General features: G+C 39.5%; 2 protein-coding genes, 1 long non-coding RNA gene and 1 pseudogene across 3 annotated transcripts in view; 1 reads left to right on the forward strand and 3 right to left on the reverse strand.

The window, feature by feature from the left end:
• Positions 1 to 30,160: 30,160 nt before the first annotated feature.
• LOC127170230 (structural maintenance of chromosomes protein 5-like) lies at positions 30,161 to 31,700 on the reverse strand. The gene is made up of 4 exons (XM_051118070.1): positions 31,656 to 31,700; positions 31,394 to 31,458; positions 30,706 to 30,847; positions 30,161 to 30,583 (listed from the first exon to the last, which is right to left on the reverse strand). Exons 1-4 carry the CDS (start codon positions 31,662 to 31,664, stop codon positions 30,299 to 30,301), a joined length of 501 nt encoding a protein of 166 aa, XP_050974027.1. The 5' UTR covers positions 31,665 to 31,700; the 3' UTR covers positions 30,161 to 30,298.
• A 2,407-nt stretch (positions 31,701 to 34,107) lies between these two features.
• LOC127170232 (uncharacterized) lies at positions 34,108 to 36,470 on the reverse strand. The gene is made up of 6 exons (XR_007828331.1): positions 36,081 to 36,470; positions 35,404 to 35,475; positions 35,244 to 35,288; positions 35,008 to 35,046; positions 34,291 to 34,387; positions 34,108 to 34,170 (listed from the first exon to the last, which is right to left on the reverse strand). It is a non-coding gene; the product is annotated as an uncharacterized LOC127170232 (long non-coding RNA).
• Positions 36,471 to 47,866: 11,396 nt separating this feature from the next.
• LOC127170229 (H-2 class II histocompatibility antigen, I-E alpha chain-like) lies at positions 47,867 to 57,702 on the forward strand (annotated as a pseudogene).
• Positions 57,703 to 67,826: 10,124 nt separating this feature from the next.
• Positions 67,827 to 72,089, reverse strand: part of LOC127170228 (DLA class II histocompatibility antigen, DR-1 beta chain-like) — a 7,984-nt gene continuing 3,721 nt past the window's right edge. Inside the window, exons 3-7 of the mRNA XM_051118069.1 lie at positions 70,198 to 70,250; positions 68,873 to 69,154; positions 68,682 to 68,795; positions 68,562 to 68,586; positions 67,827 to 68,288 (exon numbers count right to left, since the gene is read on the reverse strand). Coding sequence (XP_050974026.1) covers positions 68,567 to 68,586; positions 68,682 to 68,795; positions 68,873 to 69,154; positions 70,198 to 70,250 — 469 coding nt within the window. The 3' untranslated portion in view covers positions 67,827 to 68,288; positions 68,562 to 68,566. The remainder of the gene's footprint in view (positions 68,289 to 68,561; positions 68,587 to 68,681; positions 68,796 to 68,872; positions 69,155 to 70,197; positions 70,251 to 72,089) is intronic.

Raw genomic sequence — 72,089 nt, forward strand, 5'->3', positions numbered from 1 at the left:
TTGTAAATCTAACAAGATTTCAGCGAGATAAGAGTATTAACGTTTGTGCAGGTCACTTACCTTACATCAGGTTACCTCCGTTTACCTCAGGTTCGACGGACTGATCCCGCCAGAAAGCCAGCCTGTGGTAAGATGGCCGAGCTGTGCGGACGCTCTAGACCTCGACCTAACACATCTAGTCATTCTATATATATCTATGATTGGAACAAAATACTGGGGAGGACTTTTACTCATGGAACCTGGATTTGACACCTCTGCAGAAAATGTATATCATTTCATATAGTTAATCAATATCACACGAAGAGTGACATTTTTTTCGCAAAAATTACTAATGTGATATTGATACAACAGTTCAATAAACTAAGTTAATATTAACGTTTTAGACACCATGTTTTGCTGTATTTCGTCAACAAAAATAAAACACAACAACAGCACTGTTTTAGGTCTCTGAACAACATGATGGTTTTCCTTTCGTGAATGAATCAACCGTTTGAATGACTCGGTTCATTCGCAATGACTTACTTATTAATAGTGACTTACTGCCACCTACTGGCGGTTTTAATTTCAAATTTAAAGTCCCTTATCATTTTTTTTAAATAATTTCAGATATCAGCATTCAACGGTTTAGGATTAAAACATCAAAACATGATGCATTTAATGCATTCATGTCCTGCATTAAACAGTGGGTAATACATCTGTCTGGGCTTTCTCTGCACTGAAAAGTTTATTTTTGTTGATAATGATTTTGTTTGTTTGGCAACAGTCTGTCTTAATATTTGAATTTACTTTATTGATGTTATGACCTGGGGTAGCACCTGTTCCCTAATCGGCATCTGTTCGCCTGTAGGTGGCGTGCGTTCTGTTGTTGTGTTACATATTCGTTTAATCTTGCGCCTTCTTATTGTTTAATTCGTGTTTTTGTTGTATTGTTTTGTCGGTAGATGGCGCTTGTGTTGTCTTCTGTTCTTTTGTACGTTTTGCAGGGTGGAGACAAGCCGCAGGTGTAATGGGTTACCTGTGATGAATTAACTAACAAAAAGATCTGTGTCCTCCAGCATGTGTGCCCATCTGAGCTTGAATTCTCTCCAGCACCAGTTTTTGTTTCTTTTGATACTTTATCTTTTGTTTTTCTTTTGTTATGTTTAATTTGACTATTAATTATTTCAATAAATGTTTATTTTGATTTAACTTACTTTGTGCGTGGCCTCCCCATTTATGTTACACTGCCGTGAGCCAGGTAGTTTGTAACAATTGGTTAAATATAAGAATTTGACGCAAAAGATAATGCATACTTGTATGTAAAAAATGCCCATAAAAGGTAAAAATCACTTTAAACTTGTAGGAAAATATTAATTTCTGTCACAGCTGTGAACTGACCACACTGAATATGAAGGTTATCAAACGATATAAAGTTGGTTGATGTTTGACGTTTGACATTTGTCAGAGATTCAGCCTTGGAAATCTTCAATAGTTCTTTACCGATTGAGCACAATGACAAAAAACATACTGCATTCTAACTGTTTCCAAATGTAGAAGAGAACACACAATATGTTTTATTTGTTTTAATCTGCCTTAAGGTATTGTAACTGATAGAACTTATAATGTAATAGTGCAGGATAGGGACCGTCTGCAAAGTGCAAAACGAAGAGCAAAAAGTACAATTATTTCATCTAAATGCTTCACTTGTGAAATGTATAGAAAATAAATCTCAAATTTAAGGGGTGTGTCTTATTACTGGTTCATAAAAGAACATTTAGATATATGTTTTATTCACAGATCTATAGCACAACAAAAGTTATTGAAATAAAACCATTGAGAAAAAGCTTGTAAAGCATGACAAAGATTGTGCAGTTTACCGCCCCCTACAGGAAGATACTGAACTTGTTTTGACCAAATTTGACATTCAGAAGTTTAAATAAATTGATTTTAGAATGCACAGTTTGATATGTAAACTCCAGGTGGTGTGTCTTGTTACTTGTTCAAAGATCAATATTTACAGCCATCGTTCACTATCAAATGTAAATCAGGATGTACGCTATTGAATTAAATTTGAATCTGTTAACACATTCATTTTTGAAACATACAGTTTTCCATCTCAATTTCAAAGGCTGTGTCTTGTTACTGGTTCATAGACGAACATTTAAATGTTGGTTTTATTCACAAAAATATAACACAGCACATGATATTGAAATATCAACGAGTAGGTCAATCGATGTAAAGTACATACGCTCTTCTATCTTAACTTCAAAGAATGTGTCTTGTTTCTGATTCCTACAAGAATATTTTGATGATGTTTTAGTCATATAACTATAATACAACACATGCTATTGAAAATGAAACCAATACATAATTTAGTTTGAAATAAATACAATCTTCTATCTCAGCTTCAAAGGCTGTGTCTTGTTACAAATTTCATAAATATTTTGCAGTAGTTTTCATTGTCAAAAGTGATGCAGAAGTCACGCTATTGACATTTAAAAATCACTTTCGCAAAACCTTCCAAAGAGTGTCCTGTATTATTGCCCCCTAGAGGAACATACTGTTGATTTGACTGAGTTTGACATTCAAACTATTTTAATAAATTCATTTAAAATGCATAGTTTTCCGTCTCAACTGCAAAGGCTGTGTCTTGTTCCTTGGGCCTAAAAGAGCATTTCCATGCAAGTTTTACTGTCATGTGTAAATCAGGATACATGCTATTAAATTAAATTCAAATTTGTTAATAAATTAATTTAAAATGATTGCAGTTTTCTTTCTCAAATCTAAAGAATGTGTCTTATTACTGATTCCTGTAAGAACATTTTGATGGTGGTTTTAGCCATGTAACTATAATACAACACATACTATTGAAAATGAAAGCAATACATAATTTAGTTAAAAATAAATACAATCTTCTATCTCAGCTTCAAAGGCTGTGTCTTGTTACAGATTTCATAAAGAACATTTTGCAGTAGTTTTCATTGTCAAAAGTGATGCCGAAGGCACACTATTGACATTTAAAAATCGTTTGTGAAACCTTCCTAAGAGTGTCCTGTATCACTGCCCCCTAGAGGAACATACTGCTGTTTTGACTGAGTTTGACATTCAAACTTATAAATTTATTTAAAATCAGTACAGTTTTCTGTTTCAACTTCAAAAGGTGTGTCTTGTTTCTGATTCCCAAATGAACATTTCAGTTCAGGTTTTACTGTCATATGTCATTCAGAACACATGCTATTGAATTAAACATTAAAAAAATCCTGTAAATTCCTTTTTTTCCCTTTATATGTCTTGAGCAGTTAAACTGTCCACTATTCTTCAGAACTGTCCACTATTCTCCAAGTCTCTTTGGGTAAATTGTAGTAATTTTGTCTTCTGGGAAACATATAGGTTTCTTTCTGAATCTTCTGACGTATTTCATCTATTAGTTTGTCTTGTGGACTATATGTAAACATCTTTGATGCAAAATGTCTTACTTTAGGACTTTAGAACAGTTCTAAAAAAAAAAAAAACAAAAAAAAAAAAAAAACACTTGACCACAATTGTCTCTTCATAGAACTGTAAGTCAGATTAAGTCCCAGTAGTGGAGTCAAATTGACCCTTTGTACTCTATGACAGTGAGCAAATGTTTATAGACCATTTCGCTAGATGTAAACATACTGGTCCCGATACACTTTGTGTTTCTTTTTTTCTTTTTTTTTTTTTTTACTTTACACAAACATCACAAAAAATACAACCAACATAACATTTGACTGAATGAAAATGTTACATTAGCATCTTTAAGATGTATTTGTATATGTGAAATTAAAAAAAAAAAAAAAAAAAAAAAAAAAAAACAGGAAGCGGTACTGGACCAGTGTCTCTAGCGAAATGGTCTATATTTATTTATTGTTTACCAACTGTTACTTAGAATCAAAACATTTAAACGTTACCCTCCAAAATAAACGATTTAAATAAACAAATAAATACATTAATTAATTAATTATTTAATTAATTAAAACATTTTTTTTTCCAATAATTCTTCTTTTTTCACAGTTGTCAGTTGCAGTCATCTAATTATTGTAATTATTAAACATGATTTTTGCTGTTTTTTATTATTATTTTATTTATTTAATTATTTATTTTTTAATATCAGTGTTCATTGAGCAGTATCATTTCCTGTTTGAATAAATTTTCTATATTACTTATCACTGAAATAACATATGGGACCGTCCTCAATATTTTACTCAAATGTACAGTATCTTTTTTAAAAAAAAACAAACAAAAAAAAAAACAACCTAGAATAATATACTGCCTTTCTTAAGAGTGCTAGACTGTACTATTTAGGCGGTGGTAATGCATAATGAAATATTTATGTATGTATGTTTATTTATATCTAGAGCTACATTGTATTTTGCTACATCGTAATTTGTATTGTTCCATACTCATATGATAATTTATGTATTATATATCAATAAAATAATATACTATATATGGACTGTTTTTTTCTCAAAAAAAAAAAAAAAAAAAAAAAAATAGTGTTATTAAAGAAACAAAACAGACCCTTGAATTTTTTTTTTTTTTTTTTTTTCTAATTGATGTATTGAATTGGAAATTCAGTTTGAGTTGCATGTGTTCTCTTATAATTCTGTGACTGAAACCAACATTAAAATATTCTTCTAGAAACCATTAACAAGACACAGCTTTTGAAGTTGTGATGGAAAACTGCATGCAATTAAATTAATGTATTGACAGATTTAAATTTTAATTTAATAGCATTTGTCCCGAATGACATATGACAGTAAAACCTGAATTGAAATGTGCATTTGAGAATCAGAAACAAGACACATGTTTTAAAGTTGAAACAGAAGACTGTATTGATTTTAAATAAATTTATGTTTGAATGTCAAACTCAAAAGTCAAAACAGCAGTATGTTCCTCTAGGGGGCAGTAACACAGGACACTCCTTTGAAGGTTTCACAAGCAATTTTTTTAATGTCAATAGCGTGACTTCTGCATCACTTTTGACAATGAAAACTACTGCAAAATGTTTGTTTTTAAATCTGTGACAAGACACAGTCTTTGAAGCTGAGATAGAAGACTATTTATTTCAAACTAAATTATGTATTGCTTTCATTTTCAATAGTATGTGTTCTATTATAGTTATGTGACTATAACCACCACCAAAATGTTCTTTTAGAAACCAGTAACAAAACACATCCTTTGGAAGGTTTCACAAGTTATTTTTAAATGTCAATAGCGTGACTTCTGCATCACTTTTGACAATGAAAACTACTGCAAAATATTCTTTATTAAATCTGTAACAAGGCACAGTCTTTAAACCGGAGATAGAAGATTGTATTTATTTTTAACTAAATTATGTATTGCTTTTATTTTTAATAGTATGTCCCAGCTAGAAATATTTCATATTCTGGGAATGTTTTCAGCGGCAAGTTTTATTTTAGTTCCCATAATATTCTCTCCTAAAAGGTAGGATCACATTCCCTAAAAACATTCCACAAATGTTTATTGTTCACATTGTAAGAACATTATCCTCTAACATTCTAATAAAGATTCCCATCACACTAGATGTGGACTTTGTTTGAAGTCACACATTTGTCACATTTTGGTTGAAAGTGAAAACCCAACCTTTGTTTAAAGTCAAGCTCCAGCATCTTTAAATAACTCCAAAAACAGCATTACCAGCTTCACTTATTATGAACCAGATTGGTATTATTTCTGTCATAAATTTACACAAGTTTTTATTGAAATTAACAGAGGTTTAGATGTTGATTGAAAGTAATAGTTTGGTTTGATGTCACCATTATGGTGAGAAGTGTTTGCTTTAGTTGGACAACTTGACACTTCTCAGTCCTTTCTTTAGTAGTTGTAACTATATTTGTCATGGCAAGAACTGCAAGAAAAACTGTGATCAGATGATGTTGACTATATACTGATGTTAATGATGTCATCAGGTAGTGATCTGATCATGTCTACAGACTAACTTATGTTAGTAAGTTTGTATTGGTGACTATAATGTGCTTTAAAGCTGTAAAATCCAGTAATGTTCAGATGAAGTAATCTGTATTTCTATCTGTATTTACTTTTTTTTTTTAAATACACTGTTCAGTTCTTCGACAGACACAAGCATCATGAATCAGTGTATGAATCTCAACAATGGTGACATGCTTCATTCTGCAATGCATTCTGGGAGCCCTAGATGAGTTTTGTATGATGCAGCCATAATACATTGCAGCAAGTCACCACTGTTGAGATTCATACACTGATACTTGATTTTTGTGTCAAAAACATTTGGCTGCTTTTGAAACTTAAAAATTTTCAGAACTATTAAATAGCCACAATGAACAACTGAGTTTATCTACACAAAATCAGATCACTATATCATTATCATCATAGATGACCACTAGTGATGGGTCGTTCTTGAACGATTCGTTCATTTTGAACGAATCTTTAATGTGACTCGGGACGAACGAGTCGCCTCGGGGAGTGATTCGTTCAGTCGCGCATGCGCAACATCCTATTAGGTCCTGTACTGGAATTAGTTCACCTGTTTTAGAGTCGTTCGTTCACCTTATGGGGCTGTCACGTGATGAACGAACGACTCAAACCCGAAGACTCAAAAGATGAACTAATCAATTCTCCTTCCGGCTCAGACTGCATAGGTTAACATTACGGGGATGTCACGTGATGAACGAACCACTCAAACCCGAAGACTCAAAAGATGAACTAATCAATTCTCTTTCCGGCTCAGGCTGCATAGGTTAACATTACGGGGATGTCACGTGATGAACGAACGACTCAAACCCGAGGACTCGAGAGATGAACTAATCAATTCTCTTTCCGGCTCAGACTGCGTTGGTTAGCTAATTGGGCTGTCACGTGATGAACGAACAACTCAAACCCGAAAACTTGTCAGATAAGAGGCGAGGTGAGCGAATCATAGACTAAAGACCCAGGTAAACAATGAATGAATCTTTTCTGTTTCTTATAGCATTATAGTTTTGTTTTGTTTGTAGTGTGATCAACGTTTGTGTAAGCAGTAGATGTGTTAGGGAGGTAAAACGTAACATTTTAATTATATTTTGCTAAAATGAACGAAATGACTCGAAAAAAGATTCGTTCATTTTGTTGAACGAGACTCAATGGACCGAGTCGGTAAAATGATCCGAACTTCCCATCACTAACGACCACCAGCTGACCACATTTTTATTATCCTGCTTTTGCCATAACAAACACAACTACAGCAACTAGCAAAAACCATTAGAAAATCAGGAGTCAATTTGCCCAACTAAAGCAAACACTTCTCACTATAATGGTAACATCAAACCAAACTATTACTTTTAAATGGACATCCACATTTAAACCTCTGTTAAACTCAGTAAGACCTTGTGTAAATAAAGATTGGGTTTTTACTTTCGACTGAAATTTGACTTCTGAGCATCATTTGAGTCCACATCCAATATCCAATGTGAAGCTTCCCACTTAAATCTATTAAAATGTTAGAGGATAATGTTGTTATTAATAAACATTTGTAGAATGTTATTCTACCTTTTATATTCTGGGAACTAAATTAAAACTTGCCACTGAAAACATTACCAGAACATAATGTTCTCCGAGTATTCTCACAACAATAACATTCCTAGCTGGGGTGTTCTATTATAGTTCTGTGGCTAAAACCACCACCAAAATGTTTGATAATCTGTAACAAGACACAGCCTTTAAAGTTGTGATATAAAACAATGTCATACATATATATATATATACATATTTTTTTTTTTTAGACAGATTTTTAAATTCAAGTCAATGCAACGGCAAAATAACACTTTTGCCAGCTTTGACCAAATTGTTGAATTTCAAAAGCGTGTGTTCTAGCAAAATAATGTAAATATGATGGTAACTTTCACATTGTTAATACAGTTTTGTATTACCATGTGACTAATTTATAAGGAAATCTGCACTTATTCATAGATATCATTGATATGTTTGTGACCTACTGTCAGGTGTGTATAGCAGGCAGGAAGATGACGATCTGAGAATTCAGTTTTAAGTGATTTTAATAATAATGGAAAACCAGGCAGACAGGGTGAACACACAACTAATATAGACTGAGAACAGACACCCAATGACTGAACAGAATGGAGTTTAAATACTAGGACAAATGGGAGGAAATAAATAACAGGTGTGGGGTAATTAATCAAAAACCATAGCAACACATGAGGAACAGAAATAGAAGGCAGGAGAACAGGGAAAACAGAAACAACACGTGACACCATATTTTAAGTGACTACATACATACTTCATCTTTCATTAAGGCCCTTTGAAAGAAAGCAGTCTTTAAAAAAGGCAACTTTAATCAACCCATAAAGTTAAAAATTAGAAATGAATGAATGAATGAATGAATGAATTAATTAAAATTATGTTTGCTTGTTTGGTTGGTTAGTTGCTTGCATTAAGACAAATTAAACATTGGAAGATGTGTTTAAAGCAATTGTGGACTGTTAATTTTTTAAAAAAGGAATTCCTGCCTTCACCACCTTCAATTAACTTAGAAACTGGTGACATGTAAACCTTTCCCTCCTCTCATTGGTAGATCAGTGGCAGAGGAATTCCCCAAACTGGTTTTTGGCTGAAGTTTCATGTGACTAAAGATACCAATGAAACCAACTGAAAAATTCATATTAATTTTGTTAGTTTGCCCTCAAAGCCATTTTATTTTACAGAACCGTGGTGACTAATGCTACCAACTGGTGACGTGTAAATCTTTCCCTCTTTACCTTATTTTAAACATAAAATATTTTCTTTCCTATTTAAATTTGCAATTAGTAACTTGACTGTTTACAAAGAGAGAGTTTATTGTCAGCATTTATCAGTGTGTTTACTTTCTGATGAGTAAGCCAAACCAGAAATACAGGACCACAGATGGAGAATCAAATAACCTATATCTAATTTAGCTAAAAAAAAAAAAAAAAAAAAAAAAAAAAGTAAAAATGTACCATATGAAACATAGGCCTGTTTAAAAAGCTTTATTTATTTCTCAATGAGTAGCAGAGTAAAGTAAATATGCTGGTAACTTTCACATTATTAATACAGTTTCGTATTACCATGTGACTATTTTATAAGGAAATCTGCACTGTTCATATATATCATTGATATTTTTGTGTAACCTACACTACATACATACTTCATCTTTCATTAAGGCCCTTTGAAAGAAAGCGGTCTTTAATCAACCTAGAAACTGGTGACACGTAAATCTTTCCCTCCTCTCATTGGTAGATCAGTGGCTGAGGAAATTTCCCCAGACTAGTTTGTGGCTGAAGTTTCATGTGACCAGTGAAACATAAACTGAAAGATACATATTCATTTAGCTAGTTTGCCCTCAAAGCCATTTTATTTGACAAAATCATGGTTTATTTTTTTCTTTTAATAATTCCACATAAATAGTAATATCCCTAAATAAGTCAAATTGTTCTTAGGAAAAATGTAAAACCTGACATATATATGGTAGTTTCTCACAAACATTTGCAGACCTTTAAGGGTGAAGTTTATAGGGTTGATCCATGTATCATCTCAATTGATCTGAGTAAAGTTATCTTATTTATAAAATGCTTAAATATTTTCTTTACTATTTAAAATTTACATTTGCAATGAGTAACTTGACTGTTTACAGTCAGGGAAAAAGTGCTTCTGATTTTAAAATGACAATATTTAGAACTGAATAATGTTTAGATTTCAATTTCCTCAGAGACTGCATATATAACAAAATATCTCTCCTGCAATTGGATGGTTTTAGAAAGTGGTTAAGGAAAGACATGTCATAACTAGTCAATGGCTGTGGTTTTGTTTGTGAAATGCCAAGCCTCTGAAACTGAACCATATGGTGAATTTATTGTCAGCATTTTGGGGGATAATGTCAGTGTTTATTTTCTGATGTGTGAGCCAAATCAGATACACAAGACTCAAGATGGCTTATATATAGCTTATATATAAGTTGACATTAAATAAATAAATAAATAAATAAATAAAATTGTATTTGCTTGCTTGTTTGGTTGGTTGTTTGCATTTATACAATCGAACATTGGAAGATGTGTTCAAGACAATTATTTAATGTTAAATGATAAAATACTTCCATGTAACCGTTATGAGCAGCAGAATGAGATATATTTTTTATAAAAAATGACGGTAACTTTCACATGATTAATACACTATCTTATAATGATGTGACTATTGTATGAGGAAGTATCACAAACCCAAATACCTGGAGCAGGTTTGGCTGTGTTTTTGGCAGTCATGGGTCTCTGGGGACTTTCTGAAACTGGTTTGACATTAGTGAAGAGATAACATACGCAAACTAGCTGTGTTGCAGGAACCCTGAAGCATCAGTCTGACAATAGGCCTAATGATTTGCCAGTCTGATCAAAAATCCCCTATAAATTCATATTGTAATCTCAACGATAATTAATTTTGTTGATGAACAGTTGTGCCATAGAACAGAATGTTTTATTCTGAGATTCTACAATGTTACAATGCAACTATTTCACAGAGAAATCCCTTAAAACTAACTACTAGACTGGCATCTTGCATTGATTCATTTAATTTCATTCACTTGTCCTTTAATGCTCGACCATATTCCAAACCTTCAGGCCAAAGGCAGGAAAGTTTCCTGGATGGATGGCCTTCACAGGGCTTAGACTGCCATCCTGTGGTTATGAATATTTCACAAACTTCCTGGTCATTTTAAATTTCTGTGATATTTACTGTTGATGTAATACTGTCATCTAGAGGTTGTAAAAACAAATTACATGATTCTGTCGCAAACATATTATTCAATTTTAATAAATGCTGTACAAATATTGTAGTGGTAAATAATAAAACAAATAAATAAATAAAAATACTTGACAAATGAGTAAAATTCCAACAAGTATTTAAAAAGGGTGATTTTGACTTTTCAACAAGGTGTTTTTGGTTTGAAAATCACAAGCTCACTCCTATAAATGAATTAATTAAATCAATTAAATAACGAATAGAAATAAATACAAATGTGAATGTATATTTGTAGAAATCTGTAGAAATGTTTTGGGTCTACATTGAGAACTGTTGCACAGCTGTCCTCTAGCCACATTTCATTTAGAAACATAAAATCCAGGTTGTTTGTGGTTATAAAGTAATTGACCAGAAGTGATTTATTTTTAGATGTGCAGATGTTAAAAGTGCTAATTTGACAGCATTACTTGTCTTCACAGCAATCTTAGTTTGACGCATAATAGGCCTTAGACTTTCTGTCATGTAATAAAACAGAAATAGAGAAAGCAACAGGCACACTGGGTTCCTGCTTGCTCTGTAAACATTTGTGAAACTTGCTGCTATCATAAAGGGGACCAAAGATGTCACTGAGAGCTGATATCAGTTAATTTTTGTGCACCTACAGCAGTTGGACTTGGCGTTGTGTCAGCGTCCAGAGAGCTGTCACAGGAAGAGAGGCCCAAAGTGTGTGGTAGTGTAATTTCATTCTGGTCTGTGCCACAGTAACAGCAGCTCCTTTGACTAGTAAAGATGACGTTAAAGTGCATTCAGGGTGAATAACGTGTAGATCCTCTGGCTATTCCATGCATTGAAAAAAAAACCTATATGTACACTACGGTAAACTCAAATACATGTTGTGTATAGTAGCCTGCATACTGGAGAAATAGTAAGAGTAATATTGTGTTTATCTAAGCCAAATAGACATCTTTTTTGCAGAATGTTTCTTTATTTCTTTATTCTTTATGCTATCCAGGGTCAAATAAAAATAACATTTTGTTACACTGCATCATTATTTGTTAAAAAGTAACTTATTTGTGAAAAAGATTTACAACTATTTTAAAAATGACTGTCAGTCTCTATTTCCTCTGCTCCTCTTTGCAGTAAAAAAAGCAGTTTGTTACTGCACTTTTGTATTTACACCTGCAGACTGAAGGAATCAAAACATTAGATAAGATTAGTGATCTGCTAGACAGGTGAATGACAAACTGTGTGGGTGGGTCAAACTCTGAGTGGATGATACAAAAGCTAACTTGCCTTATTCCATATCATTTTCATGCCGATGTTTGTTCGACTCTTATCAATTAAGATGGAGCTGTACATAACAATTCTTACTTTAACCATTGTTCTCTCAACTGATGCTGAAAGTAAGTTAAAGATTTTAAGCACATAGGTACTATTTTCATAATTGGTATTAGTTGTTCATTCAAAACCTGTTTTTATTAGGGTTTAAAATGTTTGCTTTCATATAACCTCTGCTTGAAAAAAGATGATTGTATCACATAATCAGAATTTGATTTGTAATTTATAATCACTTTGGTACTATTTTCCACAAGTAAGTAACGTACTCGGTTACTGTCGTAACCTCGGTTCAATGAGGAAGGTTGAGCTGAGCCCACTCCAGAAGACCCTCCACTAAAGTGAAGAGGCGCTTGGAGGAAAGTCCCCCCCTGGCGATTTATATAAGACACCACCAACATGCTGTCCGAGTGGACCAGCACATGATGTCCTTTCAGATCTGGCAAAAAGAACTGAAGGGCTTGACCCACTGCCAACATCTCTAGGCAGTTGATGTAAATCCCTTCTTGTGCTTTCGTCCAAAGGCCAAAAACTGGTTTGCCATCGCACAGGGCTCCCCAACCCGTGTTAGAAGCATCTGTTGTGACCACCTTCCTCCTGCAGACCATACCCAGGGGCATGCCTCTCTCCATCCATTGAGAGTTCTTCCAGAGGATCAGGGCTTCTACACAGGCCCTGTATTGCCAGACCTCGACCTGGCACGACTATTGCCCTCATCTGGGTTGAGTCGAAAACTGCTCCCAGAAAGAAGATTCGTTGGCTGGGATGCAGTGCGCTCTTGGCCAAATTGACCTCGAGTCCCAGGCTTTCCAAGTGGCTGAGAAGAAGTGATCTGTGGGATAACAGCTCTGCCTCTGACTGGGCTAGAACGAGCCAGTCGTCGAGGTAATTGAGGATGTGCTGGCTGGCCGTTGTGACGAGGCGAGACACCCTTTACAGGTGAAAGAGGAATTTTGCATCAGGGGTAGCATCTGGCCGAGCGGGAGCGCTGTCTAGGCTCAGGCCTGGCTTGGTGACTGGAGAAGTTTTCACAGGCTGCTGAGGCGGCGCAGACTTGGGCCGGCCGGAAGCAGCTGCAGAGCTGGAGCATTTCGGCAGGGAGTGTCGCATGGCTTGTTGTGGTTTCCCCTCTTTCCCCGTCTAAGAATCACTCTTGAGTCTTGGGTTTTGATGTCAAAAGATAGACTTTATTGCCGAGGACAATCAAGCCGAGTTGTCTATAGAGAACTAATCTTTACTCGGTTGAGGACCGTTTTATAGTGGTCTTCGCATGAAAGCATGTCACCCTAACTCACTGGGGCGGGGGTCTTAAGGTAAATACTATCATGGGAAACAGATGGTTTTCCTTAAGGCCTCTTAGTGGCCCCTAAAATAACATAGCTCTGCTGGTGGGGCCCCTAAAATAATAACCATATGGGCTTGTCTATTTTTCCATACTTATGGGCCTCTTACATCAACATAGAATGTGCTAGGCCCAGCAACACATAAGTAGGACTATAATTATAATAGTAAATTAATTTGGACACAATTCCTCTATATTTTAGTTAATAAAATCTTCCTCATATTCCCCCTTTGAGACGTTTACGTCTCACCTTCTCCGGAGTGCTGTGTCAAGATCCAGCTTCTTAGTAATTACTACTCAGTGACAAAAATAAAGTCATTATGTTTCATTATCAATTAACTAAATCATGCCACGGCATTCCGGAAGATGTTAGAGCCAAACATCTCCCCTTTATCTTTTGGCTAGAAGGGAGTAAAAGACCCTGACACCTTAACATACTTTTCCTAACTGAATACAAAGAGGGTTATAAAAATGTTTAAAGTCTGTTCGTGCACTTGGTTTAGCCTTGCCTGTGGTTGTCACAGTTACGTAAAATACATATAGAACAATGAAAATAAGAGTACATAAGAATAATACTAAACCAAAAAGAGAAACCAAACAAAATATATACAATATGAAACAAAATAAAACATACATAACATTTGATATTGAAATAAAACACATATAATAAATGTAGATTACAGATAGATTTGGCTTATTCATCGTCAGAAGAAGTTGAAATCTCATCTGCCAGATGTAATTGCAATGCAGTTTTGTAAAGCAAGTCTTGAGAACATTCATGTTGAGTCAGATTCTTTTTTCCATCATCTTGATACCTTAATATGTCCATTTGTTTAAGTGTGGCCTTGATAACTAGGGATTTTAATAATGGTAGTATACAGCAAAATAGCAATCCTCCTATTCCGATTGTCACTCCCAAGAGTATTCCTAATTTTACTAGCCATGCTCCCCATGATCCTAATTTTAAATTAAACCAATCCAATGTTTTTTCATCTCTTCTAGCATTAGTTGCCATTTCTACTTGTAATTCCTTAAGTTTGGTCATGGCTTTTGTAAATGCTCCTTCTGGTGCTGTATTGTTAGGGATATATTTATAACATAGGTCTCCGAATAAGACGCACATCCCTCCTTTGTCTGCTAACATCAAATTAGGGCTAATCTATTTTGCCATGTCATTTTACTGGTTGCATCTAATTGTTCTCCTAAAGAAATTAATGCTTCGTTGATATAATTAATGAACCTTTGTTGATTGTAGTATATGTAATATATTCATTCTGTATTTTTATTTTGTGAAATCCAAATGAATATTGATTCAAGACCTGATTTGACTTCATCTCGTGCCTTGAATTGATTTGGTATACCTCTGGGTTGGCCTATTGAATCTATATATACTTTAGGATCGGGTATATAGTTTCTCTTAACTTTGTGATTAATTGTTTCATTTTTCCCTAATGAGGATTTTGAATCCCATTCTATTATATGGAGTTCTTGCACTAATCTTACTCTCGTGCATTTACCTCTCCATCCTAATGGTAGGGCAGACAAAAGTTTCCTTTTTCCGCACATCCAAAAGAAATCAGCTAATGCTATACTTTGGTCTTTATATAGGTCTGCATTAGGTAATGATATAGTTTGATTTTTACAGGTTTTAGCTGGCCAAATTGGTTCGCTTTTGCTTATTCCTGATGCCCGAAGGGGTGGAAAATCTCTAGAATCATCAACACTTCGAAATATCGTTGTATCTAAATCCCCAAACGACACTGCATTTCCCCTTGAATTGTCCTATATTTACAACCCCTGTGGGTTTAACAAAGCCCTCATATTCTTTGCTGTAGTCTATGGTGTACCATAGTGGAATCTCTACTTGATCAACTTGTATTTTCAAATCTTCAGTTATATCTAAGCTTCTACATTTAGCTCTCAGTCGAGGTATATGCTTGTAGTATGGTTTTTGTTTAGCATTGCGTAGGGAGCCTAGACATTCAGCTGGACAATGAGGTCTGAAGACTTTCTCCAAATGACAAAAGTTTCTGTTGAATTCAGTACAGTGTTCATAACTGAATGGATTAGGGACTACTATTACTTGGCTCATCTGTGTTTTAGAACAGAATAGGCAGTCTTTTTAGTTTAACGGTTGTGAAAGTTGCCCAATTATCATTAATTGTTTGTGCTGTTTCCCATAAAACATTTAGCTTGGTATCATCTTCCTACATATCATAATTCTCATCAACATTCCTATGTTGTTTTTCCTACAGTCCCGGTTCAGTTGTAGTGAAGATTGAGCTATTATTCCCTTTCTGACCCTATATCTATCCTAAGTCTCCCATGTGGACCAAAAATCCTCTAACTTTGCATTCAAGTGTGGTGACCAAGACTCTTGTTGCTTAACTTTCCTTGTCACTTCCCCCTTTCGCACAACAGTCAAAACCATGAGCATCTTTCCCCCACATATACATTTTACTTCAGGGGAGAAGAAAAATATCCTGCCTCCCTAATCCTTCTGATATTAAAATTCTTTCATGACACAGTTTTACATGTCTTCTTCATTCTCTGATTCTGTCTTTCTTTCTCGTGTTCTCCCTTCTTGTCAGCTCCACATTTCCTTCCCCCTTTTTCCATCTTCACCAGGGTGACTCTTTGCGAGTCGTTGCAATGGTCTTTCCCTCGTTGGCAAGGGAGGGTCGTTACTAGCACGCCCTTGATCCCTCACTCCATGCTGTGTAGGGTTGTTGAAGCTAGTTGGCGTGTTTTAGGGAGAGAGATGTGGACCGTTTTGCTGATCAATGTGATATTCCCCTTGAGATCATAACTGCATACACTTGTGGGGCAAACCTTCCCTGGCCTTGATAGAACTGCTGTTGCCTGTAAATGGAAACTTTCAGAGTTTTGGTTAGTGATATCAGGCATATTCATTTTTTTCATTTGGCCAGTCGTCCTTTTCGGTGAGACCTGTAGAAATCTCAAGTGGGTTGAGGGCTGTCCTGGCCGCTTTTTGGCTTCTCATACATCTGTTTGCAATCCATTGTATTAACATAAAGAGCAGGGTTAATACCCATTTTCTATAATAAAGAATTTGGCTTTATTAAATTGTTTCATCCTAACTATTTTTGATTAATTTCAATGTTATTGTCAACAATTTGCTAATTAAGTTTTCTTTTTGTCTTATACATTTAGTCCCTCTATCACTGGATAAAATTTTTTGGTCTATTTTGCTAAGTAGCATAGGCTGTTTACCCTGGAAAACACTCAACCCACTTTATTAATGTTAACAATCAGAAAGACAATATTTATCCTTTTGACACAGAATCAGCTCCATCCTGGGATGCTGGAAAAGAAAGTTAGCAGTGGGGTGGACAGAGCAAGCTTCCTTGCTTTGCCTTCCCACGTAATACGCTGCGCAAGTGTGGCACTCGTTTTCTTTTCGCCACAACAATAACTTAGGTGCTGACCCGGAAACTTAACCAATTCATCCAGGGTCATTTTAAGGCCATAATCTGCCCTGTGGGCCCACATTTAAATTTTTGCATACAGCTGTTTTGGCAATTTAATTGATTTGCCTCAGTGTCTCGTCAGACATCTTCTTTCACTCCATGTCACACCATTGCACACCATCATTCACACTTTTTCACACCCTTTCACACCCCACTCTTAGGCTAAAATCAAGTTTAATTTTTTGTGCAACCTCTTTTTTCAACAAAATTTAATAAACTATTTTGTTTGGAATAATTAGCTCAGGTACTGTGCAATTGAGAAAGCCGATTGTAATTTCTCAAATGTCACATGTTTGTCTACTTTGAATTTTAGTCATGCTATCTAAAAAGAGGATTGGAGATCTCCACATGATCTAGGATCCATGGCCAAAATAATTTCTATCTTGTTACCCCCAGTGATGACAACATTTGTGATTTCATAATTTTGGAACTTTGCAGACATATTATTCTTATTTAATCTAGTCCTAGAAAATGACCATTAAACAAAATGGAGTGACCAATATTTGTATTTTATCAGCCCTATTTTTGTCTGTTAGAGTCTTCTTCATAAGAACTCAGCATTCTTGTTGACAGTTCAGTTGTACCTTTCCCTAGTTTAATTAAATAGCGGTGGTTCTTGCCCGTTCTGCTGAAGAACCACACTCAGAGCCTTTGGTCTTAATTTCAGATGATAGGCGTTATTTACACTCAAAAAAAGGAAATTAGCTGGTTATTACATTAAAACAAGCGTAACGTGTAATTTTAACAAAATTATTTCATGTTTCAAAGGTGAACGTGATAACATAATGTAGGATAAGCATGAAATTCAACAAATTAACATTTGTTAAATTCAGTCATGTTGAGATAACGTGATTCAATATAGTCAGACTGATCTTGCACTGAAAATGGATTAGCGAGATCACGCGAGATGACAAACCGCGGGCTTCGGAAAATAACGAGATTATCACATGAAGAACTTACCTGGCGTGCCTGGAGTTCATTTGGAAAAGGTAAGATAAAATCTGTTTTCATCCATCTACAAAACGATGTGTATAAAGTCATCAGCAGACTGTCCATCATTTTCAGCAATATTTGGTCATGCTTGTTTGTTATTTTTGTACTCAGGCCGTTAATGTTATGCTGGCACATTCATGCTAACATACGTGACGATAGTTGGCACTCATAAACATGTACTTAAAACAACCCTTAACATTCGTTTTCAAAACTGTGCAACTCACTGAGTGGCTAGTGGTGTTCGTTGATGATTAAAAACAAATATATAGGCGCAATGTATGATTTCAATCCGTGTTATTTGCTATAGTGGAACTATTTTTTCAGATACCTCACAACCGCGTATAAACTTTCGCTCGATATTTGAGTCTGAAGCGCAGTAATATCAACGAGCACTGAGTTCTCCAACAGAAATCAATGGGATTTTACAAAATGCCAAATAAAACACGACAGAAACTGTATTTCGCTACGCTATTTGTTTTTAATAATCAACGAACACCACTAACCACTCGGTGAGTTGCACAGTTTTGAACACGAACGTTGAGTGTTGTTTTATAGACATGTTTGTGAATGCTGGTAGACAGCCACTCTGAAGCGTTCAAAGGCGATTCTAAACGAGTCAAAAAGTCGAGACAGGACCCATCATCAACATTTCTGTGTCCACGACTCTAGTTCATCCATAAACCAGAAAAGAGACTCAAAGTGCTAAATACCAGAATTATCCTTTAAATAAAAACTCACTACCACATAAAAATTATTTGGCCTGTTTTTTTTCATCATGTAATTCTTCTATACATGAACAAAAACAGTGTATCAAATGTCTGTTTGCGGTAAAGTAACTTATTACTGATCTTTTTGGAAATAACCAGGCCGGTTTGGGAGCCTCTCTCCTTGTCTTTCTCTCAGACAATAACACACACACACACACACCCCATACTTTTTTTTTTCCTTCAATAAGACAATATACCTTTATTCGAATGGAATAACTAACACTGAACCCATGATTACAACAGACAGGCCCTTGGTATGGCTTAGTTGAAGTATTTCACCGACTCAGCTAAACAATTTTAATGTCAATTGGCTATTTGATTACATTTGCATTATTATGAATATGGGTCAAGTTAGTGATAGCTGTTTAACAGTAATACTGTAAAGATTGTGTGCTATAAATATGCATGTAATGCACATCAGTAAAAAAAATCTTTGTCCTTGTTCATTTTATTTTTTGTCACAGGATGTCGATGAAAGCACTCAAATGGCCATAGCGGAGACAGTATTTGGAATCTTTGTCATTCGACAAGAAGGTGCAGAGCCTGGCGATGACCCCGCGGATGTTGGTATTGTCCTGGAGGGGGTGGAAGTGATGAGTGAGTTGGGCAATGTAGCTTTTGCTGTGGTGATGTTGCTGGGGCTTGTCTACGCGCTAAACCTGAGCTACCCCCAGGAGCTCAAGTACACTTTTGAGGTTCTGCAGAAGATCATTATGGAATTGGATGCAAACAAACTATCCAACAAAGCACAAGTTCTCAAAACACTGCTTTCCCGTTAAGAAACATCGCCATAGCAAAAGCTACACCAGAAAACTTGTACCTTCTGTTTTGTTGTTTAGGAACTACAGGTGTAAGTGCAAATCTTGAAGGGTAATGTGAGTATAAAGACAGGGCCCCGTTTCCCATATCAGTGTTGAGTTCATCTGGGGTTTTTTTGTGCTCTGTTTTTATTAAAAAATGTTCTCTCTGATGCAAGGTCCAGTCTATTGGCACTTAAGGAAAGCTGTATGCTGAATTATTTTTTCAGTTTCTCATAAAAAATTACAGGGATAGTTCAGCCTATCCCTTTAAGACTAAGCTATGTTTAATTTTTAGTTTAAACATTTACAAATTTTGGGAGTTAAACTTTATTTTAAGATCTCCATTTGTCTTGTTTTTACCCTTGATGCCAACCATACTGTAGACGTTGTTGAAACTTGTTTAAAAAATGTCCCTATGTTTCAAATATTTTAATGTAAAAAATTTAAATATATATTTATGCAAAAAATGTTCTAACTTTGGTAAATATTTTTTATTAACTTCTGTGTGAGTTCACAATCACATAAAACCACAGGTGCAAGATGTACAAAGTGCAAATGTTAAGAGTAGATTAAGTGGGATGCAAGTGAGAGGGCCCATTTCCCTGTATTCTCATAACAAACTTGAGATATATTTCCTTGTGTTATCAACAAGCAATTCAACTGTGTAAAACAATGTGCATTATAATTTTGGAAATACAATTTGATTGCACCTTTTCTCATTTGTTGTGTGTTGTTTCCACCATTAGACTTTGTTAAAAAGGTTTTAATTTATTCAACTCAAAAGCTATTCTTTGAAGTAATGTAATTAAATCATGGAAAGGATTTCCATGTGATTAAATGGCTTTCTTTCAGCATTAAGCACTTTTGTTAGGCTAACTTAAATAAATTAGTTGGTCCAAAACATTGCTAATTAGTTGGGCTGACACTATTAAATTAAGCTGTGCCCAACCATAGTAAATAAGTTGAATCAAACTTAATAAATTAAGTTGACCCAACGTAAGTACATTAATTTGGAATAACATAATTGCATAATGCTGAAATAAAGCAAGTTAATCATGTGGAAATCCTTTCCATGATTTTTTTATGTTCATTCAAAGAGTAATTTTTTTGAGTGTACAAAGAGAATAAAGCCGAGAAGTCCTCTGCAGAGCAAATCTAACTAAGTTCTTTGCGTTGCCCCTTTTATACAGCTTTTTAAGGCGTGTTCTATACCTTATGTATATAATAAATTTCTCCCTAGAGTGGAAGAGAGAGGCCCCCCAGACTTGTTTTGGTATAGAACGAGACTCTTGGCAGGCCCATATGTTTCTCATTTCTGAGGGTCCACACTGTTTCACCATGCAGGCCTCTGTCTCCCACCAAGGTTTCTAGGCACTATGCCAAATCCAGCTCCATTTTTGTGTGATCAGTAAGTCATGCACTATATTCTGTCTGTCAAAATTCCTTTTCTTTAAGACCTAAGGCTGGACTGGTAACTGTTGAAAAGCAGATCAAGAATGTTAGTTAAAACACAGAATTCAAAGAACTGCTGTGAGACCAGTGAATAACCAATACTAATTACTCTAATATAATAACCAAATTTGAAGCAGTCTCTATAGTGATCATTAAGTATGCAGCACCTGTGCACTCAATGGGAAGTGATGAAAGTTCTTCTGTGTAGACCATTAGTCTGTTGAAGCTGTTTGTCTGTTGCACTGGGTCGTCAGTCTGTGGTGGCCTGATGTGATGTGTGGTCTTTGTTGTTTCTCTGCCTCCTCTCAGTCTGGCATTCCTGCCACAGTTTTGCATTTCAGGATGTTCTCTTCATCCTCAGGAAAAGTCTCAAGTGAAAGATTCACCTTTTCCTGTTTTGAGTCAGCCTTTCTCCATGCAGAAGTATGCACTCCTCTTTCTGGAGGGGGGTGGAAAGTCCATCTGCTTCTCCCTCTTCTTCTCTCTGCAGCTTTGTCTTTGCCTCTTCACCACACTGGTAGACAGACCCCAGCACATTGCTTCCTTTTTTCCAGGCACTGTTGTCGAAGCCATCTGAAACTCTAACACTCAGAGACCGCATTAATCAATTTGACCTTAGTCAAACTTGTGTCTTGAGCAATTAGCTCTTTATATAAATTTCACTTTCCAGCCAAATCTTTCAATGGTCCTATCTCATAAATCATTCATCTGGTTAAAGCAGCAGTTCCCTTATTCTATTTTAGTAAAGCAAGTTCTTCATTGCAGAAAAATAGCAAGCAGTTTTTCCTTTGCAGGAAATGCAGAAAACAGCAGTAATCTACCTTTATTATCTAGGAATATTACAATTAAACAAAATAATATTTTCTACAACAGCATGACATGCCTACGGTAAAAACCATCATAATTTTCTTTTAAATTCACATAGATGTTCAGAATAATCTAGTAATGGTGAATTAATTTCCCAACCTACATATATTTAATCACCAAAGTTACATTCTTATTGAGAAATATCTATGGCTTATGTATCAAAATTTCTATTAATTTGGTCACCCAATCTTGCTCTCATTCAACATTGCTCTCCACAAATTATCTTTCAGTTAATTCAAACCCAAATCTTTGAAACTCTGTAATGGATTAACTTCCATACTGTCTCCCAGGGATAACAAGATACAAATTTTAGACGTCTTCAAATATAATATATACATTTTTACGCACGTGCAATCTTATTTATTCATCTATTATGATAAATTATTAAATAATAAATGTATATCCTATTTTTATTGGTCTCTTGCTACAATAATCTTCAAAGTCCATATCTTATACCTATTTATAATAAAATTCATATAAGTCACTTTATTATTTAGAGCTCTGCACTCATTTATCCATGTCCTTTTAATTCCAGGGCTAATACATTCACACTGTCCTTTATTTACAGGATTCATACATTCACACTGTCCCTTGTTTACAGGTTTCATACATTCATACTGTCCCTTATTTCGGGCTCACGCTCCTCTCAAGCGAGGCAACAACTACGCTTCCTCTCTGTGAAACACAGGAGGGGCCGCAGCTGCCGCTCACAAGATGCAGAGTCTGTTACACAATCAACCCCACACATACACTTAAATAGACTACACTCTTCCTGAGTGACCTGTCAGTTCTACTCGCTCTTTTACTGAAATTTTTCTCAACACAGTAAAAAAGCAGTACGCTGCAGGATTTTTGCCTACTCCTCCAGCCCTCTGTAACTTCCTAACACCAACAGAGCATTAACCATAGGACTTAATAAATAACCTTACAAGTTTGCACTCTGTCTTCACTTGAGACCTTAACTCAAGGAAAGGCAACCCTTGCAGTGCCTACCCTTGTAGGACTTTTGCCTAACCTTGTAGGACTTTCTTACCAGCGCTTCTCTTTTAACTCTTTTAATCTACTTCTACTTAAATATGAAAATCTGAATTCACTGTTCTCCTCAAGGCCAACTCAACAGAAAATACAGATCAATGCATGCATTTAGTGCTTTTGGAATCAAAACCCATTTATTTCAACTCTTTTCCTCCAATTATTACAGTTCGATAAATTTAGAAGGATGTAAAGTGTCTCACCACAAGCAAACTCTGGAAAACAACACAACCTAACTATGTAAGCAAAACTGCTTACCTTTGGCCAAGTTGTTGTGTTGCTCGTCCAGAGTCGGCTCGCCGTGGTCCACCTCGCTGTCCTTTCGAGAATCCTGTTCGTGACGCCAATTCTGTTGTGGTTTCCCCTCTTTCCCCGTCTAAGAATCACTCTTGAGTCTTGGGTTTTGATGTCAAAAGATAGACTTTATTGCCGAGGACAATCAAGCCGAGTTGTCTATAGAGAACTAATCTTTACTCAGTTGAGGACCGTTTTATAGTGGTCTTCGCACGAAAGCATGTCACCCTAACTCACTGGGGCGGGGGTCTTAAGGTAAATACTATCATGGGAAACAGATGGTTTTCCTTAAGGCCTCTTAGTGGCCCCTAAAATAACATAGCTCTGCTGGTGGGGCCCCTAAAATAATAACCATATGGGCTTGTCTATTTTTCCATACTTATGGGCCTCTTACATCAACATAGAATGTGCTAGGCCCAGCAACACATAAGTAGGATTATAATTATAATAGTAAATTAATTTGGACACAATTCCTCTATATTTTAGTTAATAAAATCTTCCTCAGGCTTGGGACGTCTTCTGAGCTGCAGAGAAGCGCAAAACCTTCCACAGCAGGTCCTAACAGGCCCGTGGGGGAGACCTGGGCATCTGCATTCTTGATCTCCGTCAGTGTGAGCTATAGCCAGCGCTCAAGCACGACCAAACTGGCCATGGACCTGTTTGGTCGCCTGGGCTGTGGCCTTAGTAGCGCACAGCGCCAGGTCAGTTGCGGTTCACAACTCCGTCATTGTGGCGGAGTCCAGGGAACACTTGTCCGTTCCAGCGAGGAGTTTGGCCTGGAATACTTGTAGGACCACCATGGAGTGTAGCGCTGAGGCAGCCTGTCCAGCCGACGCATAGGCACGCATAGAGGGACACAGGTCTGGGCGCGCAAAGAGGACCGGAGAATCCTCTCTTTGTGGAGAATGTGAGGCACGTGGGGGCTGGGCTGACGTGAGCTCACTCAACTTGCAGCGCTTTGATCCTCTGCCCCACTGTTTCTTCTTCACAGGCTCCTGTGAGGAAGGAAACGGGAGGGCACGAGGGGCAGAGTCACGTTCTGAAAAGCACGCTTTTGAGGTGAGACTCATATTATTAAAAAAAGGCTTCAGTCAAGGAGAAAAAAGGACTTTTTCCCATAGCGTCTAGCGACGCAGTACGAGTTTAGTATCAAGAGGGAACTACAAATTTTTAAAACTCTTGGTAGTGAAACTTAACCAACAAAACCAACAAGGAAAGGATTGTCCTTTAAGCAATTAGTTAAATCAATAGCAATGCATGGTGCATGTTTTAAATCACCCTTTAAAACATAAGATAAAAACTCTATATTACTCCATTGTGTCATCATATATCAGTAATGATTGCACTGTTGCAGTCAATGCTCCCTAAACAATTAATACAGCCACCTGAACACGTCATAATTATTGAATTTTTCTTAATTTTATACAAATAAATTCATAAAACATGTATATTGTTCTTGAAACTATGCACATGCAAGGATCTTGCTTTTAAAATATTAACACAGAAAACTAATGTAAAGCCATATTCTGAATGCCATTATCAGCATGCATCATATTATCTTCTAGGTTAGTAATAAACACAGTACAGGAAATTCAGACAGCGTAACAGTGTTACATCTTTGACATGATATATGAGTAACTTCTTTTGATTCTAGTAAAATTAATATATGTTTGAAACAGGCTGCCATTATGTTAAAAATATGTTGAAATTATTTGTTAAACATTTTCAGTCAGGATCAACTGGCTAATGATTTATAATACACAGAATACTGTTACTGGTTACAAACAAACAGACACCTGTGTAGGTTTTACTACCAGCACAGGAACAGAATAAAAACTGATCCAACCAAGTTTCACAAGTCTTTTGGACTAGTTACAAGCTAAAGCACCAGGGCGGACTAGACAATGTATAAAACACACACACACACACACACACACACACACACACACACACACACACACGTCTGTTTTGTGACTTGTGGGGACTTTCCATAGACTTCTATAGTTTTTATACTGACAAAACGATATTGTCTATCCCCTTACCCTAAACCTACCCTAACCTAACCCAACCCTAACCCTAAACCTACCCCTCACAGGAAACATGTTTGCATCGTTACACTTTTAGATGAACATCATTTACTATTTTTAATAATTTTTTAACATTGTGGGGACCGCAGGCCGGTCCCCACAATGTCAAAAATGTCAGGTTTTAAAAAGAAGTACACACACACACACACACACACGCGCACACACACACAGACACAGCAAAAGAAAATATCTACACCACACACAGTGAACATGCAGTGCAAATCGAAAGATATCCACCAAAGGGACCAGACCCGAGATCCAAGCACCCCTGAGTGTTTCGCTAAAATAACAAAAGAGAATAGAATTAGCTGGGTTCCACACAATTGAAATGTGCAGAAAACTGACTGTTAACAGACGATGCAGCCCACTTAAAAACACCAGGTCAATTACAAACACTGAATCTAAACAATATAAACATAATGACAATATAACAATATAAGGATCACAATTATTTCACAAAAAAACAAAAAAACAAAAAAAAAAAAAAAAAAAATACATATAAACAAAAACAACTAAGAAGAGAAAGACAGCAGTGGCAACTAAACAGCAAGTCCTAAAAAAACGAAGACAAAATAAACAACTACATTTCCCATAAATACTGCCATCCACCAACTAAATTACTCAAACACATAAAATCCTACCGATGCTTTTAAGTGAAACGACATCATGTCACGTATCCTTATTGTCATCGTGTGTTTTTGTTGTGATTTCACCATGTGCTCCCTGGACTCAGCCCTCTCGTCACCCTAGTCACGCCCTCCTTGTTTCTTCCTGAGTGTTTCATTGTCTTCACCTGTGTATGTTCTGATTAGTTTGTGTATTTAAGTTCCACCTTGTGTTTAGTTCCCTGTCGGTCTTTATTGTTGCATATTGTTGATTAGTGTGTTTCTACGTGTGTGGATATCGCTCTGTGTTCCTGTCTGTTCCTCGTGAAAGTAATTAAAATTAGATTTGTTCCGTACGTTGTATCCTGTCTTCCATCCTGCAGCAACAACGTGACAGAAAGACCGACCCTATAAAGAGAAGATGAGTTGGGCTGAGGACGCTTTGTGGAGACTGCGGCAGGGCGGTCGTGAGTTGGAACGGTATGTGGAGGAATTCATCGAGCTCTCCCACCAGGTAGGCTGGCACGAAACTTCTCTTGGCGCTGTGTTTGTTTTGGGGCTGGATGATGAGACAATACGCTGCGAGCTTCCCACTTGTAGTTTCCCCTTGATCGAGCTAATCAATCTGATTCTCTATTTAAACGGATCTGATTTTGAAGTAGAAGAAGTTCAGAGTCCGATTAGGTCTCATCCTCCAGTCTCCTCCCAGACACAGCGCAACGCGCCCGCCTGCCCTAAGCCGAGAACCTCCACATACCGTATCAACGGCTCGAACCGTCAGCCCAGTCCCAAATCCCCAGTCATCCTCCAGAGCTCCACCGCTGTCCTCAGCCCGATGCGGCCGGCCTCATCCCCGCGCTCTAATCCGCCGGCCACCGCCCAGAGCCCTGTCCCTCGGGCCGCCACGCCAGCGCCTGCTCGCAAGATGGCCGCCACGCCAGCGCCTGCTCGCAAGATGGCCGCCCGCCAGCGCCGGCTCGCAAGATGGCCGCCACGCCAGCGCCTGCTCGCAAGATGGCCGCCACGCCAGCGCCTGCTCGCAAGATGGCCGCCACGCCAGCGCCTGCTCGCAAGATGGCCGCCACGCCAGCGCCTGCTCGCAAGATGGCCGCCACGCCAGCGCCTGCTCGCAAGATGGCCGCCACACCAGAATCTGCACGTAAGATGTCCAGCCCTCCTGAGCCTCCGCTGGTTCCGTCCAGCCTTCCTGAGCCTACGCTGGTTCCGTCCAGCCTTCCTGAGCCTCCGCTAGTTCCGTCCAGCCTTCCTGAGCCTCCGCTGGTTCCGTCCAGCCTTCCTGAGCCTCCGCTGGTTCCGTCCAGCCTTCCTGAGCCTCCGCTGGTTCCGTCCAGCCTTCCTGATCCTCCGCTGGTTCCGCCCAGCCTTCTTAACCCTCCGCTGGTTCCGCCCAGCCTTCCTGAGTCAAGTCAAGTTGTAGCTGTTTTCCCCGAGTCAAGTCAAGTTGCAGCTACTGAATCAAGTCAAATTGCAGCTGCGTTTCCCGAGGCAAGTCAAGTTCCTGAGTCACGTCAAGTTGCAGCTGCAGCTACTGAGCCAAGTCAAGCCACGGCTGTGGTTCCTGAGTCAAGTCACGTCACGGCTGAGTCAAGTCACGTCACGGCTGAGTCAAGTCACGTCACGGCTACATCTCCTGAGTCAAATCAAGTTCCTGGTGCTTCTCATAAGCCAAGACAATGCCCAGCTCGCCCTCCAGAGCCGGAGCTCTGCCCAGCTCGCCCTCCAGAGCCGGAGCTCTGCCCAGCTCGCCCTCCAGAGCCGGAGCTCTGCCCAGCTCGCCCTCCAGAGCCGGAGCTCTGCCCAGCTCGCCCTCCAGAGCCGGAGCTCTGCTCAGCTCGCCCTCCTGAGCCGGCTCCTCCTTCAGCGCGCCCTCCTGAGCCGGCTCCTCCTTCAGCGCGCCCTCCTGAGCCGGCTCCTCCTTCAGCGCGCCCTCCTGAGCCGGCTCCTCCTTCAGCGCGCCCTCCTGAGCCGGCTCCTCCTTCAGCGCGCCCTCCTGAGCCGGCTCCTCCTTCAGCGCGCCCTCCTGAGCCGGCTCCTCCTTCAGCACGCCCTCCTGAGCCGGCTCCTCCTTCAGCGCGCCCTCCTGAGCCGGCTCCTCCTTCAGCGCGCCCTCCTGAGCCAGCACCTCATCCAGCGCTCCCTACGGCTGGCAGTACTGTAAATTCCCCCAAGAAAATTTTGGGGGGGGGCTACCCGCCATGGCCACCTGAACTGTTTACCCGGCCATGGCCTCCTGAGCCCCCAGACCCGCCATGGCCACCTGAACTGTTTACCCGGCCATGGCCTCCTGAGCCCCCAGACCCGCCATGGCCACCTGAACTGTTTACCCGGCCATGGCCTCCTGAGCCCCCAGACCCGCCATGGCCACCTGAACTGTTTACCCGGCCATGGCCTCCTGAGCCCCCGGATCTGCCATGGCCACCTGAACTGTCTGTCCGGCCATGGCCTCCTGAACTCCCTGATCCACCATGGCCTCCTGAACTCCCTGATCCGCCCTGGAGGTACGCCCCTAAGTACCCGGTGTCTGTCCAGCACGGACCTCCAGGGCGCCCACCCCCCCACCCCAGTGTATGTGTTACGGCGCGAGTCGCGCCTTGTGAGAGGGGGGGGTAATGTCACGTATCCTTATTGTCATCGTGTGTTTTTGTTGTGATTTCACCATGTGCTCCCTGGACTCAGCCCTCTCGTCACCCTAGTCACGCCCTCCTTGTTTCTTCCTGAGTGTTTCATTGTCTTCACCTGTGTATGTTCTGATTAGTTTGTGTATTTAAGTTCCACCTTGTGTTTAGTTCCCTGTCGGTCTTTATTGTTGCATATTGTTGATTAGTGTGTTTCTACGTGTGTGGATATCGCTCTGTGTTCCTGTCTGTTCCTCGTGAAAGTAATTAAAATTAGATTTGTTCCGTACGTTGTATCCTGTCTTCCATCCTGCAGCAACAACGTGACACATCACAGCACCGTTTTCAATGGTCACTAACCCTGCGTCCACCAGCCCCACAATGGACAGAAAGGTCTAATAAGCCTAAAAATAGAACCTTAAAATTATTAAAAACAAATCCGAAACTACAACCCAAAAAAATGAAAAGAAATCAACTCGACCTACCTAGTATTTAATACCCTGCACCTTAGAGTTGTGACGTTCGCGAACGAACCGATTCTTTTGAACGGCTCATAAACATGAACGACATACCTGTCAAGTTTTGGATTTGAAAATAAGGGAAATTTTCCGGCGCCCGCCGCGAGCAGTCCCACCACCCCAACCAAACTCCAGTATCCCTTACATTTTAAGACAGGTGACAAGAAAGCTAAAATCACCAGGAATGATTCCTTCCCCCATGTGCGATGCTAAAGTCGCAGTTACAAATTTTACAGAACGCGTGACTGTCCCCCACCCTGCTCTTCTTCAGAAATATAAATTCGTTGTCCCATTGATCGCGGTATTTACATGAGGGTTTTGGTTTTTTGGCAGGAGTGCCTTCCTTCTCTGTCCTGGCGTCCATCATCTGTCTGTTTTTTCTTCTTTTTTCCCGCGTCGTCACTCATCAACTCATCATATGACCTCACACACTAACCTCGCGACAACTGCCACCTACAGTACCTGTAGTAGGCTACTGCAGGTGGCAGATATCGCAAGGCTAGTGACAGAGCTCAGACGTTTTTTTTTTTTTTTTAATAACGCAGGTTAAAATACGGGAGATTTACGGAAAATACTAATACGGGAGTACGGCGGGTAAATTACGGGACTTTCCCGGCCAAAACGGGATACTTGACAGGTATGATGAACGATGGGCAGAGGTGGATATTCCAGGGGTCAGAAAGTAAAAGTCCTGCCATATATTTGTTCCACCCATGAACTGATGAAATGATTTCACCAGAGGTGGAACCAAGTCCTTCTGTTCAAGTCACAAGCGAGTCTCAAGTCAAATCCCAAGTCCTCAAAGAGTTGGTAAGAGAAGGTAATTGATAATTAAGTGACTAATTAAATGATGATTGTGCATTAGTGATGAACACCTGCTGTTACTGAGAATTACAGAGGATCAGATGTTGATGTTTTATTGGTTAAAATGATGCTACCATCATGGAGATCAGTGTTTGCTTTAGTTGGGCTCTTGACCCTTTTAGTAATTCAAAGTAAATTGTTTCTAAGCAATTGCAATATTGTATCACAACAAGTGTTTGCACATTATTATTATGGTAGCAGAGACTAATCATGTTAGATCTTTCTATGCCACAACTTATGTAGTGTTGTAAAATAGTGAGATCAAGACTGTATGTGATCTGATAGTTATCATGCAGTGACCTGATTCATGTTCTACTTAACTGTTTTACTTCCAGCATACTTTAACAAATGTCATCTGAAAAACAAAACAAAACACAATATTCATTTATTTACTCAATGAATTCACTGCTTCCATTCTTCATTAATTCATTCCTTCCCTCCCTCAGTCTTTCTCTCTCACCCACTCATTCGTTTACTACAATTTCTGACTGAGGAACATGGCATTGACCTTCAGGCCTTGTTCATCGACACAGTATGACAAAAATGTTTCCATGTCACATTGAGACTGAAATACAAACAAAAAGGCATCCTTTGCCTCAGGGAATTCACTCCCCTGGGCCTTCCTGAGCACATTTTGTTGATCTTCACTGTTCATCTGTGGAAAAGTAGGCTCTGTCACCTCACCATGGAATAAGTCTCTGTGATCGTTTCCCCAGTACCAAGCTTTATGAAGGTCTCTTACAATGGTTGGCTGTTGCACCTGGTGAAGAGTGTTATACTGGTGAACAATATTATATAATATAAATAATGGCACAAACTAATTAAACTATTTATCCAGCTTGCATTGCAACTGCTTGATATATGACCACTAAAATCATTTACTTTATCAGTGTCCTCTTCAACCACAACTCTTCTGCTGGTTGACTGTCTGGTGGTGGATTTTGACACTCTAAGAATAGGCTCAAGGGTTCCCTGAAGGAGCTGGGATGCGTCTTCTGTCCAATGAGCAAATCTCTGTCCATGCCTTAGTAAAATATGTAAATGTATACACGCTTTGTGACCTTGGATCACAAAACCAGTCATAAGGGTCAATTTTTCAAAATTGAGATTTATAAATGAATAAATAAGCTTTCCACTGATGTATGGTTTGTTAGGATATGACAATATTTGGTCGAGATACAACTATTTGAATATCTGGAATCTGAAGGTACAAAAAAATATTGAGAAAATCACCTTTAAAGTTGTCCAAATAAAGTTTTTAACAATGTATATTACCAGTCAAAAATTAAGTTTTGATATATTTACAGTAGGGATTTTACAAAAATCTTAATGGAACATGATCTTTACTTAATTTCCTTTTGATTCCAATTGATTTTTGCCATAAAAGAAAATTCTATAATTTTGACCCATACAATGTTTTGTTAGCTATTACTACAAATATACCCCAGCGACTTAAGACTGGTTTTGTGGTCCAGGGTCACATTTGTATAACACCTTTCTAGTATCATCTTGCCAACAGCGACTTAATACAGGTGAGATATTGAAATTTTATCTGTAGAGTCTGTCATACCCTTCTAGGCAAAACCTCTCCATCAACTGAATGCACCACCACTGGCGAATCAATGGCACATCTTCCTAAAAGAGTGCAAAACACACACACAAAATTACACATAACAGTAGTTTTATGGTATACTTGTGTGAAAATCTCTCTTACCTCTGTGAATGTTAATGGGCAGGATGTACAGGTACTGAGAGCTTACTGTGAAATACAAATAACACTGTAAGACTTTGATTTTATTTTTTAACAGCTTTGACAAATCAAATATTCTTACCATCAGCATGTAGATGCCATAGGAATTCCCTGCACACTGTTGAGGAAAACAATGGAAAAGGTGCATCCACAGTTAGTTTTGAAAACAATAACAATAATAAACCATAATTAACCACGCATGAACCATAGTAACTATATTATACTACATATACACTAACTATAGTTTAACCATATTTTTATTTAGTATAAAAAAACATGGTTACTACACTTACACTTTTACTACAATAAAACCATGCTTACTTTTCATAATGGATTACTGTCACTCTATATTAATATCAAAATACAGGAGCTGAACACGCACAATAACGTAGCTTGATATTTTAAACATTTGTAATTAATTAAGTACATGGCCCAGGCTGTACCAGACAGTCAGTTATCTTTTTTATTATAAAATGTCTCGTACTTATACTTACTTTTGATGATAAAATTCGGAGACACCCGTCTCACTGTCACGAATCTGGTCGGTGTCCCGCTGTCCGCTTACCGCCAGATGTCACTCTCACCCTATCGTCACACTCTGACTGTTGTACTACACCCCGGACTACATCTCCCGTCATGCATCATGCTGATCGCATCTGCGCATGTGACCAATCAGCAGCACCATAAAAGCCCCGGTCTTTCCCCATGCTAACCACGGATTGTTTATAGTGTTTCTCCCTTTGACTAGTGTTTCATAGTTCCTTGTGTTTTGATTCTCTCGCCTGGCTCCTCGTTCTCGACTGTTCGCCACCTGCCTTCTGATTATCGCTCGTTTATGGACTATTCTCTCTCGTCTCGCCTCTTACACTCCCGTTTACTGTTGTCTGACCCTGCCTGCTCGACTATGTATTTGTCTCGTAATGTCAATAAAGGCTCGCAAATGGATCCGCTCGCCTCTCGTCTGTTTCTCCCTGTGACAGAACAATCCGTCAACAAGGATCCAGCAGCTCAGGACACTGCAGTCCAGATCATGCTCCTCAAGCAAGGTGAGCGATCAGTGGAGGAATACGTTTTGGACTTTATTACGTTAGCACGTCAGACTGCTATGAACGATCTGTGTCTGATGGTATTTTTTCGTGGTGGGCTTTCTGAACCTTTCGGCTCCTCAATGCCATTGCATCAGCCCCATTGGACTCTAAGACAGTACCTTGACATTGCACTACATATCAGCGGTTCTTCACTTACTGTGGATGTTGCGGAGAAGCAACGCGATATCGCGGCAGCGCCGGCCGCGCAACCCGCCCGTGTAATGGCGGCCGCGCCGGTGCACGCTCATAAGATGGCGGCCGCGCCGGAGCGCGTTCATACAACAGCAGCGACAACAGAGCCTGTGCACAAAGTGGCGACGACGGCGGAGCCCGTTCACAAAATGGCGGCCGCGTCGGAGCGCGTCCACACAATGGCGGCGACGGCGGAGCCCGTTCACAAGATGGCGGCGAGAACAGAGCTCCGTCACGTCACGGCTGCCATACCAGAGCCATATAGTGTTGCAGCTGCATTTCCTGAGTCAAGTCAAGTTTTCAAGTCAAGTCAAGTTGCAGCCGAGCTTCCTGAGTCAAGTCAAGTTTCCAAGTCAAGTCAGATTACAGCTGCTGTTCCTATGTCAAGTCAAGCTGGAGCCGTGTTTCCTGCATCAAGTCAAGTCAGAGCTGCTCTTCCTAAGGCAAGTCAAGTTAAAGCTGTGTTTCTAGTGTCAGGTCAAGCTACTACTGTGGCTCCTGTGTCAAGTCAAATTACAGCTGTCTCTTCTGTCTCAAGTCAAGTTACAGCCCTCATTCCCGGGCCAAGCACTGTCAAGATGGCTGCCACGCCAGAGCCACTGCACAAAATGGCTGCCACGCCAGAGCCTGTCGCAAAGATGGCCGTCACGCCAGAGTCTGTTGCAGAGATGGCCGCCAAGCCAGCGCCCGCTAACACCATGTCAGTCAAGCCACCCAGGTAGCCAAAATGATCTGGCCCAATAACAGCCCGAATCCGGCAAGCCGGAAGAAATGACTCGGGCTAGATGCGGTTGCCGGACTCGTGTGAATTACGGGAGTGAATGACGCGCCAGAATCTGCCCGAGTACGCTGGCCCGAGTCCGGCTGCCGAAACTGAACCGACACTGCCGGCATCGGGCCACAATCACGCCAGCATAGATTATACAATTAGCCGGTACTGGCCCGAGTCTGGATTCCCAATGGAAATATGTATGAAATACAGACCTATATTTATTTAATTAATAAGAACAACAAAATTTACCAAAGCAATATTAGCTGGTTTGCTAAAGTAGCCTACATAGCCTAATTAATTGGTTCGCTAAAAACTACAAAATCATATTATTAAAGACTTCCTCCAGTTTTTTTTTTTAAACAATGTTATTTCCACAAATATTACACACACATGTGCCTCCCCCTCACCCCTATCCCAAGTAAGAATGACACCATATAAATACTGTATAAGACAAAAATTTATTTTAATTTATTATTGAAAAAGTGACATCAACAAATACACAAAAGCACAACAGAAACTCCCCTCAGGACCTCAAGTTTAAGTTCCTAAAAGAGGGATAGAATAAATGAAAGAGAGGCATAAAGAGGGGACACATATTGAAACAATATGTTAGTCAGATCTCATGTGATCTCAAATGGTAAATGTTAACAACATTTGTAGCATACCTCAGAAATATTTTGTTGTTGTTGTTGTTGTAAGGCCTGCTCTGTTCTTCCACCATGCCATCTGTTTATAAACTTCTCGGGTTCTCCATCCAGCAAACTGCAGTATTTGCAAAAAAAAAAAAAAAAAAAAAAAAAAAAACATATATATATATATATATATATATATATATATATATATAAACTCAGTCTTGTGTATGTGGCACAAGTTTGCCTGTTTAAACATGAAGCGTAGCATAAAGACCAGCTAGGAAGTAGAGAAGAAAAAAAAAAAACACTTTATGTGGTTAGTCATTTTAAAAAGTATTTAGACTACTTTTTCACTTTTTGCAGACTTTATTATGTTGTAGATTTGATTTTAAACTAATACAATTTTAAAGTTTAAAAATTACAAAAAAAAAAAAAAAAGGGAAAAAGTCTTATAAAAGTTTGGGCACCCTGCACTACTTGGCAATGCACTCTTTGACGAATATCACAGCCTGTGAAATGGTGCAGTTTACAGCTATATGAGTAATAGAGTATTCAAAATGTTACATCTAAAATGTCAGTAAAATTAATAATATTAATTTTGGCCCTATACTTGACCACTCACAACACTCTGACTCAATCAGAACAACAAAATTAATCTTAAGATATTATGGCCTATCTGATTTTAATTTCCTAAAAGAAAACATACATTTACACATCTACTCTATAGCAAAATAACAGTCAATTACTCACATGGCACAGATGCACTCTTTTCAGATGATCTTGACAAATCTGACAAAAATGTAAAAAATAAATCACAAAAAGATTAAAAGTAGTATAGCAGGAAGGCACATTACACTATTCACATAGTGTGTTGTGTAATTAAATAATTACATTTCACTAACCACTAATGAATACATGAATTAAAACTGCTGCATATAAATATTGTGAATGTGTTTAATAGTCAGCTGAAAAAAAAATATACTTACAAAGCCAAAGACACTCAATGCTGTGGAGCATTTGGGGTGCAGCAGCTACTGACACAAAAACAAAGGGGAGGGAAAAAAAAGAGTCACTCAGTATGAGTCAAATGCATATATCTGTACAAATTGAAATGTACTGATTTTTAATAAATGATTATTGGCTTACCAGTGTGTTGAACATGGAAAGTCCAAGATGCAGAATGACTAGATTGATCACTTACAACAATTGGATGACAACCTAAAAAAAGAAAGAAAAAAGAATGAATATTTTCATTACTGAATATAATTATTTCACTTGAATATGACTTTTTTTTTCTTCCCTGCTGTATACACAGGCCTAAATCTTTTACTTTTATTGTAATTCTTTGTTATTAATAAAAACAAAATTATTATTATTATTATTATTATGATAAGGATAGGCTACATTGGCTTGTGAGTCTTTCTGTCTCTCGCTCGCTCACACACGTAGAGAGAGAGAGAGAGAGAGAGAGAGAGAGAGAGAGAGAGCGCGTTCAGCGTGCGTGTCGCGCGCTCTCTCAAATCTGTGAGACAACACAATTTAAGTGTGAAAATATTATTGTTGATAAGTGTAAAATGAATATATTTTTTAACTAACGTTACCTTGACCGACATGAATGTGAGGTGTTCTCAATCCTAGCAGATCTGCGCAAATGACGTCATACAGATAACGGTATTAACGGTAACAGTTAGTCAGCGGTGCTGAAGAGCGGCCCATAGAAAATAAAGACGAAAAGACTCTTCTATGTGAACAGTAGGCTTAGATATGGAACATTTAAATGACAGTCCATCAATTTTACACTTATGTACACAAAAATACTTTACCTGAGGAAAGCTCTTCCGTCAAGCGATGTCCTCTCAGTCAAAGGGAGTCCGGCTGTGTGCGTGATGTGAACGGACCGCAGCTTATATAGCCTCTGGTTCTTTCGCGGGCTTCGCACGTGAGGTGTAAAATAGTCAAAGTTATTTTTATATCTATTTTATTAATTTATTTTTTATCATCTGAGATGTACATTTAAGTCCGTATACCTTGAATTATATTTATTATTATTATTATTATTATTATTATTATTATTACTTAACACTTATTAATAATAATGTTGTTTTCACTCACGGATTTCATAACCTGAAGATGGCAGCAGAGGATCACTTATTGGCTCATCCTACTCACTAAATTTTGTTTTTGGATTTTATTTGGAAATAAAATGACTATTATCAATATTTGAAATAATATTTTGGCAAAAGTTGAGGTATCAGTTTTTAAATTATGCCACATTATGATTATCAAGCCTGAAAATAGTATTATAAAGGGGAGACCTGGTGAAAGCATTTTTTAGATCTGTTACAGCCAGATACCATTCTGTTTTAAGGGTGTAGAACAATCACACACAGTTAGAAAGTGTCATAATTTAGATGAAGGGAACATTTTCAAATAATAAGTGAAGTTTATTTGAGGTCAGCCTAAAAATGAATAGAAATATAACTTCAAATAATAAAAACTTTTGAAAAAATATGACAAAATTTTGTAAAAATTTGTAATTGAGCCTAATTAATTAATTGTGTTTGCCTGTACAGGTTTAATCTCCATTGTGGGGACCAAATATTAACACACGGAGTGAAAACTTAAATTTTGACATTTTTGGGATTAACACTTGTGGCCCACATTCGGGCTGAATGCGGCTAAATGTGCCGTTTCTCAACCAGAATCGGGCCAGATCCACTGATCCAAAACCTAGCCAAATCTGGCAACCGTTACTGGGCCAGAGCTGGCTGACTTCTGGCGAGCCACTGCCAGCACATAGCCGAGTGAGCCGACACTCAGCCGCAACCGGCCCGATTCCGCTGGCTACTTGGGCAGCCCCCGCTAACGTCACGTCAGTCAAGCCCGCGCCCGCTAACGCCACGTCTGTCAAGCCAGCGCCCGCTAACACCACGCCAGCCAAACCACAGCCTGCTCAGGACATCTCCGTCAAGTCACAGCCTGTTCACGCCATGTCTTCTGCTCCTGAGTCTGCACCCATCATGGCCGCCCTTCCTGAAGCGGTTCCTGAGTCAAGCAAAGTCGCAGCCGTGGTCTCTGAGTCGAGTTACGACCTGCCTGACGGCGCTGAGCCTCACCATGTCTCGTCCGACATCTCAAGATCACGGCCTATCATGATGGCCCACGTGCTGGACTCACCCCTAATGACGGTATGGGCAGCTAAAATGCTGCTCCTTCAGATCGCGGCAGCTACCCCTGAGTCAAGTCAAGACACAGAATCAAGTCAAACCAAAGCTGTCGTTCTCCATGCGTCAAGCCAAGTCACAGCTGTTCCCCACGAGTCAAGTCACGTTACAACTGTTGTTCCTGAGTCAAGCCATGTTGTTCCTGAGTTAAGTCACGTTACAGCTGTTGTTCCTGAGTCAAGCCATGTTGTTCCTGAGCCAAGTCAAGCTGCTGCTGTTATTCCAGAGCCAAGTCAAGTCACCGCTGATCTCCATGAGTCAAAGCAGTTCACTACTGATCTTCATGAATCAAGTCAAGTCACAGCCAATCTCCACGAACCAAGCCAAACCACAGCTGACCTTCATGAGCCAAATGGAGTTATTGCTGCTGCCCCAGAGTCCAGTCACATCCCGCCTGACGGCCCAGAGTCCAGTCACGTCCCGCCTGACGGCCCAGAGTCCAGTCACGTCCCGCCTGACGGCCCAAGTCACGTCCCGCCTGACGGCCCAGAGTCCAGTCATGTCCCGCCTGACGGCCCAAGTCACGTCCTGCCCGATGGCCCAGAGCCCCATCACGTCTTGTCTGAGCGTCCAGAGTCGAGTCACGACTCGTCAGACCGCCCAAAGGTCACGTCTGTTCACAAGCCCGCCCCGGAGGTCACGTCTGTTCACAAATCCACCCCGGTGGTCATGTCTGGTCTCAAGTCCGCTCCAGAGGTCCCGTCTGGTCTCAAGTCCGCTCCAGAGGTCCCGTCTGGTCTCAAGTCTGCTCCAGAGGTCCCGTCTGGTCTCAAGTCTGCTCCAGAGGGCCCGTCTGGTCTCAAGTCTGCTCCAGAGGGCCCGTCTGGTCTTAAGTCTGCTCCAGAGGTCCCGTCTGGTCCCAAGTCTGCTCCAGGGGTCCCGTCTGGTCTCAAGTCTACTCCAGAGGCCTACCCCTTCGGAGAAGCTGCGCCAATGCCTCCAGAGGTGTCAGCGCCAGCTGTAGAACCTCTTATGGAGGGGGCGTTACCCTTTAAACTCTCTGCTTCTCCCTTTATTCTGTCTGGCTCCTCTGTCTCTGCTTTTCCCAGGTCCCAGACCATAACGCGGTTTCCTGCTCTGTCCCAGCTCCCGCCTGGTCACAAGCCTGCTCCAGAACTCCCCTCGGTCGGAGAAGCTGCGCCAATGCCTCCAGAGGTGTCCGCCTTGGCTGTGGAACCTCCCATGGAGGTGGCGTCCCCCTATAAACTCTCAACTTCTCTCCTTGTTCTGTCCGCCTCCTCTGTCCCTGCTTTCCCCAGGTTCCAGACCGTGACACGGGTTCCTGCTCCGCCCCGGAGGGCTGCTGCGCCTCCTGTTCCGCCCTGGAGGGCCCTTGCGGCTCCCGCTTCGCTTCCGGCTCCGCCCTGGAGGGCTCCCGCTCCGCCTCCGGCTCCGCCCTGGAGGGCTCCCGCTCCGCCTCTGGCTCCGCCCTGGAGGGCTCCTGCTCCGCCTCCGCCCTGGAGGGCTCCTGCGGCTCCTGCTCCGCCCTGGAGGGCTCCTGCTCTGCCTCCGGCTCTGCCCTGGAGGGCTCCTGCTCCGCCTCCGGCCCCGCCCTGGAGGGTACCTGCTCTGTCGGTCCAGCCTCAATCACCGGGTCCTCCACATGGACCTGGCCCTCCAGCCCTCGCCCTGTCTCGCTCCCGCCCCACCGCTCCCCTGGACTGTTGCTCCCTTCGAGCGTCTGGAAGCCGCTCCTTAGGGGGGGGCTATGTCACGAATCTGGTCGGTGTCCCGCTGTCCGCTCACCGCCAGATGTCACTCTCACCCTATCGTCACACTCTGACTGTTGTACTACACCCCGGACTACATCTCCCGTCATGCATCATGCTGATCGCATCTGCGCATGTGACCAATCAGCAGCACCATAAAAGCCCCGGTCTTTCCCCATGCTAACCACGGATTGTTTATAGTGTTTCTCCCTTTGACTAGTGTTTCATAGTTCCTTGTGTTTTGATTCTCTCGCCTGGCTCCTCGTTCTCGACTGTTCGCCGCCTGCCTTCTGATTATCGCTCGTTTATGGACTATTCTCTCTCGTCTCACCTCTTACACTCCCGTTTACTGTTGTCTGACCCTGCCTGCTCGACTATGTATTTGTCTCGTAATGTCAATAAAGGCTCGCAAATGGATCCGCTCGCCTCTCGTCCGTTTCTCCCTGTGACACTCACCTTCCGATGATAAATAGAACTGTCAAGAATTTCTCCTTTTAAGAGAAACCTTTGAAGTTGTGTGTAAAATGCAAAAGAATCCATATCACTAGAAGACGTCGTAAAAAGATGGCGGTGACAGGAAGTGGCAGCAAGCGTGCACCTGCGCAGAGCAAAACTTGGGTTTTCGCACATGCGCAGTACAAATCGTGTTTCAGGTACGGATCGGGTAGTGACAGGGCGCACCCAGCGCAGGGGTGCTACTGCCTAACAGCATGATGATAGTTGTGCACGCATCCTTCACGCGAGTACTCCAGTGGAAAAAAACCCTGCGTGCCTCTGTCATTGGGTAGGAACGAGCCATGACTTGTGCATGCTGTTGTCACATGCTTACTCCAGTTAAAAAAACAAAACAAAAAACATTGCATACATTGTATTACATTGCATTTTGTGTTCATTTAAAACTTGAAGGGGCTGATGTCCTATTTGCAAAGTTTACAGTAGTTATAGTAGTAATAGTGGACTGTATGTAGACATTTCCATTTTATTTATTCTAATTTTATCTACAGTATATGTTTAATACTTTAAATATTTTTTGTTATCCATCAAAATGTTCTTTTGTGATACTGTTCTTGTATAGAAATTTTTCACTAAAAGCTGTTTTGCACAGACATTCATTGCAGCTGGCTTTGTTATTGTTCATTTAAGACTTGAAGGGGCTGATGTCCTATTTGCAAAGTTTACAGTAGTAATAGTAATAGTGGACTGTATGTAGACATTTCCATTTCCATCTTATTTTAATTTTATTTACAGTATATATTTAAAACTTTAAATATTTTTTGTTTTCTATCAAAATGTTCTTGTGTGATAACAATGTTCTTGTGTAGAAGTGTTTGTAGTAAAAGCTGTTTTGCACAGAAATTCATTGTAGCCGGCTTTGTTTTCGATGTTTATTTGTGAGTAGGTATTGTATGAATAACATAAGTCAACGTAGCTTTACACATACACACACTTTGTATTAAAGGTAAATCCAAAATAGTGATGTCACTGTCTAAGCAGAGGGATGTTGTGCAACCCTATGGAATATAGTCCACACATGACAAATGAGGTAATAATCCATATTTCAGAATAATTCAAACTCAGATATTGGTGTGTGATATCTGAGTTTTAATTATTTGACTACAAATCTCACCTCATCATTCCTCCAGTGATTACTTCCAGGATAAACTGAGATGCCCCCAAGCTGGCTTCTTAAAACTGACTAAATATTTAAAAAGAGCCAAAAGAGCCGTTCTTTTGAATGGCTCTTTGAAAGGAACGGATCGCCAAGATCTGGATCCCCTCAAAGAACCATAAATCCTGTCACTACTGCACCTGCACACAAGCATAGGGAAAACAACCAACAACCAAACAAAAAGAAACCCTTAAAAGATATTAAGGGTTATAAAGATATTAAGATAATACGGCTGTTGGATGTGAATGTACCCAGCCTCACTAGCTTCTGCCTGTCTGTCAGGAAGCTGGTGATCCACTGACAGATGGAGATGGGTACAGAGAGCTGTGCCAGTTTATTCAGAAGGGTATCTGGGATGATGGTGTTAAAATCGGAGCTGGTGTCCACAAACAGTATCCTTGCATAAGCCCATGGCTTGTCCTGATGTAGTGCAATCCCATATTGACTGCATTGTTTGTTCATAAAGCAAACTGCAGGGGGTCCAGGAGGTCCAGTAATGACCTTCAAGTAGGCCATCACCAGTCTCTTGACTTCATGACCACAGACGTTAAAGCAACAAGTCTGTAGTTCTATGTCCTGTGATTTTTGGTTTCCTGGGTACAGGAATAATGGTGGAGCATTTGAAGCAGGAGGGGCCTTCACACAGTTCCAGTGATCTGTTGAAGATGAATGTGAAGATAGATAATAGCTGGACAGGACAGGCTTTGAGGCAGAGAGGCGCCATCTGGGCCTTTCGCTTTCTCTATCTTCTGTTTCCTGAAGATACAATATCTGCGTACATCTTCTTCAGAGATCTTAAGTACAGGCTGAGAAACAGAGGGGGGAGGGTGTTGATGGCTGTGTTGTGAGATGGTCAGAGTTGGTGTGGGGTGTCAGACCAGGCTTTTGCTTTTCAAACCTGCAGTAGAAATCTTTTATTTTTTAGCTTTTCAGAGAAGTTTTGCTTCGCCACTCTGATCTTCCTATTTAGTGTGTATTTGGCCTGTTTGTACAAGGCTTTGTCCCCACTTCCTTAGACCCCTTTGGATGTCTGGCCAACAGTTCTAGCTCCACACTCCTGACACGTGCGTCAGAAGGAATGTACACACTCACCAGAATAAATGACAGCTTACAAATTTGAGCAGCACATTTTCTTAAAGTATAACAGAAGTAAATTTGAGTACACAACTAGTTTACATCTCTGTTTTTAGTTTGTACTGCAAGTACTAAAAAGTATAGTCTCAGTAAACTTTTAGTTTAATGGTTTTATACTGCAGGTATACTCGTAAGTTTTCTTTAAGTGAACTTTACATCATACTCAAGTATGCAAACATGCAAAACATCAAAAGAAAGTACAGGGTATCATTTTATTCTAGCTTTATGCATCCATTTTTATAAACACTTAAATGTGGGTTAGTTGCATAAATAAAAAATAAATAAACATTTTGAACAAAACGTTAAAGAAAAAAAATTATGATAATCAACACAGATGGAGTTGATCAACACTCCAAATCATGGCAGTCATTATTACCTCTTCGTGGGTCAACATTTTATTCCATAATGTTGCACAGTTTTACATATCAGCAGTGCCCTCCACTAATATTGGCACCCTAGGTAAATATGAGGAAAGACGGCTATGAAAATAATTCTACTTTGTTTATCTTTATGATCTTACATTCAAAAAATTCGCAATATTTTAACCTATCATTTAAGTAAAACCATGGAGAGCAGGGGGTAAATGTCATTATGAAATAAATGTTTTTCTGTAGTTCATGTTGACCACAATTATTGGCACCCAATTATTGCAACGTCCTTTATTCAGGATGACAGCTCTGAGTTTTCTCCTTTAATGCCTGAAGAGTTTGGAGAACACCTGACAAGAGATCAGAGACCATTCCTTCATACAGAAACTCTTCAGATCCTTTAGTTTCCAAGCTCCATGCTGGTGCTTCTTCTCTTTAGTTCACCTTGCACATTTTCTATAGGGTTCAGGTCAGGCAACTGGGATGGCCATGGCAGAAGCTTCATTTTATGCTCAGTGACACATTTTTGTGTTAATTTCGATGTTTGATTTGGATCATTGTCCTGATGGAAGATCCAACCACAGCTCATTATAGAACTTCTAACAGATGCAGTCAGGTTTACATTTTTTATCTGTTGGTATTTGCTACAATCCATGATGCCATGTATCTGAACAAGATGTCCAGGACCTCTGGCAGGAAAATAAGCCCACAACATTAAAGATCCAGCAGTATATTTAACCGTGGGCATGGGATATGTTTTGTACCAAACCTATCTTGAGTGTTTGCTGCCAGAAAGCTCTTTTTTTTTAGTTTCATCTGACCACAAAAGCCATTCCCGTCTGAAATTCAAGTTGTGTCTGACAACTGAATATGCTGGAGTTTGTTTTTGGATGAGCAAGGAGGATTTAAACTTTCTTAAAACGCTCCTGAACAACATGTGGTGACGTAGGAGCTATTTGAATTTTTTTTTAGTCTTTTGACCCCAAGACTCAACTTATCTCTGCAATTCTCCTACTGTGAACCTTGGAGAGTCTTTGGACACTTAAACTCTCCTTCTCACCATGCATTAGGATGATACAGACACACATCCTTTTCCAGGCAGATTTGTAACATCTTCAGTTGATTGGAATTATTAATTATTGTCCTAATGATGGAAATTGGGATTTTCAATCCCTTAGCTCTTTTCTTACAGCCACTTTCTATTCTGTGAAGCTCAACGATCTTGTTCTGCACATCAGAACTATATTATTTGGTTGTATTCCTTGTGATGGATGATTAAGGAAATTTGGCCTTTGTGCTCATCATATTTATAATCCTGTGAAACAGGAAGTTATTGCTGGACAATATCATACTCCTAGTCATTGTAGTGTCCTAAATAAATGCAAATATTTTACTCATTATAATTTCTAAGGGTGCCAATAATTGTGCCCAACATGCATATGAGAAAAACATTAATTTCATAATGTAAGTTTCCCCCCACTTTTAATTGTTTTACTTCAATGAAAGGTTAGCATTTTGTGAATTTTTTGAATGTAAGATCATAAAGATAAACAAAGCAGAATTATTTTCATAGCCGTCTTTGCTCATATTTACCTAGGGTACCAATATTAGTGGAGGGCACTGTATGGTTTTGATGCTGTTTTATGTCTGACGATTGTGATTAGACGTGGAAGAGGATTCTTCTTTACTTGTGTTTTGGAAATTCTGTAGGGCAGATGTAAAATACCGCCCCCAGTGTATAACAATAAAAACACGGATTCTCAGAGCACAAGTATAGCTTAAATAAGTATAAATCGAGTATACTTAAATGTCATTTTAAATATATTTAAGCATAAGTATATAAAGCACATATCTGAAAAGTACATAAAAGTATAATAAAAGTATTTTTAGTTTAAAAGAAGTATAATAGTAGCACATTTGAATAAACTACTTTTTCGTAAGGGTATCCTGCAGGTCATCCTTTCATAAGAATTTTTAATGATGTTTGTGATCTTATCTGGCACTCCATAGTGTCTTAGCAGCTTCCAGAGAGTCTGTCAAAAGCCTTCTTGTAGTTGATAAAGCGGATGTAGAGAGATGACTTCCACTCCAACGACTGCTCCAAGATCATACATAATGTTGCAATCTGATCAGAGTACAAAATTCAGCTTGACCTCATAGTTGCACGTCTATTACATCTTTCATCTTGTTCAATAGGACCCAGTTAAAAACTTTTCCTGGGATTGACAGTAATGGGGGATAGTAAATTCAGCAGCTTTTCAAAATGCTCTATCTTTCATTGGATTCTCTAAATTCGTAAATTTTCCTATACGTTTTTTGATGTTACAGTACAGGTCTCATGTGTTGCCATGGTGTGCTGCTGCTTCTGCTTCTTTTGCAGCATCTCTGTGTAGTTCCTTCTGTCTGACTTGATGCTGTGTTTTTGGGCCCGACACTTCTTGGCATGTTGTTATCACTACCTCTTTCACATTCTGCCACTTTTCATTTACAGTCTTTTCTTTGTGAAATTCTTGCAGTACTTGGAACTTGTTAGGAATAGTGGTGTTGTTTGTTGTTGTCTTTCAGTATGGTAACATTGTATCACTGTCATTAGGTTGGATCCCACAACAAGTAGATGATGATCTGATATAACATCTGCTCCTCTCTTGACAGGTACATCCTGGAGAGATCTACGTAACTGATTCAAGATGCATACGTGACTGATATGGTTCTCTGTCAAAAGATCTAGTGATACCCAGGTCGCCATATGTATCCTTCTATGCTGGAAGAAACTTCCTCTGATAACCAAGTTGCTTGTGGCACACAAGTTGGCAAGTCTTTCCCTGTTATCATTCATCTTAGACCCTGCTGCTTAATCGGGCTTATGGCAGAGTATTTTAGCATACATTATTTCTAAATCTACTGTGATGTACAGCCTAAGCAAATTTTCTCTTTCAAAACGCATTTTGATATGAGTAGCATATTTTTTATTAACCATGCAAATATCTTGAAAAAAATACTTTTATTTCTGATGATGATTTCTGAAATAGATGATGCTGTATTGGCTATGACTAGATGCAATTGCTAAAACACTATAACCAAGCACTAGCATTCAATATTGTTCACTCAAGTTTGCAAAGTTTGAGCTCAATTAGCACACAGTTACCCAACTGGAAACACTAGAAGTCAAAATTTACCACACACCAATCAGAACCTTCAATGGAGACAAAAGGGCCAAAATCAGCTTACAGTTTTTCTCAGTCACTTTGGTGCATTTCTCAGATCAAAAGTGAAATTCTCGAAGTACTTGTTCAACCTCTACATCATCTAGCCACTTGCGCACATCATAAAAAGTTTCTCATTATTTGATCAAGTTGCGATTGCTTTGGTACATTCATGCAACTCCTACATTATAAGTTGCTAATGTCATGTTTCTCAAAATGTATTATATAGTTCACTGTGCAGTAGTCTTACCGCTCAAAACATCAAGTCATTAGCTCATTAGTGAAAACGTCTAGGTTACGTACGTAACCCTCGTTCCCTGAAGGAGGGAACGGAGACGTTACATATGGGAACTCGCTTGAGAGTCCAATCATCTCCAAGCCTTATTCAAAAGGCCAATGAACATTGGCGAGTGGTATTTGCATGCCGAACCACTCCTCCGTACACACGGATATATAAGAGGGCGGCGTGCAACCACTCATCAGGTCGTGGCAGGGGATGTAACGTCTCCGTTCCCTCCTTCAGGGAACGAGGGTTACGTACGTAACCTAGACGTTCCCCTTCAGTCGTATCACTACGACGTTACATATGGGAACAGACCCATGGAACAGGCCACGAACCAGACGCCACGTTACGCAACACACCGCATGCTGACAGGCGGACGTGTCCGCAGACGGATGTGAACGTAACCTTCCCAACGCCCTGAGGGCCAATAAGGGGGCCCCACAGGGATGCCAGTTGTTACTGAAGCAGGGGTTGGGGGTTGGGGGTTGGGGGTTGGGGGGGGGGGAGCACATGAGATCTCTACATGTGGAATGAAAGTAATTCAATATATCCATAGAATTTAGGGATATATGAGGTAAACATCGGCCTTCTGGCTGACCGTGGAGAAATACTGAGACATGTTGCCACAACCTGCTGGGCGAAGGAGACCCAGCTGGAGAACAGTCAGGCACTACTCCGCAGCTAGGCCTGACTGCGGGGCAATGGAGGACCAGGGATCGCCGGAGGGAACAACTGAGGGAAATAGCGCACGGATCCATTAGGAATGGCACAGCAAGCCGACACCAGCCGGTCTCCCGCTCACCTGATGTCTATGTTAAGACACGGGAGGACACGGCCTCTACGCGAAGGTTGTAGAACCTAGCGAAGGTATTAGATGTCGCCCAACCCGCCGCTCACAGATATCTGCTAGTGAGGCGCCATGAGCCAACGCATAGGATGAGGCAACACTCCGTGTGGAGTGGGCACGAACACCAAAATTCGTCACACTTGTTTTGAGATATTTAAATGTACAAAATATAAGCTAGTTGAAAGTGCATAGAAGGCACAGGTGCATCTGTCAGTCTGAAAGGTACAGAAGAGTGTGAATATGAGTGTGAATATATATATTGCTTATATTTGCTTTGACACTGTCAGTCTGGATTTTTCAGTGCAGGTTCAACCCCTTCTCACTCCCGAGGCGTCAAAAACTGCAGAATGGTCAAGCGCCTCTGAAGACGTCAACGGCGCCCCTCCGCGTCATTATATCGATGAACTGGGACCTACATTGATTTCAATGGGAAACTTTTGGCGTCAGAACTATGGAGATAAAATAATGCCATAAAGATTTGCATGTGAAGAGTATGTGTTGTGCTTTTTGTTTTTTATTTTATTTTGTTTTATTTTCATTTCGTCAAAAATGTCAGGTTTTACTATTCTTGTGGGGACATTTGGTCCCCACAATGTAGCAAAAACAAGTACACACACACACACACACACAAAACAAGTTTCAATAAACAAAACCCAGTGACACTGAAGAGTTCATTAATACAAATATGTTATGCAAGTACCTCTTTAAATTACAGCCTGTAGATGTCGCACTTCCCCTTCAATTGATGGCACTTAAGAAACGAGAGTATATTTGCCTGGGAAATTTCAAAGATTGGTTGATCAGTCGACTTATGAATAAATGAATGAATAATGAATGTATAAATGAATGAAGCTAGGGTTGGGGGGATAAGAATAATAAACGTTATATAAACAGTATGTATACACTACACCAGTGGTTTTTAAACCCTGAGTCACTTTTCCATGACCTTGCTGTAAAATCTTAAAACCAGACAACAGCTCCTAGTAGTAAAACAAAATGCTATAATATAACGGTAATTTTGAGAATAAATAATGTTATTGTAAAATATACAATAGAACTGTTAATGTAACAGTGCTTAAGATTAGTTAGCAGTCTGACAGCTCAGGAAAAACTTGAAATTCTTCCAAGATACAGTGATTTCACTGTGTAGGTCAAACTCTGGGTGGATCATGCCAAAGCCATAAGACGGCATAATTCTGGCTTTTTATTTTCATTTCAGGTTAATATTTCTCTGCTGTTTGTTCAACTCTCACATATCAAGATGGAGTTGTACACATTAATTCTCACCCTTACCATTGTACTCTCAACTGATGCTGAACGTAAGTATTTTTTTTTTAATGCTTAGGTTTGTATTTTCATAAAAACAAACAAACAAACAAAAAAAAAACATTGTTTTAAGCATAAGAGTTTTGTGTAATACAATCAGAAGATTTGGTTTATATATTTGTAAGAATTTTGGTATTATCCACAAGCAAGTGGTAATTTTCAAACTTCAGTATAAAATTAATGTAATGAGAAAATCTGACTTAATCAGCAAAGCAAAATTAAATTATCTTTCTTCAAATTAGTAATTACAACAATCAGATATGTGATCTTTGTAAATGTGTTGCCTTCATCTTGTGGTGGCTTGCAGTTCCAATGGGAATTAGAAGTAGGCTAACTGAGAACATACAATGTATAACTGAAAATTATAACCTAACATGGAAATTGCCATTTATACTATTAGCTAAAAAACAAACAAACTTTGTAATGCTTCATATATTAAACTCAATACTGATTATTGGGCACAAAAATGTAGAAATAGGAGCCCCAAACACCTCTGATACTTCAGAAAAGACCAATGAGAATTGCTGAGTAAAACTTGTATACCACTCTCCCATACATTCAAGTCTGCCTAAAGCTTTGTTGGATTCTTGCAGCATATTTCAGTGTCTCTCTCTTCCATATGCATGGATGAGTGTGAGAGAGTTCCTTCTGCGTGCTTTAGTGAGAAAATAAAAAGCAAAATATCCAAAAAAGAATATTCTCTAGCAAGAGTTATAAAAGAGCAAGTTGCTCAAAAAGAGCAAACACAGAGGCTGTCTTTTTAAAGATGCCTTTCTGTTTGGGTGTTCCTGGTTGCAGTCTTTTGCCCCCCATTTTCAGGTGTAATATCCCAGCTGAGTTAGATTCTGAGTTGGTGGCCATGCTTTCCCGGTCCTCTGCGAGCACTGGACTGCAGTTCTCTAGATTGATTGGTTTCTGGCTCAGAGCACTGCACACAGCCGTGCTCCACTCTAGTTCCTTTCCTCCAGAAAGTGCATGAACAGCTGACAAACTGTGGCTTACTGTAACCTTACAGAGATGTGGCATGCCGAGAAAGTATGCAGGGACTTGTAGGTGGTACTGATGCCTGTCAGCAGGTTGCCAAGAGCCAGGCTTCAAAGTGGCCCTGAAATGGGGCACCAAGTGATGGAGGAGACCCTGCTGACACTGTGCAACATAAAAGAGGAAGATAAACAAGTCCTAATGGTGCCCTACTGGCCCAACCATACTTGGTTTTCAGAGCTCATGCTGATGACATCAACCACTCCCTGGCGAATCACCCTGAGGAAGGACCTTATTTCTTAGGGGCAGAACAAAGTTTGGCACACACACCCAGACTTCTGTAACCTTCATATCTGATCTCTGGATGGGACAGAGAAGTTCAGAGGTTTGCCACCAGCTGTAGTAGATACTATCACACAGGCTAGAGCCCCTATTACCAGGCAGCTATTTGCCTTGAAGTGGCACCTTTTCGCTATGTGGTGTTCCTCTCTGGGTGAGGATTTACAAAGGTGAACAGTTGGGTCAGTGCTTTCCTTTCTACAAGAAGGACTATATATGCAACTATCTGCCTCTACCCTTAGGGTTCATACACATAAGTCCTAGTAAAACGACGCATTTATAGTTAGCAAAATACACGCCGATGTCTATGGCAGCGGCAATAATGATCCTTACAAATGTTATCTGACCACATGTTTTATTGATATCATATACACATTGTGTAGGTAACTATAAAGTTTACTCTGCTCTTCTCCAAGCTCACCAGAGACTTACTTTAATGTTTTGCTGGAGGATAGGATGAATTTGGTTTTGTAAATCCCACAGCTTGGATTCAGCACGAACTAAAATGGCGGCGCCCATCACTCGGCATAGGTCAACTAACACGCTCATTATAAAAGTGTTTAAACCTCCAAATACATTCACTTGCACATATTTCAGAATCGGAATATCAGATATTTCATAATACAGTGAGCACGTTCGTGAATATTAATAATAAAAATGGAAAAACTATATAAAAGTGATACATGTGTCAGACAGCGCTATTGTGGCTGCGCTGTGCCACGACGCGTCGCCATGGAAACAATAATGCTATACGTTCTAAATAACGGTCGCCTAAAAAAACTCACTCTGGGGGCTCAGCTAGAATATTTTAAACTCACGTGTGAAAGGGTTAAAGTGCCCACTTCTCCTTTTAGTGACCAAGTAATGAATATGCAAGTGCTCCTTCATGATGAAGGAGACGCCCCCAGCCCTGTTTGTACTGTGCCTAGTGTTCGCTTTGCACGTATACCTGGATTACATGGAAAACTTCAGAAGATCTCACCAGCATTGTCTGCTTTAGGGGTCAGCAGAGGGGTTGTTGGTCTCCAAAAAAAAGAACAGCCTCTGCTGTAAACACATAACCACATGATATTAGATTAAAAAATCAAACATTTTGGAAAAGAACGGCAACATCACGGTTGTCATAACCAATGAGCATTAAGCTGTGTCATCAGCCAGCTGTTTCCCATCGTGCTTTTGTTTAGCGCAGTCAGTGGAGAGCTACTGCGGCCGACTGCTCAATCCGACACGGCCGCCTCGCCATCGCGAGAGTTTATTGGCACACATCAGCGTGACATCAGAGCAAGGCGGACGTGACTCAGACACATTTCTTACCGGCATGCATCGCGCGGTGATCGGTTCTGCACAGATTTTGCTCATCTCAAACAAACCTAAACTCCGGTTGCAGTGTTGTGTGTAGAGGCAGTGTTGATTATATGACCTTTTATTGTTTCCATGGCGATGCGTCATGATTGTCACGTGACACACTACAGCCACTATCCACAAGTTTCCTACACCCTGTGAGGCCTTGCGTCAAAAGTGGAAGCGTCTTCCGGTTCAAAGTAAAGAAGCGGGATGTGATACTCAGTCAAAATATTCACACACTTGCTGATATTCCGATTCACTAATACGTGTAAGTGAGTGTATTTGCCGTTTTATAAGCATTGTAAATCTGGATCGTGATCTATAACATGAGATGTTTGTGAGTCCTGTCAGCCGGATTTACAGCACATAAATTTACCAGTTTCTCCCAAAATACATGCAAGTAAGTGGCTGGTGAACTGGAATGGAGTAAATTATATTGTTACTTACACTATGTGTACCTGATATGAATAAAAAAATTATACTTGAATGGATTGTTACTGCTGCTTCCATAGACATCCGTGTGTATTTTACAAACTGTATTAAAATGTTATTTTACAGTTATGTTAACTGTACAAAATGTATTGTTTTACTAGTACTTATGTGTATGTAAATGTCTGAAACCTAAAATAAATGTTATGTGGTTGAAAACACTGAATAATTGTGATTATATGACAAGCGCAGGGGGCGTCTCTCTCTGGCTCAGCACCAGCCAATGCGCGAAAACGCAGCTTGAATTTGGCAGTTGCGTGACGTCACCGAACGTTCTAAATCCCATTGAGTATGGGAACGTGACGTCAGCAACGCACAGCTTTCTGGGACTTTCAGACACAGACACTACAGTCTAGACCAGGTAATAGTGGAGGTAGATGTTAAAATTTATGTTGTATATTTAAAAACACATTAGAATGGAGAACGCTTGCTGTGACATGAACTGCCATATCTACTTAAATGACCAGAGTGGAGAACAGATCTAAAATGAAGCGCAATTTCATGCTTTTCAGCTTGAAACAGCACAATGGCGAAAGCAGCTCAATGAAAATAAACAACTTCAAAGTCTGGCTTTGTCGTTTGTATTTATTATTAATTACAGATTTGTACTTTCAGATCCACAAGAATTTGTAAGTGCTCACGCTATGAATAACACGTTTGGAAATGTAATTTAATCTGAGATATGACTCATTGTGATCACTGCCATTGTTCATAAAGCAACTCATCTGATTTACTGTTCAGCAGCTCTTTGTAAGAATTCGAGTATTTGTTCAATATAAGTCCATTAAAACTTATTGAACTTTATTCCTTAATGAAATGAGGGCGATATGATATATGATTAAATACATCAGCCTTTACTTTGGAATACTCATTCATGGATTTGCGCTATGCCACCACCTGCATCATCTTTACACACAGACTAAACGTAGTAAGCGTGACATAATATACCTCTGTAAATAAATGCAATTTAAATCGCACACTTCAATGCTCGTTGAATGGAACATATACGCTGTCTTCGTACTGTGAACAGGGCAGAAATTTTCAAGTTCGCAAGGCACTTACTTTTGAATAGAACAAGCATCTGAGATATACACAAAATGTGCAGAGCGCTGGTTCACTTACATGATCAACTGGCTGAGATCGAGCTATGGTGTGTTTATTTTATCTGGCAAATATATCAGCGCCACTTAGTTATTAAAAACTGCAAAAGAGAAATTAATTTGGTCCTGTGCGTGGTACAGTAGAAGTAGAATAAACACAATGGATTCCAATATTAGTACATTTATTCTAAGCAAGTCCAAGCAGCTCTTAAAAACATTAACGCAAATACAGTCGTTTTTCCTCTAGTGAATTGTGTTTATTGTCATTGTACGCTACTTAGTATGTCCTAAAACATGGTGGCGAATACCCAGAATGCAATGCGCAGTTACGTAGATTCCCAAGCTCTATATGTGGGACCGTACTCCCAGGGGCACAGAAATAAGAATCCCATATGTGGGACCGTACCGCTCAAAGGGTTAAATTGATTCTGATTAACTTTTCTGTGCTCATTTCAGAGGTTAGATGTGGCCGCTACATTAGGTCATTTACACACACAAAGTCATGTACAGCTCTATCTTGATACATTATTGAGCAGACAAATCTATACCTGATGCTAACACTGATACAGTACTCAGTAAGCCTGCCAGTGAAATGTAACAGTTTTCAATACCAGTTTTCAAAGCACAAAAAAAAAAAAATAATAGGCTAATTAATGTAAATAACTGCATAAATGTTTTTGTATTGTGATACACGTTTTTATTTTATCAGCTATTCAGCTAAATTATCAACCTCAAAACTCAACCTGTTTTATGATGCTCCATCTATTTCAGTTGAACATGAAGCTTACCAGTTTTCAGTATGCTCTAATTCAGAAGGAGAGTTTTTTCTCTTGGATATGATGAAGAGGAGCTGTGGCATGCCAACTTTAATCTAAACACAGGAATAGTGACAACACCTAATTTTACAGGACCTATGACATTTGCTGGATTTTATGATCGTGCTCTTGAATTTTTGGCAGCATGCAAAAGAAACATACTCAGCAACATCAATGGTTTCAAGAACCCACCACCAGAAATGGGTAAGACAAATTTGTTATGAAATTTTACTAATGGTGTATTAAACATGATACTGGTAACACTTTAATGTTCCCTTTGTTAAGGTTTATAAATGGTTTCCTTGATCAATGTTTCCATCTGTTAAAGACCTGGATGATTCTGCAGTGCGCTGCAACCAGATTTCATAATCAGTTAGGATTTAAAAAATCCTGTAGTGTGAAGCCGGCTTAAGTGCACAACAATTAAATCTGAAGTAAAAGCACTGCAGAATCACCCAGGTCTTTGCAGATTTTCTTCCCTGAAATCGTACACATGCACAAACTACAAGATTTGAAAATTGTGGCGCACCACACACTACAAGATATTATTAAGATTATCATGACGGAGGGAGCGCCTCACGTGATCTTACGCAACAAATCATCATTTCAGCAACTAATGTTTACAAATGTTTTTTTTTTTTTTTTTAATGTTAGTTAACTGTTATATGCTTTAACTGTTTTATATCTATAGATTTTACTTTATGCAGGTTATGATTTGAGAAGGCTGAACTGATTAAACATATGAACTCACTGTCTGCAGCTGACCGCTTAGTCGTTAAAAAAAAAAAAAAAAAAATATATATATATATATATATATATATATATATATTTTTTTTTTTTTTTTAAAGAATAAAAAAGGCTCCAAACGTTTCTCTAAATTAACTTAATAAAAAAACGAAACGAAATATAATCACTTTGCCATTACATACAAAAGTGAACTATTTTAATTGCTAAAACAGTAGTATAAGCCGTTTTAAGAGAAGGGGGGAAAAGATGGGCTCGGGTCGGACTCGGGCCGCATGGAGCATTGCTTTTCTTGCTCCATGCGGTTGTGGTATGTTTTCAACATATTATACAGACAGTGTTACTACAAAAACATAAGAAGCAGTTTCCTCCATCTCCACTATCCAATGGACCGTACAGCAGCTGTTTTGTGGTCGCTCATTGGCTGTTGTTAAAGTACTGACGTAATCACAGCCGTGATCATCCCGATTTAAAATCCTGAATATCAAACATGTTTCATATGATCGGGGCGGCCCCGATATGTGAGAGAGCAGATCGGGAGGTGAAAGATTCGATCTGTGAACGTCTCACATTATCAGATAATCCGTGCCGAACATCGGGACCGATCGAGGTGCTCGACAAGATTTTTGCTCCGATTCTCGGGAGGGGAAAATCGGGGCAAAATCGGGCTAAAAATCCTGTAGTGTGTAGCTGGCTTTTAGTTCCCAGAATATTCTCCCAAAAAGTAGGATAACGTTCTCTAAAAACATTCTACAAATGTTAATTGATAACATTGTTAGAACATAATGAAAACAATTTTTTAACATTAAATTCTTATTAGTACACATCAAAATAATAGCCTGATGCACTTTTTTCAATTTATGTTTTTTTTATAAAACTCGGTACTCGTGCGGTTGAGATGTCAGTCCATGGTAAATCTCGAGTTAATTTCAAAGAACTATTTCATGAGTCATTTTGCAATTTTAATATCTTGGATACATCTCATAACCTTCAGGGTCCACAAAGTTAAAAAATATTTTTAAGTGTCTGTATAATATATATAGCCATATGGCAATATATATGCTATACCATGTCTTTTACTGACATATCAACCGTATGGTCACGCAGGATTTGGATAGTTATTATAAATGAACATTTCTGCATTTCTCGTATATTTTGCTATGTTTCTGTTCTTTACCCTCTACCCTATTCACAACAACTTTATGGTTTCATCCCTACTTCCTTGATTGCTTGTTTGATCCTATTATCTGACGACTGACCGATCTGGCTTCTGTGTGACTGACTGAAGTTTGTAAACTGCTGTTCTCACTTGAAAACGGGAAATTCCCATCCCTCCATGGAAACAGCAGACACAGAGATGGGTCAGTACAGCTGTGTAAAGATTGCTCTCTCATCTCTTCCTTTTCATAGATTTATTCCCTAACAAAGTTATCTCAACCGTACGGTAGAGATATCAGTTAAAGGGTTAATCAGGAAGCTTCCCATTGGACATTGGATGTGGACTCTAATGTTGCTCAGATGTCAAATTTTGGTTGAAAGTAAAAACTCAGCCTTTGTTTAATGGTTCCAAAGTTCCAACTTATGTATAATTACAATATAAAGTAAAAGTGTTATGGCTATTAATATTATTTTCTAAAATAAGGTACATGTAATATAAAAGTACAAATGTGACAAAGATGTCTTTTTGCAACAGCTCAAATAAGTCTCATGCGAAGTGTATACGTCACCGTCCAAATCCATTCACTTCATTTTGTTCACTCCTTCTGATATAGTCCACTCAACGGCCATTCACTTTATAGGGATTAGTGAATGAGTGAACGAGTGAGCGATTTCGGACACAGCTTCTGATTTGCTTGAGTTTTTAGTGTTCCTTTGAGGCATGTTGACCGACTGCTTCAAAAACTAGGAGTCTAAACTCATAACAATCTGTGCAGCAAGCACCACAGAAAATAATGATCATTTAATTAAGTAGCCTGCACCGTCTGATTAACAGGACCATTCTTTAAGCCGCCATCTTGGATCCCCTAGATATTATAATTTTGAAACCCCTTCTTTTTCATTACATGCAAGAGGATTAAACTGAGCTGCCAGTGGATGGCTGAGAGACTGGTCACCATGCCCCTATGCAGTGAGTGGTTTCAACTAGGTTGTAAAGCCTGGTATACATTCATAACACCTCACCAGTGTACATTACCTTTTCCTGTCTATTTTTTTTATTACTTCAGCAAATGCATTCACTACACGACTCACTTGGTGTATGATAATAAGGAAAGGAAAGGATGTGACGTGAGGCCAAGTATGGTGACCCATACTCGCGCATTGAACACACACACCTGAAGCAGTGGGCAGCCATATTGCTATTGCTGCAGCGCCCAAGGCGCAGTTGGGGGTTCGGTGCCTTGCTCAAGAGACTCACCTCAGTCGTGGTATTGAGGGTGGAGAGAGCGCTGGTTATTCACTCCCTCCACCTTCAATCCCTGCCAGACCTAAAACTCAAACCCACAACCTTTTGATTACAAGCCCGTCTCCCTAACTATTAGGCCATGGCTGCCCCTAATAAGGCTAATGGGTTAAAAATAAAAAGACAAATTCATAACTTATAGTATGTAACACTAATAGAATAGTCTGTTGCAGTGAGATTAAAATGGGTTTTACAAACACCTTATTTGGACTATTTAGATTTTTTCTTATCTAAAGTCATTAATGAATCTCTTTATAAACCTTTGACAAAGGGAACAATAATATAACATTTCACCACATTGATGAGTATTTAATCTGAGTGGAAATAAGTGAAATTACCTGTAGGCCTATTCAGTGTCATAACATTTAGTCTCAGTTTATATAATTAGTTAATGTGTTTTAAAGATATATATATATGATTTTTATTGAAAAAGTAAAAAATGAACAAAGTTATCTGTTTGTAGATGTACCACTGACATCCATCTATCCAAAGGATGATGTACATCTGGGTGTTCAGAACACCCTCATCTGTCATGTGACTGGCTTCTATCCTCCATCTGTCAGAATCTCATGGACTAAGAATAATATTGATGTGACAGAGGGCATGAGATTAAGCCAGTACCGTCCAAAGAAAGATGGCACCTTCAACATCTTCTCCACTCTTAAATTTACACCTGCTGAAGGAGATGTTTACAGCTGCACGGTGAACCACAGTGCCCTCAAGGGCCAACGTCAGACCAAAATATGGGGTGAGTGTGATTTTCATACAGAATCAATAGACATTAGATATCAGTACTTTTTTATTTGCACATATATGTGTGCATGCATGTATTCATGCATCTCATATGCATGTTTTTTTTCATCCCTCAGATGTTGATGTTGTCCTCCCAAGTGTTATTCCAGCTGTGTTCTGTGGAGTGGCTATGACTCTGGGACTGGTGGGAGTTGCTGCTGGAACTTTCTTCTTCATTAAAGGAAAGAACTGCAACTGACTGTTGAGCTATGCAAACAAATTTTGAAAATATTAATTGTATTATAATTGGGCTTTGAAAACAAGGCTATAGTTCACTTGTGTGTCATTCATTCATTATTAATAATCATCATTACCATCATCATCATCATCATCACAACCTTCATTACTGAGTAGTCCAGCTCTGTGGTAGAGAACCAGAACTTTTGAGCATTTTCTTTAGAAAAATTAATAATAATTTGTTCTCATCCGAAATGCTTAATAAAGATTTTACATGCTTGCCTAAATAACTCATTCATGATTTATTTTATGTAACAAAAATAGAATAGTCTATTATAGTGAAATTACACTGTATTTGGATAGAAGTGTCTGCTAAATGTTTAAATATCTGTTGAATAATCACATCTAAATTTGTATGATTTAGTAAAATTACACAATTAATCTTGACTTTTATTACAGTATGTAGTGATTGTAATCCATTAAAATAAATTTACTATAAATTTCTCTCTCTCTCTTTCTTTCGGTTTGCTGCATTTTTGTCAAGGGTCCTCCAGTGTTGCCAAAACCCTTCCCTCTGAAAATCTCTAGGACCACCCTCTAAAAGTCTCCATCTTTCACAAAAAGGCAGCAAATATGAAAATAAAATACAGAAAAGTCTCCAAATGTGTGTATTAAAAAAAAATCCCCATTTAAGGGACACCCATAAATGACAATTCAACAGCTGAACAATAGATCAAGTATGTAAACTTAAACACATTTTATATTTGTGCATTAAGCTGTCGTTGTAACAATAACAGAAGAGAATTCTGTTATTGTTGTGTGCGGATCTAATCAACAAGTCAACTAAATGGTACAGCTCCTACTAGTCAACACTGAAAACAATAGTCAGAAAAAAAAAAAAAAACATGATTTTATCATTGAAATTTCCATAATTTTAATGTTACATGTAAAACATTTTAAATAGCTAGAATGAAACTTTTGAAAAATAAAATGAAACTTTTGAAAAATAATACATTATTTTTAAAAAGTATACCTGGGCAAAAATTAAATTTTTACCTCAGACCTCACATGCCCTTATAGAGACCTCATGACCATGCAAAAGACCAAGGTGTGGAAGGAGTCTGAAAAGTTTTGTCTAAACAGTGTAATATCACATTGGCTTACAATAACTCTACTGGAGCGAGGCATAACAGGCAGATCGTAGGCATTAGCTTAGAGGCTAGCCAAAGCCAGTGTGGCAACGTGTAAGTAATTCTCGACAATTCACAAATACAAATTTGGACTTGTTTACCATAGAAAAGATTCCCCTAAAACTAATTTTAGCAACTACCCATAGAATGATACCGACTACGCCACCCCGGGAACAATTGTACCGGGGAAAATATCACCAAGACACACAGGTTCGAAAACGGCTGAGTCAGGACATAAGACACTGATGAAATACACAATAAATTTCATTAAATAATAAATAACTTGCCAAAGCAAACAACACAATACACACACAGTTCTGCATCCACTACAGGGCTGGGGGCCTAGCTCTCCTAATCTCTGAAAGACAAAACACAAGAAAACACACGTGCACTCACACTCCACAGAACCCCATATAGTGAACACTGCACACAGCAGGATACCGCCACCAGCAGAGAAGGGCTCGTCCCTCACACTATGACTGGTCACCCCAACTCCTGGAGAAAGAGTAAATAATACTTTAAACACCACAATGAGATCTCACACACACACACACACCTTGCAGCATAACACAATGCAACCACTGAATTACAATGAAAACGAGAAAAGAAAGAAAATAAAAAAAAAAAAAAAAAAAAAAAAAAATTAACAAACAATTGCGCAGGCCACCAATCACAATTACATATAGCCACAGCGCCACAAAGAGTACAATTGCAAAGGCAGTAAACAAATAAATACTCACAAAAAAAGAAAACAAAACAAATCAAACCAACCAGATAAACTTTTAAAACACAGGACCTCAGAGTACGGTAGGAACTGTGGAGTACTGTTCCCAAATTCTTCAAAAAGATAAGTGAAGTGATGTACAGCCGCCACTTAAGTTCCTTCGTTTGCAGCGAGTCAAGCCACCGCCCAGCTGATTCTTCGAGTACAAATGCCGAGACAAATCCACAGATACAAAACGAAACACAACCGGTCCGACGGCGCGCAGAACTAGCCTCTCAATATGACTTCGATGGTCTAACCGCTAGAAAGGTACAGTGCCTGGAAACACCACAGTCGAAGATCCAACGCAAGTCTATAAATGTACAGCTGCACCAAACATACGCCGTAACAAGGAAGCCCACTGCAATGGCTCGCACCTCTTAAAACAAATAGAATTCCCAAATTTATCTTATAAACCTTTAAACTAATACCTGAAATCAAAATGACTTACCGATTGGAAGAGTTCACAATCCCGGAAAAGCTCCCAAGATGTGAAGACATGTTTTCGAGAATATATGGTAAACAGTATAAATCGAAGATTCCTCAGTCCACACTAAAAAAAAAAGAAACATGCCCATAAACGTCTAATCCATACGACAGATCTATAATACGGTTGCAACCAGCAGCATCTTACCAAACAAACACTCCCGCACCGCACCGGAAACCTAATGACGTGACCAATAACGATAGGAGCATCCATTCTTAGGTACCTACGGTTGCTTTTATAGGACAAACATTACGATGGGATAAAACCACACCCCCCTTAAAAACCTTGACCATCGGCTACACCAGCAAATGTCAATGACAGCATTCACTACAACCTGCCACCACTGCAATCCCATCCGCACTGTCTATTCCTCTAAATGAATACCTACTTTGGTGTTGGTGTGCGATATCCAGGAGCTTTCTAAAAGCCCTATCAGCTTGATTTTCATTTATCTCTGCATGCCTGTGACTTCAGCTCCTGTCGAACGCCATATTCATAGTTCACCAGACCATGTTAATAATTTACTGAACAAAAACGCATGGTCTTGAGTAAGTAAAATGAGCATTGTTGCATTTTTTTGTTTTTAAACGACATGCATGAGGTAAGTTTTTAAAAGCTGTTTTAATGCTATTCCTTGATAAACGTTTCTATTGTTTTTGACTAGTGTTTTAATATGTTGTATAACGTTATGTGAAGATGAATAATTTTGTCAGACTATTGATTGATTTTAGATTGTTCTGTATTTCCCAAGCTGATTTGAATAAATAAGCTATGCAGTGGCTGATGTTGAGTGTATGCTCTTCTTTTGTTTCCTTTTTAACGACCACCTAAAATTAAATGATGTTAATGCACGGCTTATTTATAGATAAGTTTTAAAATGTAGGCTATTATATACCTGCACATACATAGGTTTTTTTTCTTACCATCTTTTGGGGGTATCTTGCTTTTAGACTAGTCGACTAATCGGATACAAAACTTTTGTTTAAACGACTATCAAATTAGTCATTGAGCACATCCCTAGTCTTTATTAACACACAGTTCAGAGAAGCAGTGATGTAAGAAAACCAGTCCAACTGGTGAGTGGAAATAGGAAGAAACCAGGACAAGATGAGCCAGGGCAGAGCAGAAAGCCAAGACAGAGCAGGTGACCACCACAATGAAGCAGATGAGACCAAGGATACCCACGGCAAAGCAGAGGACCACAACAGCAGAGCAAATGGAGCCGAAGACCTCCACGGCAGTGCAGATGACAACCAGGGCAGAGCTGACAAGATTGAACACCAGGCAGGGAAACACCAGTGTGGATCATGAGGAGCCAGAAACCATCACATCCAGACTAACAGGAAATTCTGGAACAATCTTCTTAGTCGCTTCATGACCTACAGGAAATTTAGGAATGACCTTGACCTTGGTCACATCTGGGCAAACTCCAGGAACGATTTCCGTAGTTGCATTAGGGCAGGCTGAAAATTTGGAGATGAACTCCTCCACCTCGATATGAGCGAGAGAGCAGTGTGCAGCCCAAACACACATTATGGGCACTGCAGTAACAGGGAGAGCAATTAGGAGTAGAAGACTATCTGAGAACACAACACTGGAGCGGGCTCAAGGGCTGAATCCGAAACTGGACTGGGCTCAAGAGCTGGACCCAGGCTCAGGAGCCGGAGCTGACACTGGAGCTGAAACAGAGATAGGAGCTGACACTGCAGTGGGTTCAGGGACTGGAGTGACAGACAACCGTTTCTTTTCCCTCAGCCTCCTCCTTTGTGCTGGGGTTAAACTGGGTGCTAAGATTTGACCATATTCTGATCTAGACTCAAACACTGGAACGGGCTCCTGACTGAGCTCGAAGGATTGAACAGGCTCAGGAGTGGGCTCAAGAGCTGAAAACGACAGTGGACTGGGCTCAGGAGCTGGACCCAACACCGAAGCAGGCTCAGGGCTGAAGCAGACTCTAGACTGAGCTCAGGGGCTGGAGCCAACACTGGAGCTGGATCAGAGGCAGGAGCCAAAACTGGAGTGGGTTCAGGGGCAGGAGCCGAAACTGGAGTGGGTTCAGGGGTTGGAGCCGACACTGGAGTGGGTTCAGGGGTTGGATATGACACTGGAGTGGGCTCAGGGGCTGGAGCAACAGAGAACCGTTTCTTTTCCCTCAGCCTCCTCCTTTGGGCTGGGGTTAAACTGAGCCCAAAGAACTGACCCCACAGTTCAAAACTAAGTTACCTGTCAACTGTGTAACAGTAAAGGTAACATGATGGACAGTAGCAAACATAGATGCTATTTTATGCACATATTCCTACAGACCACCCTTATTTATATAGCACTTTATACAATGTAGATTGTTTCAAAGCAGCTTTACAGTGATAAACAAAAACATAATGATTCAGTGATGCAACAGAGATGTGTTTAGTTCTGTGCAATAACTCTGTAAAGTTAGTTTAGAAAAAAACAAAAATCAAGAAATTTACAAGGTTATCTGCCACAGAAAAACAGCGGCAGATAACAATGTAGGCGGCACAGCATTGTCTTTTAGTTTCAGTCTTTTTGAAAATCCCACATTGGAGTTGTGTTGCTTCAGTTACTAACGTAACCTTGGTTACAGAATCTCGTAACCTCAGTTACGTTAGATACGGCTACGGGTAATTTTAAACAAATCTTTTTGTTTAAATTGACGCGGTCTGTATCTTCATTAAAAATAAAGTTCATCCACTCTTTCCTAACGTTACACAGCAAAATCCCCAGTGTTAATTTAACACTCTGAGTGTGGACACATATAAACACTGAAGAAGTGTTGAAGGTAATGAGATAATTAGGTGATTAACAAAGTGATGATTGATCATTACTGAAGACACCTGATGTTAATAAGCAGAATCACCAAAGGAGAAAACCAAAATTTTTAAGCAACTATTATAGTGGTCAATGTTTGCATTAGTTGGGCTCTTGACCCTTAAATCTTTAATACAAGATATTGTTTGGCGTTTGGCTGCTGTATTTGAGTTAAAACAGCCACACAAGCCAAAAGCTCAAGTCACCAGGTGATTATGTTTTAACATATTCATTGTTTGACGTAAATCACCTTCTAATCTCTAAGTTAGTTTTTTTTTTTTCTTTTTTTTTTTTGCTTATTGTAATAGCCTTGACAATCCACAGAAGATCCAGCACTTCCTATACATTTTGGAAAGAGTTTTTTTTACAACCTGTTTAAAAAAAAAAAAAAAAAAAAAAAAAAAATTCACCTAGGCACACATATACATCAAGAACCAGCCCATGAATCTCAACAATGGTGACAAACGGCATATTCACATAAACAGATCAACTCTGAACTCTCATAATTTATTCATGCCGCAATGCATGATGGGAGTCATGGATGAGTTCTAATTATCTCGTTAACTTTATCACTGCTTCAGTGTTTATATGTGTCCACACTCAGAGTGTTAAATTAACACTGGGGATTTTGCTGTGTAGGATCAGAAGGAAGGCAATGCAAAGACTTCTTTATCGCTTGGTTTCTGCGTAGACCTGCATGTTTGCCTCTTTGGTAAACACTGCACAATCGGCCTGAATAGGATTTTTCTATTCCACTCCTGCAAGATGTGGTCCCTACCAACAGCATTCTGACTGGCTGAAACAATGACATGCTTATGTTTCACATATTACTTTTTTGATGTTCTGGGAAACTTTTTTTTTTTTCTGGGTAGCGTACTCGTTAAAAAAAAAAAAAAAAAAAAAAAAAAAGGTCACCATTGGTAAATGCTCTTTATTCATTGCCATGGGTAACAGTTTTAATAAATACATTTCTACAAAAACACCATTTTTCTACAATGTTAGTAACGTTAGTGCACTGTGACTGTGTTTACAGAATAAAGAATACTGTCAATGCAGAAGAAAAAGCAATGGCTGCTGTCCCTAGATGGGCCAGTCCTTGGCAGTGTTTCAGTCCCAAAGTGTCAAACCACCAGAAAAATGTCAGGTATGCCAGATTACCAATCTAACCCTGATTTGATCAGATGCTTTTTATTTTTGTTTGCAAGCATCAGGGTTCCTGCAAGAACCTGTTTGTTTGTGTACAAAAATGATGTCAAACAAGCTTTGGAAAGTCCCCAAAGCCTTACAGTTCTCATGAAGACAGCCAAACCTGCACAAAGTATGTAGGTTTGTGATACTTCCGCATAAAACAGAGTATATATTTGACAAGCCCACACAAAGATTTACAAAGATAACAACAGAAAACGAAATAGTTTCCTCATACTGCAGTACATTAAGTGCTTTAAAACTAATAAAACAGAGCAGTGGTGTAGATTTCATTTGAAGATGAACATTGAAAGGGACGCACCTATGGGATATTTCGCCTTACACAGCATCTTATTTTTGATCTTTCCCTGTGAATAATGCATGTATCATAGTGACACTGAAGAAAATATCAAATATGTTTTATTACATTTGCTGAGTGGCAGTGTTATTTAATACAGCCAACTGAGATGTGTGTTAATCTGTGAAAACCTTGAGAAAAAGGGGCTTCAAACGTTTTTAGTTTTACATAATTTTCAAAAAGACAATTGTACAGAATGACCCAGTTGCCTCATTTCTATTCAACCCTCAAGTACAAAATGAATTACTTGCACATACAGCAATTTAAACTGGGTATCCACAGAATACATCTGTAGTCGTGATTCTTTAAGGAAGGAAAGGATGTGACGTGTGGCCAAGTACAGTGACCCAGGGTGGAGAGAGCGCTGGTTATTCACCACCTTCAATCCCTGCCGGACCTGGGACTCATACCTGCAACCTTTCGATTACAAGCCAGACTCCCAAGACTATTCAGTATTTGACAGATGTAACTGTATACATTCACATTGCTTCTGTCTGTTAAAAGAGACTAATTCAAATAATGTTTTAAATTTTGATTCCTAATGATACTTAAATTTAAGTTAATAAATGATAATGCTGATTTATTAGAATTAGTCTACCTGACAAAGTTCTTTGAGTCTAGATTATAATTTTAATTCAATTTTTACTCTTAAATAATGGAGAATTGTTGTTGTGATTTGAGCATTATGAAATTATGGGAAAGATATCATCTTGCAAGCTTCAGGGTTTCTGCAAGAACCTGTTTGTAAAGTAATAGCTATAAAATTGAGGGGAAATTATTTATAAGAGATACTGTACTAGCAGTATTGGTATTAATGATACTGGACTTAATTATTAATAGTAAAAAGATGCCATTAAACACATATTTAAAATAATACCATCTTTATGTTGTTTCTACATTGATTTGGAGGTGCATTGTGAAATTATGTCAATAGAAATATATTAATATGTGATTAATCATGATTAAGTACAGAAAAAAATGTCAACTGAGAGACAGCACTAATGTTAACCTTTTATACATGGTTGACTTAAACCATTTAAGTTTCAAAACTAGTAGTTATAAGTACTCTGAACTTTTTTCAGCTGAGTTCACTAAAAGAAGATATACGTTGCAGTTAAGTAATTAAGTGATTACTGAGCATTAGTGATGAACACCTGCTGTTAACAAACAGAGACACTGAATGAAAAAGAAGCACAAGAACTACAATTGACTTCAACCACAGCCTTAGATGAAATCAGCTGAAATAAAAGAACACATTAAATCTCTCAAGATCTGATTTTAACAACCCCACAAACAGCATTACCAGCTCTGCTTAATAATAACCGGATTGACTTTATTTCTGTCGGACGTCTATAGAAGATCTTACTGAGAATTAACAGAGCTTTAGATGTTGATTTATTGTTTCATCTGAAGTAACTATGGTAGTGATGACATTTTTGAGAGACATTGTTCAGTGGTTTGATTCACTGATCTTTTCCAGAGCTTATCTCTGGGTAAACAGGTGATGTATTATTAATATTGTATTATTCATTATAGCTGAAAGGAGATTCTGCAGTGTAAGTGCCATTGTTGTAATAATCAGATTTTAAAAAGCTCTATCGCATCATGTTGACTCACACAGATATCAATGTTCTGATATCAATGGTGAGGTTCAGATAAACTTCTGAACATCACAAAACAAGAAACTAAAAACAGCAAAAATAAAAGCAAATAGTGAGAATAAAAGAAAATAGACAATTCACCTGTATTTTTTTTATGCAGCATTACATGCTGGGAGCCATGGATGAGTTTTAAACTATGCTAGTACATATATATATTTTTTACATTTCTTTTTAATGGTCACCATTGTTGAGATTCTTGATGTCTGTGTGCGTCTGATTGATACCGTAAATGAAAACTTTTTTGTTTGTAATGTCCTTTACATAATCTCACAATACTGCTAGCTTTTAAATTTAGTTTTACTTTAGTTATTAACAATTATAATACAATATCCATTTAAGGTTAAACTCTGATTTAACGGAAACGGTTTTCTCAAACGGTTTGAGTTACTGTAACTTTTCAGGATTTACAGTGTGGATCAGCACCCAGAGATAACCTCTACAGCCCAGTGTCAGTGGAGATCATGTCAACTAGATGGGCCCCAGAGATGGATCCTGTGTAGGATAGTGTAGGAAATCAACACTATGATTGACAACCAATAAAACCTTTAGAATCAGCTGTCGGGCAGAGTTTGAGCTGAAGTGGATTGGGGGAAAAAATTGTGCATGCGTGTCGTGTGCCTGTCTGTCAACGGGAGGAAGCAACATCCTATTTTGGAGCTCCCACCCCGTTTTGGAGTTCCCGCCCCCATTTGGAGATCTCCAGGCTACAGTTACACCCTTCTCGCTTTTCTTAACTCTTGTTGAGGAAATGGAAGCAGACAACATGGCAATGTAAAGCAAAGAAGAAGAAAAAAGGAAAGTAATGGGAACTTGTATTGCAGTGCATCCGGAAAGTATGCACAGCGCTTCATTTTATCCACATTTTGTTATGTTAGAGCCTTATTCCAAAATTGATTAAATTCATTATTTTCCTCCAAAATCTATAAACAATACCCCATAATGACAAAGAAGTTTGTTTGAAATGTTTGCACATTTATTAAAAATAAAAAATGAAAAGAAATCACATGTACATATGTATTCATGGCCTTTGCCATAACACTCAAAACTGAGCTCAGGGTCCCAATGAGCACAGTTTGAAACTACCAGGACTCTTCCTAGAGCTGGCCTCCATGGCCAAACTGAGCAATTGATTGAGAAGGGTCTTGTCTAGAGTGGTGACCAAGAACCTGATGTTCACTCTAGTTGAGCTCAATTGTAGGAATGCAGTTGTCACACCCGTAAATAACCTCACTGTGCGTGAACGTAACCATATTACGCCACGTTCACACAGCAGCAGAATACGGTTGTCAATACCGTATTTAAGTCCTTAATATGGTTACATTCACACACAGTACGGTTATTTATGGGTATGACAAACGCATTCTATATCCAAACTCACACCTGTAAATTTTCAGGACTCACAACCGCATTCTTGAAACACACACACTGTGTGAACAGAACAGGACAGGACAACTAGTTGACTGTCACGTCATTCAGTTTCTATGGTTACTGCTGTTAAAAAAGCAGTGCCGTACCAATGAACGCTACTTTAAATGCATCATACATGGGCAAATGAAAAATTGCCATGTGCCATCGGGAACTCCTTATTGTTGAGCCCTGCTATCCATTGCAGAGTTGATGTTACATGGCTCATTCAATGAATCGCTGGCCAACTCTGTCCAGTTCCCTATAAAATCATAATTAATTCCCTTTGAGCTAAATTGACCTGTTTCACTTACACTGTAGGAATTGTGTGACCAGCCTATTGCCAGAGGTTTTCTGCCCATTGAAGCACTCAACATAAAAGCAAGAAAAAGATTAAGGAAATTTTCAGTGGAGAAGTGAGGTAGCTTCATCTCCAGAGCAAGCAAACATCCTCCACTGGTGTACTGTAAATTGGTGAAAAAGAGGTGATGGGGTTATGACAGAGGTGGCTGGTGAACATGGCGAAGTTGGTGAACTTGAATAAGTCCTTGAATAAGTCTGTATCTGTCGGGTTCATGGCTTTGGTTGGTCAGGAAGGAACAACACATTCAGAGACAAGATTTTAATGGAACCCAAACAGGTTTATTTATTGCTAGTTTGTTAAATATGACAAACAGGTACGATGAATGACACCGATAGCAATATGCCATACATTAATGAGGATAACAATATAAAAGTCCTTGTTATAAGACATGGTGATTACAGAAGGAAGACCAGGTACACCTCTCAGCAGGAGCGCACAACTTACAGATAAGGGGTAAGCATTCTTATTTTGTAGAGGAGATAAGGAGGAGATCACAGGAGATGAGAAGCAACACAGGAGATACATGTAGATAACAAGACTTGGAGAGACACTTGAGTAATACTGGAGATATTAGGAAAGATCACTGGAGTAACATAGGCGCTCACAGGAAAACTGGAGATTCGCTAGGTGAGTATTGCAGGTATTAGGTCTGTTTCTAAAGTTGAGACCAGACAATAAGTGAAAGTAAGGTGTGCACTTATATGCAGGGCAGTGATTGCAGTAGTGATGAGGATGATTAAAATGGATAGAGGTGCCTGCTGTGTTTGTGACAGGAGGTGGTTTGTAACCTGTTAATAAAGTTAATAAAGCACAAAAAGACTTCATTGCTGTCCTTTAATAGATCAAAACTACAATAGCCTAGGATTGCCGTTTTTTCTTATTTTAATTTCAGAATACAATGTCAGCTAAAGAACTGTGGATATTAAGATTGTGTATGTTATAAAGGATAAAGTATTCATTAATAGTCCGTTTGCAGTCAGAATGATGACCTGAAATTTGTCTAATTATTAATCAAGTGAATGAGTTTGACAAATAAGTTATGAAAATTTTATAAAACCTACCATTATTAATGACGTAATGTCCTCCCTGTCAAACAAAATAAAAAGATTGATAAACTGCATACATGTACAGGGATGATGTACACAGATTAATATCATTCAGTTATTCTCATTTCCTCTGACCTGTTAATTTCATCCGGTAGTAAATGAGTCCAGCAGCCGCTATGATGATTCCCAGCACCAGTACAACAACACCAATAATGATTTTATTCCTCTCAGACTCAGGAAGAGATGGATCTATGGGGTACACTTGTGTGTCAAATTATACCTCTACAAACGTAGTTAGAATATGAACAGTGATTACCACCTCTTACCCCAGTTTGTGATGATAGGTTGAGTTGAGCTGGCATGCTCCACCATACAGGAGATCTTCTCTCCCGGTTTTGGGACGTATGCCAGCTCAGAGTGAATCTGGTAGTACCAGTCTCCATCAGCCATCTCCATAACTGAGGTCACGTCTGAGGTCATCACTTCACCATCTCTCAGCCAGGACACTTTGATGTGTTGTGGATAAAATTCATATGCGCTGCACATCAACACAGCTGGGTAACTGCCATCCGTCTGTGTCACTGAACTGAGCTTAACCTTCGGTTTCACTGAATCAAGAAGAGCAACATAGTAATACACACTTTCCCAAACATCAATTCATATGCATGTGTGTGTGTGGCGAGTGGGCATGGGGGTAGAAATATTAAACCTAAAATTATTATTATCATTATTATTACTCCAAGCTATGGAGTTTTGTTTTCTGCACAGTTGTTCAAACAACTAAATTGTTACTTGTACAAATTACTCAATATAGTTGTGTGGAACCACTTGACAGTCTTTTTTTAAGTAAGTCTAACAAATCACTTTTTTGAGTGTGTAAAAGACATTACATTTTAGCAAATTCCTCTGAGACATTACATGTCTCAGTTGTAGGTCTGAATGTCCTTTAAAAAGTTATTCAGGGCTTTTCAGATATACCAAATGTTTGGAAGTTTTACTATGATCACTTCTTCTCATGGGTAGAATGGTAGAAGCCTTTAACAATGGCTGACATTAATTTAGTGATAAAAATTTAACACCCTTATGGAAATATGATAATACAAAAACACACTAATACACTAATATGCAAATTAGATAAATTGTATACAATGGGAAAACTTGTTTATGGCCATTTTACACACATATAGCATAAAGAAAAATGGTATATTACATCATCATGTTAATTCTTCCTAATACAAAGTTTGTTATAAAAACTGCCTGTTGTTTATAACAAACAAACAAAAACAACAACAACAACAACTTTTTATTAAAACTGAGTCCTGGTCCTCTATAGAGGACATACCATATCGTATGAATAAAATATAATTTTTCAAAAATGTAATTTTTCCATTTTTTTAATGCTCTAAACAGTGCAATTGTTACTCAGAAGGTCATTATTTATTAATTTTTTAATAAAATGTTTACATTTAAGAAATGCTCTGAAGGTTATTATTTATTGTTTACTGTTACTCAGAAGGTTATTATTTATCTAGAAGTCTTTTTCTAAATAAAATGTCTTTTCATAATTATTTTCTATTTACTAGCACAAGCTTCTGTAAAAATAATATAAATGTTACACAAGTAACAGAAAGTTCTGAGAAAAGTCACTTACCTGTTCTTTCATGGACTTTTGATTCCCTGAGTTTAATATGAAATGTGCATTGTGTATTGTGGCGGGGAGAAGAATCACACAACAGGTTGTCTGGTGCAAAAATCCCCGGAGGGTGAATTTATTGACAATCGAAGTGCAAAATAACTCAAAGTGGGGAGCTCCGTGCGGTCCTTTCAGTGCGCTGTGCTCCAAGTCTCTTCTTCCCGTGAACCGTGAGGGTGCGTGGCCGAGCCGTCACAGGCTGCTGTCTAGGTAAGAGAGAAAGAGAGGTTAGCGTCTGCATTCCAGGAAGGAGCTTCTCCGACTGGCAGTTCAAGGTGCTGGATTTTATGAGCAGCGGTAACGAGCGGCAGCTGTGACGGCTCGGTCCGTGCTGAGTGGTGCCAGCTGATCCTTGTATGTTTCCAGGGCGACGCTGAAGAGAGCTCGGGCGGCCTGCCACACTCCCCCCCCCTAAGCGTCGCGCTGGTCCTGTAACGAGAATTAGGACAGTAAAACGGGAAAGATAGGGGTGGGTGGGGAGTGCGCCCTGACAGACCTGCGTAAGCTGACCATAGCCTGGAGAGACCGTCGGCATTGGAGTGGGCTGTCCCAGCCCGATGTTCTACTGTGAAGCTGAAGTCCTGGAGCGCTAGGAACCACCGCGTCACCCTGGCGTTGGTATCCTTAGCGCGAGCCATCCACTGTAACGGAGCGTGGTCAGTTATCAGGGTGAAGCGGCGTCCCAGCAGATAGTAGCGGAGCTCCAGGACCGCCCACTTAATGGCCAGGGCTTCCTTTTCCACTGCCGCATACCGGGTCTCTGCCGGGGCCAGCTTACGACTGATGTAAGTTACGGGGTGTTCTTCACCGTCCCGGACCTGGGAGAGGACCGCCCCCAGGCCCGTGTCTGAGGCGTCCGTTTGTAGCAGGAAGGGGCAGCTGAAATCGGGAGCCCTCAGGACGGGCTCGGTGGTGAGCGCGGTTTTGATGCTTTGAAAGGTCTTTTCAAGCTCGTCGTTCCACATCAGTTTCTCCGGCTGCCCCTTCCTGGTGAGGTCTGTCAGGGGAGATGCTAAGGTGGAAAAGTTAGGGATAAAACAGCGATAGTATCCCGCCAACCCCAAAAAGGCTCGTACCTGGGTCTTGGTTGTTGGGCGGGGCGCTGACAAGACGGCGTCGACCTTTTTTTGCGGTTGGATCAGCCCTCGTCCAACCCGGAATCCCAGGTACTGAGCTTCTGCGAGGGCAAGATGGCATTTCCGGGGGTTGGCGGTCAGTCCAGCCCGGCGGAGCTCCAGGAGCACCCTCCGTAGCCGCTCTAGGTGGTCCTGCCAGGTCTCAGAGTGGATGATTACGTCATCGAGGTAAGCTGCGGCATAGCTCTGATGGGGACGCAGGATAACATCCATCATTCGTTGAAACGTGGCTGGGGCCCCGTGGAGGCCGAAGGGGAGGGTCCGGTATTGCCAGTGCCCACTAGGGGTGGAGAAGGCTGTTTTTTCTTTTGCCGATGTGGTGAGAGGGACTTGCCAATATCCTTTTGTGAGATCGAGGGTAGTGATGAACCGGGCCCTCCCCAGACGTTCGAGTAGCTCGTCAACACGGGGCATCGGATATCCATCAAACTCTGAGACCTCGTTGAGCCGGCGAAAGTCGTTACAAAAACGGAGGGTGCCGTCTGGTTTTGGTACCATGACGATCGGGCTGGACCAGGCGCTGCGAGATGGTTCAATTATCCCTAACTTGAGCATCTCGCTGATCTCATCTTCGATGGCCTGTCTCCGAGCCTCTGGGACCCGATAGGGACGTTGCCTCACGATGACTCCAGGTGGCGTGCGAATGTCGTGTTGGATAACGTTGGTCTGCCCGGGACGCGTTGAGAACACATCGGAGAACTGACTGACCAGATG

The sequence above is a fragment of the Labeo rohita genome, chromosome 8 (genome assembly GCF_022985175.1).
Source record: "Labeo rohita strain BAU-BD-2019 chromosome 8, IGBB_LRoh.1.0, whole genome shotgun sequence".
Lineage (NCBI taxonomy): Eukaryota > Metazoa > Chordata > Actinopteri > Cypriniformes > Cyprinidae > Labeo > Labeo rohita.

Coding starts and splice junctions, on each gene's coding strand:
- LOC127170230 (XM_051118070.1), bottom strand. Junction 30,848..31,393: donor GAGAGGTTTTGCCTAGAAGG/GTATGACAGACT, acceptor TATTTTACTAAG/GCATGGACAGAGATTTGCTC. Junction 30,584..30,705: donor TTGAAGAGGACACTGATAAA/GTAAATGATTTT, acceptor ACTCTTCACCAG/GTGCAACAGCCAACCATTGT.